Raw genomic sequence first — 72089 nt, 5'->3', positions numbered from 1 at the left:
TTTCTGTAGCGATGTTTAGATTCTGTTGGAGACAGATGCATTATTCACTTTTGTCATCCTTAAGACTTTATATAAACTCTTTTCTCTTTTCTATAAAGAAGTTATCCTTAACTGACCAGATCAGCAGTGTTTCTGATCATACGCTTCATTACTGCCATCACTTCAATTACCAATTTACGTCTTAACGTCGCATCTTCGTCATTTCTAATAATTATTTCTTAATCTCTGTTTAAAATTCAATCTATCTAAACATGTCTAGTTATAATCCTGGGTATTCTTAAGATGCGTGCGGCATTAAATGGTATTATAAATTTATTTTTAAATATTAAAATTTATTTTTTAACGCTTATGAACTCGTTCGTTTACGACCTAATTGTTCTGTGAAGAGCTTTATATAACTTATTTATATTCGAGTGAAAATGACAAAAAATCCATTAGTTAACAAGATATAAATAAAGGAATTATTTATTAATGTATATTTAAGATTTCTATTTATAATGTTTTATAAATAGAAATCTTTTCTATGTTATGGAATTATTTTAATTTTCGTAATTAAAATTCTGGCAATGTTGTTGATGGACTTTTCCAGCATTTTTTTTTTCGTTTTCATCACTATTAATTGCTACCATTACTTTTAAATTGTCGGATTGGTTTGGGATGTGTTAAGTGGGTGGCTATATCTCCCGAACTGATGATCCGATTTTCCTGAAAATTTCTACAAACATTTTCTCATAATACTCAAATCTCCCTGAAAAATGTCAGAAATTTTCGACAAAAGGCCCGGGAGTTATTAAGCTTTAAATTTGGTGGACAAAATCGTGCCCTTTAGATACATATACACACACAATAGCATTCATACATACAGAAAAAAATCCAAACTATTTTGTACTTTTCGACGTTTCGAGATCTCCGAGTCCAAAAGTATAAAAATCCTTGGAGGAGGTCAATTTTTGACCGATCGCCATACTTATAAATGTATACTTAAAAAGTAAAATTATAAATGTAAACTAATAATTTTTACGATTGTGATTTACGAAAATTTTAATAAATTTCAAATGCGAAATTTGCTACGCTTTATCTTTTATATTGTAAGAGCTTATGTGAAGTCACACAAGTGCTATAAATCATCTATAAAAGCGCAACACAAAATAAAGTATAGAAGATGACATTCTAAAATACATTTAGATTTGGCATCAGAATGAATAATTTAAAGAATGAAATATTTATATAATTTACATCTAGAAGAGAGAGAGAGAGAGAGAGAGAGAGAGAGAGAGAGAACCTAATTAATCAAATATAATTTTTAAGATAAATAGTGAATAATATACATTTTTCTATAGATATATTATGAGATATTAGGCGGTAATTTCCATTTATTCCAACACATTAAATTAATAGAGCAATAATAAAAAAATGGATGCGAGAGAATCAATTTAATAGATTATTTTAAAAAGGGAATATATTCAAAAATCGTTGAAAGAGGAGGAAAAATCTTCCATTTAAATCTAGAAACTTAAAGCTGAAGTCGCCCACTTTACAGAGCTGCAACACAATCGTCTTCGTTTATCTAAAGAGATTTATCAGTGTAATATTTCATGCGAATATCGTAGCCATTTGGTAGACGACTTGTATGCAATGTTTGTCCACTTGGGGTGAAATAGCAATCAATGTAATGGCTTTGACTATCAACTGCCATATTGTGAGAGGAGTGAATCACTTTTCTATTCTGATACAGATAGCGGCGAATTTATTCGATAATTACCCAAGTGAGAAAGATAATGACTGATTTTCAGCACAAATTCACAGCTTCCACTCGTTAACAGATGCTACATTTACAATATACAACTATATTTTAGTTCTATTTAGTTCTTTAAATAAACAATTGCTTGAATTGTTTATGAGTGGAACATTAACTTAAAACTGTAACTTTAAATGTTGTATAGAAATATAAAAGTAAATAGAATTAGAATAGAAAAAAAAATTTATTTATTTTAATATTATAGTTTAATAAAAGCTTATTTATGTTAGAAACCGATCAGATAAATTATTATAGTGTACAGCATTGAAACTCAATAAGTAAAATACAAGTATCAGTAATTGTTTAGGATTGAAATCAATAGTTGTTATACATCAAGTAATAAATCATTATAACATATCTGCAAATGTCTTGTTTCCTTTATGAATTTATTGTGTAAAAAACATACTTAAATATGTTAATTATTAATTAAAAATTACAATTTTTAAATTAATTTCTTCTCATTTCATATGAAGCATTCACTCTAATAACACGTTCGATTTTTCCTGTTAATTTTGGAAATGAAAATGAATTTCTGCCCTAAACTTTCATGCTATTTTAAACAAAATATTTTTAATTAAAAAATTAATTATAAATTATTCAATATTAGCTTAATATTGAAAAATATTCTCATTTAAAGTAAACAAACTTAAAAATTTTTATTCAGTTATATATTAAATATTTAATATTAATAAAAATTAAATACTACTAATTTATTAATATTATAATAAAATTTTATAATATAAATAAATTAGTAGTATTGATCTACATGTATATCCTCAATTCAATTCATTTAAAAATTTTATTACAATTGCTAACATATTTTAATTGGACGGACGAGCAGTTAAAGGGTCAACCTAACACTTGGGAACCATTATTCAATGATCTCTGTTCCGCATAGCACTGCAGAGAACACGTGGGGACCGGGATTAGAATTTGGGCGATAGAAATAACCCCAGGAATTTTTCGAGGAACCTTTATTCCAGATATATCGAACCACGCAATTGATCGAACTGTGGCGCGCTACACCTTCATGAAGCCAGGGCAAATATGAATTAGGAGGCCCCATCTAATGTGGTGACTTCAGACATTTTTCTTTCAGAGAAAATATTTTCTTTTAAACGATTGCTTTGGGGGCCCCTGCCCACAGGCAATTGCCCTTTTTGCCCGTAGAATAACGCGCCACTGGAGTCGAACCCGCGATGGGCCCGAAAAAAAGCGTTTTAGTAGGGTTTCTCATTTCCCGGTCTTTTGCTTGTCCCGGGATTTCGGGGGAAAAAAAAGGCGAACTGTTTCCCGGGATCCCGAGATATAAGTAACTATTTTAACATATAAAAAATATCTTGAAATCGAATGATATATAAATTACTTTTCATATTTATTAAAAGTAATTTAATACGTTCTGCAACCTCCAAAATCATAATATTAATAATGCTGTGTAAAATATATATTAAAATTACCTTTGAATTACGTAGAAATTTTCACAAATAGGAAAAATTCATTAAAGTTTGTTGGAAATTGCTTAGAAAAAAATGCCTTTGAATTGAGTTGAAAATTTAAAGAAAAAATGAACTTAGATCAAAATTCTAACTTAGAAGGTAATTTTCGTTTTTTAAATAAAACATAATATAAAATATTACTGTAAATTTTTATAATATTTTGAAAACCAAAGATGGTCAGTCTGGTTATTAATTTAATAATGAAGATTCCCGCTACTGAAAATGCCCTTTCCAATTCAATGGATGTGGGTGGAATCGTCTTTAATGCATTTAAGAGAAGACAAATGTTACGTGTTTTTTCAGCCGTAGCCTCGAAGATTTCTAGTTCGTTTCGAGATGCGTTACAGTACTTCTTTTGCTCTCAAGTATTCTTGATTTGTCTACTTCGGCTGCTTCAATAGCGGTATCAAGTTTATAGTCCGATAATTCGGCAGTTGGTTCGGCTTTAATAATCAGATTTATGAAGAAAAACTTCATAATTGCAGACTTCGTACTTGCCCAATTTGCACGACATGGCATAATGCAGTTATTGAAGCTACTGGGCATAGTTAAAATTAAGACAGCATCGGCGCAATTATTCAAGATATTACAGGTTTTGAAAAGTAAAGAATTTTCAGAGTCCTGCCACAAATGCATATTGATTATTGACAATCTGTGAGATGTCATAACAAGCAAAAGTTTAAAAAACTGATAAGCAGACTTAAAATTTATAAATAAAAACGTATTATGGCAGTTTATTGGTCGATAATTGTACTTTCTATTTGCAAAATTTCCTCAAGCTTAACACAAAAAAAAGAAAGAAAAACAGTGAAATTTTAAGAAATTTGCGGGATTTCCCGGGATGAGAAGAATTTTCCGGGTTAAAAAAACAACCGGGATCCCGGGATCCTGTTTGAGAAATCCTTCTTTTTAGTCCCCGTAGGGTAGGAAGAGTCACACATAATATAATTAATTTATTCATTTAATTTCAGAATATAAAAGTTATTTTAATACTTCTGTATAAAGTACTTACTATTAATGAAATTTATTCAAATACGTTTTACACGAAAATTATATTAGACTTTAATGAAAATTTTCTTCTGAATTTACAAATTGAGTTCATAGTTATTTAAAGAATTCTTCATTCAATTTAATACTTAATCACTTATGAACGAACTTGAAGGGATTTAGATTTAAATCGAGTTTTACATTTGATAGTTTTCTTTTCATTCATAAAACTTTTGTAAATTTAAAGTTTATTAATTTATTCTTATTTTTTTATGCAATAAAATATTGAATTTGGTGACTAACAAGATAAAAGAAAGGTAAAGGAATACGTTTACAATTCAGTATTTTAAAAAGAAATTCACACGACTGCATTGCAGGTAAACATAACAAAAAACCAATGTTATTTCTATTATGTGTATAATATATATTTATTTATTATTAATTAAATTATACGCAAATAAAAATAATCTTTATATTTGATAATCATAATTCATAAATGAAAACATTACTAATTACAAAATAGTTAATCTTTTACATCAAATTAACGTGTAAAAATATCGATAATTAATTTCAGATTATACATTCTTTACAGAGAAATTAACTTTAATTAATACATGTTTATCACCGTTAAATTTAATTTTCTTTTTTTATTTTTTAATTATCAAAAATTAGTTTGAAAATATAATTAATAAAAGAATAGAAAAATAAATTTCAATTTTACATAATATACAGCAGGTCGCAATTTAATCTTTAATCCAGTATTTGGAAGGGAAAGAAAAATTTTTCCGATGTTTACACCGAGCAAAAGTTATTAATTATGAGATTAAGTACGAGTAAGAAAGAAAAAGTTGACTTATTCGTAACAGATAATACTGAAAAGTATTATTTGTTTACGATATTACAGAATTTATATATTTTAATAAAATATTATATCTATAATATACCCATACGTTTACAAGGCTGGAACATACGTTTATTTGAATTATTTTTGATCAGAAAAAATTCTATTTAGATCTTTGAGACTTTTTCTTTATCTGGATCGTACCCAGAATAGAAAATAAAAAGTGTTTTGGTCTCAGTTGAAATCGAACATATTCTGAAAGACTTTGATTCGGATTCCACCTGGGACCAAACACATTTTTTTTCTTTTTTTAATCTAGATTTTCTATTTACTTTCTTTGGATACAGTGCTCGGTGGTGTAACTATAATTCTCAGGTCTTCTTGAAAATTTTCTAAGGTTCCATCAATCTAACAAAAATTTAAATAATAGTTTTTCCATTAGTCTTTTTTCTCCTATGGCATACGACTTTATTTTCTGATCTCTGATAATAATAATATATATATAATTTTGAAAATATTAATATAAATTTTTAAAAACACTCAAGCAGTGCAAGAGCCCAATACCCCCATAAAAGATGTAAATATCTACGTATAAAACTCCCTGTTATCTCCCTATACACCCAACCACCTCCCTATAGCTCCAAATACATTTCTAATACTTACAAACATCTTTCTAATATCTCCATAATAAAAATAAAATCTAATTGCAATCAATGTTGATTGACTTTTACGAAATGGTAAAGACGTCAAAACAAAAATGCAACTATACAGAACACAAAAATCTTTCCTATGCAGGAACAAAGCCTGCAAGACGAAAATAAATTTAAATAATAAAAGAACCAAGAAAGTAATTTAGCTCGAAGTTAAATAATTTATTAATAAAGTTAAATAAATTAAAAATTAAAGATGAACGGTAAACGAATTACAGGATAATAAAGTTTTCTGGGTAATAAAAGTGTACTAAGCGCCATCTGTTAGGTAATTATATAACTATTTACTGACTGGAAGGTTAAAAAACCTGATCAATGCATAGAACATAAATCGGGATTATAAAATTCAAGCAATGAATTCGAACTAAATATAATAGATTTAATTTAAGAAACTGCAAAATAAAATATTTATTTTATTTGATTATTTATTTTTGAAAATTATAATTTAATTAAATCTAACACCAGCGAGTGAAACAACGAGATTATTTAAGTTGTAATTTATGTTTTGTTTTTTAAATTAAATGGGAAAATTTTATGAATTAAATAAGAGAGAATAAAATATATATTTCTTTAATTTCAACCTTTAATAATTGAAAATATTGCTGTAAAGATCCCGTAGAATTTAATTTAAAAGCAGACTGGAAATTCCGGTATTTGATGATATCCATTAGTTTAAATTTAAATTCCATTCAAAACTTTAAATATTAAATAAGTAAAACATAATCCAAATAACCATTTATTATCTGTAGATGTCTGTAACCGATAGAATCGAAATTTATTATATACTAATTACGGAAATTGAGTAATTATCAGGTATTGATGAATCTTCTTAAATTCTTTTAATTACCGAGGAAAGTTTCTTCATAATAATTTATCAAGAAATATAAATGACATGAACAGATGTTTCTTGATGGAATGAAACATTCTATCCGTAACGAGATCAATAAGAACTTTTAATTTCTTTAAACGCTGCAGAAAAAACTGAAGAGTTGTAATATACAATGAGATGCAACAGCCAATTTTCTTTGGAGGCTCACGTTTTTCAAGTTTTTTTTCCTAGAATACCATTAAATAATTATCCAATTTAAAAAATAAGCAACTTTTAGATATTTTGTCGGATGGCCGAGTGATTAAGGCGGCAGCTTACCACTCTGAAGGACCCGGAATCGAATTCAGACGAATCGAGAAACCCCTAGCAATTTGTCGTGTGTGGTTCGTCGAGATATGTCCGATCCTATCCCTAAACATTCTCATTGTGGGTCTGGAAGAACCCTTAATGGGTTTACTAAAAAGGGGGCTTCTTAATGCCCACGGGACGGAGTTAAAAATATTTTGTGGTTATTTTAAAGGTTTTTAGAGCATATGCTTAAAAAGTTAGAAATATATTATTGATGCATGTACAGTACAAACAGAATTGATTAGGTTTAGTTAAGGTTTTAACATTTGCAGAAAATAAATATTATTATTCGTATTATGTGAGTACAAATACAGTAGAGCGTCGATAAGTGGAACGTCGGTAAGTGGAATGGCCGGAAAGTGGAACGATTTTCAGTCGGACTGTGTCGTGCTGAATCGAATGTTTTTGATACTAAATTTACTTCTAAAGTATAATTTTCATGTTTTTTATATTCTTTAATATATTTATTTTGTTTGTACAAAATGCAGAAATAATTTTTAACGATACGATAGCCTCGATGATTATTATAAAAATTTTCGTTAGGCTTAAAATCGACGAAAATTCAACACGAAGCGACACGCAACGGAGAAAAATTCAACAGGAAGCGATACGCAACGGAGAAAAATTTGAACATCGGACAGGTTAATGTATTTTTTCGTACAAAGTCGGAAACTGGAACAAATCATTAACTGGAAGGACCCCAGTCCCCAATTGGTTCCACTTTTCGACGCTCTACTGTAATGTGGAAGTAACTAGATGAAGCATATAAAAATTTCGTGAAATTGTCGCAAATATTGCTATATTTTCGACCTTCTTTTACCCAAATATTGAACAATTATTGCTCACAAAACTTTCCCAATAATTAAATTTGAACAGTTTTGCTTCGAATATTATAATATGGAATAACACATATGAAATTTTTTCTCCATTTTTGGATTTAGGGGATTTCAAAACTTCGCGATTGGAGAAAAAACCCGGTTGGTTGACAAGATTCCAACATTCTCATAATAAGCCGGGAAAGTATTATGAGATATTATTTTATTTTCCATGTCTTCGACATTTTTCTCGTGGAAATATGCATGCCGTCAATATACTGTACAATATATTCACTTATTATCTTTGTTTTCACCCACTACAACCGAACAGTGGCATGTTATCCTGCGGGCTAAAAGGGCAATTGCCTGGGGTTCCAACCAACGGGGATATTTTATAAGAAAATATTTATCCAAAAAAGTTCTCCGAAGAGAAATATCTGCATGGGGTCTCATAATTCAAATTTGCCTAGGCCGCATGAAGTTACAACTCGCCATTACATTTGAATTGATGACATCATTAAACGTATCCATTGAATAGTCCAAAATGTTACGAGAAATAAAAACTTTAATAAAACTTTTGATACAAAGGAAAATATCAAGAGCTTTACGAAAATAAAAACCACTACTGAACTTTCTGACTACAAAATAAAAATTATGCAGCAACAACGACAACAATTATAAATTAAACCTCAAATGTTACACTTTAGTTTACTAATTACGACAATAAATTTGATTATTGGTAAAAACATTACTTCAGTAATTACAATTAATCGACATCCCGAAACACTTAAATCAATTAGAGAAAGGAAACGAACAGAAGAAAAATAATCAGCACCAGTGTCTTACAATTCGACAGCTACGCACTGCCAACAGATGTGAAAGCTAGCGTTGTAATAATGAGTATTATATATTCAGTTATCGATGTACTGTACTATCAACGAGATAGAATATACTACATAGAGTGGCTGAAGTGACGCCATGTTTGAAAATTGAATATACGTCTGCGATTTTCTTTTTAGTCAAAGGAGCGTGGCATTTGTGCTGTGTAAAGGCAACGAGCTAAAATATTTCAACTCGTTGAGTAAACGTGATAGTGACCGTCGTTGCACCAAGAGCATTGTAACCATGATCACAACCACTCTATGTATATTCTAGCTCGTTGCATACTGTACTTAACTGATTTCGCTATTGTTGCATACTATACTTAACTGATTTCGCTATTGTTGCCAACTTTGCACCAAATTGTAATTTTTAACAAAAGTCGCATTAAAAATGTTAAAATAATTTCAAATAAAAAATAACAGAATTTTTACATCGTAATAAAGTAGAAAAATACGATTAATACTATTTACAGTATATTTTTTGTTTTTTTTAACTCTTTCCGCCCTGTGGGCACTAAGAGGGCCTCTTTCAGAAGGCCCATTATGGGTTCGGCTAGGCCCACAATGGGGCGACCGAGTGGTGAGGGACGGGGCCCGACATATCCGAACGGACCACCCCCCGAAAAATTCCTGGGGATTATTCGACTCATTCGGATTCGATCCCGGGTCCCCCAGAGCGGTAGGCTGCCACCTTGACTGCTCGGCCATCCGGCCGTCTGATTAACAGTATATTGCTCTGCGTAAGGAATTTTTACATTACTTGTTATGGTTGGCTATACTTGATATCCTTTTGATGTAGGAATTGGCTACTCACACATGCCAGGGGGTAGGCTGCACTAATCCTAATATAATATCATGTATATTTGTAATTGTGTTTGTTAATCGGCCATTGTCCAGTTCGGTACTACTGCTATGGCGCCACAATAACAGAAGTTCTGTGTGGGAATTTTTTTTACGAGAATTGATAACTAAAAAGCCAAATGCAAAGTGTACCAAACAATTGTAAGAAGGCGTGCTCTCTGGAAACATCAGTAACTGGACACGAAAAGCCAGTCCAAAAAAAAAAGAAAAAAAAAGAAACGAAAACAGACAACTAAGGCCATTCTAACACGCTCCATAGTCATCGGAACTTCATAGGCTTCGTGGCTACCAGAGGACACCCACATTAAGAAAACATTAAAATTTTTTATTGATCATGAAACAGTTTTAATAAAAGTCGCCAAAAACTAAAAGATTCATCATTTTTAAAATTCTCTTACTTGTTAGATTTGCCAAAAATTTACGAATATATCTTATTCCTTTTGGCGTTTAAAACTCCATAGACCTGACAAGGCTGGTGAAATGTTAGAGATTACAGCTAGTATGTCTTACTGTGAAACTACGAGTGTAGAAATCGCTGAATATACGGTACATCATATATACAGAACAATTTTCTAATGATGCTCATGTCTTGGCAAAAGCACCCAGTTTGTCGAACATACCCACTAAAAGACCAAGTGATAACTTTTGATGGATACAGTATTTTTTATCTGTAGAAGAATCTAGACTGGTACCTACATCATCTTTTGGTAGTGTCTGCAAGATAGCCAATAATAAGCCGCACTTCAACACACCGGATATGCTGATGATTCCGCCAGACGAGAAACCAGGAATTCTTTTAATGGAGCAGTACCCATGTAAAGTCACAGTAGGCCTACTAGTCCAAGCGATTCCGTTCCGTGAACACTGGAAGTTCGGTCGTGGGTTTGGGCCTCGCCAGGACGGACTGGCCACGTAGAGTTTTCCAGGTTTTCTCCATGTCTGTAATGCCTGAATAAGGGCCATGTATCCTTAAAAAGACCTTCCGGTAGGATTTCTCCGTAGGTAGATCGCCCAAGTGTTGCGTTGCCGTAACTTAACTAAACAAACAAACTAAAAAAAAAAAAAAAAAAAAATTTTCATTGAGTAGCCAAGTCTTACAGCCACTTCTGTCTTCTTTTACTCCATTCATATGGAGACTATGGCTAGTGCCATGTCGTCCGAATAGTTGCTCGTCAAGGAGAGCTAATGCTCTACTAAAAGTGAAGCGTTTAAATCATATCAAGCAGACAAAGGTACAAGACGCAAACAACACAGGCACGAAGACACAAAAACAAAACACTGGACCACAGCTAACTAGTCACTAACACTAACCACGGACGACCACACCGTGAATTCCTGTCTTTCTTTCTTGCTAGGAGGCTCATATGGAGTTTATTGGCTGTGTAGTCCTATATTCCGAGAGACAAGTGGTTGATCGCTAGGCGACTAAAGAACCGTCCTTATAGAAGACTGCCTAAACGTACGTCAGGGGAGATAGATTGCCTTTCCGGGAGTTCCGGGAGGACTTTTATGGGAAGCTGACCCCTATTCAGACGATTATGGACATGGAGAAAACTCGGAAAAACTCCACGCTGCCAGCCCGTCCGAGCGCGGCGCGAACCTACGACCGAACTCCCAGTGTTTAGGGTCTGGTCTCCGCCGCTGTGAGCGGAGACAGAGTCCACTCGGTCACTGGTGGACGCGAATTTCTGTCAGTTTGATAATGTTCTTTTATAAGTTGCATACAGTATATGCTGTTTATAATAAATGAATTTCGCTTCCTTGTGTTCGTACTAACATCTATTTTTCAGAATAAATCTAAATAATTTTCTATTTATAAATGTGACTAAATATTAGCATTCCACATATTATTCGAATCGTACCATGAAATTATGCACATAAAGCTCCATTTGGGAAGTATTGAGATTTCAGTAGCGATTTAATATGACTCAACGCCCAGAATTCAAGATTACTGAAATAAACTGGAAAATAAATAATGTAAATAAGTAAATACACTAAATATAACTGTAAATAAAAAATTCTCTCTTGTTACCTCACACCATTGATGTGAGGTAGCAAGAGCTCGGCTTTTGTGTTGCCATCTGATTTTATATTACTATAGTTGTTGCAGCTAACGAGCATTATGAGTCGGTCTAAGCTGGAAGGATCTACGTCAGGTGAAAGGAACGGAACTAGATGTGACGTTAACGTTAGAATTAAGAGTAGTCAGTGGCGTAGCGTAGTGGGGGCGGCAGGGGCGGCCCGCCCCGGGCGGCACTTTTAGGGGCGGCAAAATTTCACAATAAATAATAATATCTTGTAAAAATACCTAAATAAGGGGGCGGCGAAATTTTCCTCCGCCCCGGGCGGCTGACACCCACGCTACGCCACTGAAAGTAGTAATAAAAATTATAAAAAAAGTAAAATTATTTTATATAAAGATAGTAAAAAAACGTTTAAAAATGTAAAAGCAAAACGGCTGGAAGAGATTAGATCCACGTTTTAACTCCCAAATGTAAGCCACGTCCATTCCTCTCATCTGATATAGACTCTTCCAGCTGCGGCTGATTCATGTCTACTTTCCGTAGCGCAGGCGATAAGGAGCAGTATATATAAAAATCTTAAAAAGTTGACTTTATTTATTTAATTATGTATATTCTTATAAAAAAATAGTCATGTTACGTTTATAATAATTAAGTTTTGTAATTAACGAACATTCTCGAATTAATGATGTTGAAGAACTGGCAACACTGTCCGTGAACATTATTGCTGTGGTTGTGCTCATCGAGAAAGCAGCATAAAGACATCATGGTAAGTTTTCTAAATCGGATTTAATCTGTAAATATAATGGTAAAATGTATTTTGTAAAATATAATTACGGCATCGATTTGTATCTTTTGTTTATATATGATGATATTTTTTATAATTATATTTTTAATTGAAGTTTTAAGCCGGTGTGTGCACCATCTGCGATTTAGATTGAAATTCAAGAATGTAATTGAAGATATTTTTCATTTGTCCTTATGCTGAGAAAGAAATAAATAGAAAAACATTTCTTAATGTAAAAATATATCGGTTTTAGTCGTGTATATATGAATTTTGTGTTTACATTTGTAATAGTGTTGGATGATGTGAAGCCATTATTCAGATTAATTACTGTTGATCTTACATTTTAAATAATATAAATGTACAAAGAGAAAATTTATAAAATTGTGGATCTTATTCTAAGCAGTTAATTCCTTGGTGTAATGTAGTATTAGATTGTACTGTTAGGTAATCAAATTGAATATGAATATATAAGTACAAATTAGCTAAAATGAAAACTTTGGCACTTATGCACTTAGCAATTGAAAGGTTTTCTTCCATAAAGTTAATCAATTCTAGACTAATTTGACTTGAACATTTCCAAAACATGTATAATTTTTTTGGGAATGATCTATATAAAATAAACTATAAACAAAAAATTGTAGGAGTACTTCTTGAGTGTGCACCGTTCGAAGACATTGCTTATCCACTCAGCAGTGATATACATTGAGGGCGATCATGTGGCAGTGGTAAGGGACATATATATTTGCTAAATTCTTTTGGAGGTATCGCCAATAACTACCACGAAAAAAAATTCACATAAAAAATGAATTATGTACCAGTAAAAAAAGACTACTAGACATAAACTGTTTACAAATACTTTTTCTGAAACGGAAATGAGAAAAATTGCATGAAAAAATACTTTAAAAATTTTTCAGGTATATTCTCCACTATTAAGGGATAGAACCATACCTAACTCTCCCACTGCTGAAAGGTTAAGCTTGTTTTTGTCGCGGAGCAGCACATTGGAAGGCAGATACATATGAAGTATGTCGTGACATTTTTGAGTGTTATCTGGTCGCGGGACTACTTGCTCGTCTCGGCCACGCCTCGCATATCTGATGTGTTTCCTGATAACTTAATAATAATGAATGATTATATGAAACAATAAAGGTAAAACTACTCGCTAACAACAACAATTCTATCGTGATATATATTTTGATGATAAATATTAGATGCAACATAAGATTCTGTTGTCTTGATGTAAATAAATATAACTCAATTTTGCTTAGGCAATTTAAAAGCAGAGTAGAAAATATTAGTTATTTATCGAAGTATCATATATTGTTATATGTTAATTTTAGTCCATATTTAAAATGGAATAATGTTTTAATATTTCTATTAACAATGTGCCCAAAGTTCATTCTTCTGCAAGAAGAGTACATTATCAGGAAACACGTCAGAGATGTGAGGCGTGGCCCGAGACGAGCGAGTAGTCACATGATCGGATAACACAGAGAAATGTCATGTGACAGGCTTCGTACGTGTCTGCCTTCCAATGTGCTGCTCGGCATAAAATTGAGCGTAACCTTTCAGCAGTGGGAGAGTCAGGTATGGTTCTATCCCTTAGTAGTGGAGAATATACCCGAAAAATTTTTAAAGTATTTTTTCACGCAATTTTTCTCATTTCCGTTTTAGAAAAAGTATTTGTAAACAGTTATGTCTAGTAAAGAAAAGTCTTTTTTTATTGTTACATAATTCATTTTTTATGTGAATTTTTTTTTGCGGTAGTTTTTGGCTATATTTTGGTGATACCCTTCAAAAGAATTTAACGTATTATATACGGTCCCTCACCACTGCCACAGGCGATTGCCCTCGATGTCTATATATACGTCCTCACTGCTGAGTGGTTAAGCAATGGCGTCTTCGAATGGTGAACACTCGGAAAGTATTCCTACAATTTTTTGTTTATAGCATATTTTATATAGATAATTCCAAAAAATTGATACATGTTTTGGAAATATTCGAATCAAATTAGTCTAGAATCGATTAATTTTATAGAAGACAACTTTTCAAATTGCTGTATCCCCTAAATTGCACAAGTGCCAAAAAACCTGACGCTGGCCCCTGAAACACTTGCTAAAACACTTGCTTTATGTATATATTGAAATTGCTGGAAACATGCGAAGGGGTCAGTATAGTATCAATTTCTACATAAAATGATTGGATGAGCACATCAGCATGAAATGTTCATTAGATGGGGCTATCAGTTTCATCGTGCACTACAATTGATGAAAATGGTCAACTTTATTAAATTTAGTTAGATGGAGCCTTGTATGAAGATCAACATCTTCAAGGAAAACTGGTAGTTTATCTCTCATATAAACTCCAGATAGTTTACCTGTTTTCATTTCTTTGGGAAAAAATTTTTATTAAGTAACTATTGATGTTTTCACATAAGGTTTTTATTGGTTCATTATTTGACAAAAAAGAATGATTTCACCAAATAATAATATATATTAGTAACAACACACCCAACAGCCGTAAGTGAATGGGTTAATAATAATAGTTTTTGTAGTGAGTTTTTTAAATAAAATATGAATAGTTATATCAAAGTAAACCTTAAATATGTTTGAGATTAGAGGATGGATCAGCGGCGTAGTGTGGGTGTCAGCCGCCCGGGGCGGAGGAAAATTTCGCCGCCCCTTATTTAGGTATTTTTACAAGATATTATTTGTTGTGAAATTTTGCCGCCCCCACTATGCTACGCCACTGGGATGGATTCCATATTTTGGAAACCCTAAAAATTATTTTTTGGTTCATGATTGTAAATATGTTTTTTTTAATTCAAATTCAAACATTTTTCATAAATGTTAGTATTTTTATATATTACATTCAAAAATATAAATATAGCAAACATTGTGAAGCTCAATATGTAGGCCTAAATGTGGAAACTGATGAATTTTAAAATTTATTAATTATTTTTTAATAGCAAGCTCCAATTATTTTCCTGAAAGAAGGAACTGAAAACCTTCAAGGCAAATCTCAGTTGGTCAGCAACATCAATGCCTGTCAAGCTGTCGCTGAAGCTGTGAGGACTACTCTTGGTCCTAGAGGAATGGATAAACTTATAGTTGATAATAATGGTAATCAGATTTGAAATTAAGACAAATTATAGATTGAATATCAATTTATGTGTATATTATTTGTGTGTGCATATATCATAGCTGCTATAGAGTATAATTGTGCAGTGATTATTGTAATCAGTTTGTCATAAGAAGGAAGGATTAATGGTATCAAATTTATACTAATTATCCATAAATTAATCGGTAATTATTTTAATTTTTATTCTATGTGATTCTTAATTAATAGTTGAAAATGTCATTTTTAACATATGTATTTCTTACATAGTTCAGAAAAGTGAAATAAAATTTACATTTTTGAAATATTAATTTGTAAAACAATAGAAATTATATTTTCTACTGTTTTAAAATATGTACTCTTTATTATGTATAATCTAAATTTGGGTGTAGTATAGATTGAGTGTATGGAATTTTGGGACTTTGGGTCTGCGTGAATTTTGGGATATTTGAACTCTGGACCGAGAAGAGTTCAACGATACCCTACTTTTGGACCGGAGGCAAAAAATAAGAAAGTTGTCATACTTTTTTCTGCAGATTGCGCGATGATCGGGAATTGCATTGCTGTCTCTGCTAAGCCTATCGCGTGTTTAACAGGCAGTCCGGCAAGTCAGCTATATATACCTTCAACAGAGGCAGATGTTGATCCATGAGCACACTGATCGTCTGCAGTTGGAGTTAAGTACTTTCGCACACCCTTGCGCTCCTCTACCTCGGGGGCTATGGCCCCTCAGTCTCGTTATCACTTGCGGTCAGGAGTCGCGATGCTTGAACAAAAGGAAAAAAGGAAGTGGTGTCTGTTCATGCTGCTGATGGACTCCCCCGGGAAGGGAGCTGCCGGCAGGTCACCGATTGTTTAATGTCACTAGTTATTGATTTACGGTAGTTCTTGAACAAAAGGAAGGATTTTACCACGAGATGGCAGCACTAGCAAATACGGTACCGTCTGCATGATAGCATTAAATAAATATGATACCTTTCTTATTTTTCGTCTCCGGTCCAAAAGTAGGGTATTGTTGAACTCGTCTCGGTCCAGAGTTCAAATATATACTCAAAGTCCCGAATTCCATAGGATGCAATCTATACTATCTTCCTAAATTTAAATATGATAAAAATTTACTATAAGTAAATTTATCTGTTTTACAGCTTGCAGTTAAATTTTTTATAATTTTTGTGTGCATGTTTATTTTTAATAATAATTTTTGTTATCGTCTTATAATTCTGGACAAATAAAGGACTAGACCTGTATTTTATGATACCACAGTTAATATCATAAAATTGGAAATTTCCAAAATTTCAAAAAGTAAGTTATCTTTATGTAAAGATCAGCAGTTGGGGTGAAGAATATGTCCAATTGCACAAATGAGATTTGGGAAATTGAAGCAGTTACAGGAAAATTTGCAGTAGAAAAATATTAGCAATAGCCACAACAATGTTACAATAAAATGGAATAGCATCTTGGCTAAGCCTAGAAACATTAACTAGGAAATTTGCCAAAACTCAGGGAAACTATGTATTTTAAGTAGAATTTGAATGTTTATCTTTTCTCTGGTCAGTTTCATCACTTTATGTCTGCCTACTTACATAGCTATGTGCTTGTAGAGGATGAATCAGTCTTACTAATAGAATTATGATTTCAATTGTTATGAAAAATTGAGACTGAAACAGAGATTTAAAAAATTGAAAAGAAATCCATTACAGTAGAGCGTCGTTTATCCGAATCACTTGGGGACTGGGGTTGTTCGGATAACCTATTATGTACGAAAAAATATATTAACCTAGCCGATGTTGAAATTTTTCTCTGTTGCGTGTCACTTCGTGTTGAATTTTCGTCGATTTTAAGCCTAATGAAAATTTTTATAATAATAATTGAGGTTATTGTATTGTTAAAAATTATCTCTTTATTTCGTACAAACAAAATGAATATATTGAAAAATATAAAAACAAAAAAATTATACTTTAGAAGTTAATCTAGTATCAAAAATGTTCAATTCAGCACAACATTCCAACTGGAAAGCTTTTGGATAAATGATGCTCTACTGTATTTCAAAACTTTTTGACATTAATGAGCAAAAATACTTGTTGGTTTGAATTAATGTGAAATCTTTACTCACTTATTCTCCAAATGAAAAATTTGGAAATAAATAAACTGCATTTGAAAGCCTTTTCTGAATTATCTTGATTAAATAGTTAAATAAAAGTTTTATCATTTCATAAACTTTATTTTTTGTTTTTTTTTCTGTATATTTACTATAAAATATACTTCAATGTTAATACATTGTTATTTTAAAGTAACAACAAAATATAGTTGCATTTTCAAAAGAAAATAAATAATAGTAATGAAGTTAGTTAAAACTCTACAGGCATTTAATTTTTTGCAAAAATTGGTTTATTAAATAATTTTTCAGAAAAAATTGCATGACTATCATTGTTGTAAAGAATTGTTTTTTGGATGTCAAAATGTTTGTGGATTAGTTGTTAGGTGCCAATTCCTAATGACCTGTTGGATTAGGTGTCTGCAAAGCATGTATCCTCTACAATGTTTGTCAGTTTATGCAAGGACAGACCAGTGATTTCCTTTAATCTATTTGATTCTTTGTTGACCCATTTTGTGCCTTCCCTTTGTCTTCCCAATATGATTTTTTTCTTCATGGGCATGCATCATGTGGCTGAAAAAGGCTCATCTCTGCTTTACAAACATGGACTCAAGATATCTCAGGCTTTGTGGCTTTGATGATTGAGATGTTTATTTTTTATTTTTTTTTTGCTGTCCATAGTATCCTTGAATGTCTTCAAACCCAGAGCATAAAGGCATCCGATTTCATTTGCTTGTCTTTGAGTTTGTAGCTTTCACATCTATACGTGACAAACAGGAAATGGAAACAATTTCATGAAGGCCTTAATCAATATTCGAAAATGAGGATGTTATGTTTGAAATTGAAATTTGTATTTCAAAAGTCTTGAATCATTTAAGAAAGCAGGAAGTCCAAGCATTTTGGCACACTGATAATGATTGGAACAGTAGCCACAATTGTGAAGATCATTGGGTTACAGTAAGAGAAAACATACCTTTTTAGAAGGGCCCATATAATTCTGTCAAAGCATCTGCACATGTCACAAGTTCTGCTCAAGATGGATGGACATGTGCAGGTGACAGAGACTACATCTTTTTGAAAAATGCACTGTCAATCAACAAGGGCTATCTGAAGTCTGTGATTACTGCGGACAAGACTGTTCACTGTTATGATCTGGAAGATAAGCAACAAAATTGTATATGGAAACTCCATTATTGCCAACACCAAAGAAAGTCAGAGTTCTACAGTCTGCCAGTAAAGTTATCATGATTTTTTTCTTTGGCAAGGTATGGTGTATCAGCATGCAGTACTGCAAAAAATGACTGTTAAAGCAGAGTACCGTGAGTCAGTATTGAAAAATTTGGTGGAGCTTGTCCATAGGAAGCATCCACATCTTCATGCAGTGGAATGTAAATTACACTTTGACAATGTTGCCTACAGTACAGAGAAAACCTTCTTGGCCAGAAAATAAATTGCAACTATTCCATATCCACTATATAGTTTGGATTTGACTTTGCAATATTTTCCTGTTTCCAACTGTTAAAAAATCTATGGCGCTATAAATTCAACCAATGAATTTGATAGAGAATAAATTTAACAGGAGATTTTCCAAAAGCAGCAGAGATAGTTTCTGATGACCAAGCAGAAAAATGGCTTACAGAATGTCCATTTGCATTGCTTTTGTGGGGTGAATTTCAAAAAGATTAAAATATTTACAGTAAGTCAGATAGGTGTAACCTAACAAAAAAGTTCATGCCAATCTTTTTTAAACAGCCTCTGTATATTTTAAGATCAAAACAATGACTGTTTAGAGAAATTCTGTAATTTATTGTATTTTTAAAATTGTAGTATTAAAATATTTTTAACTTTAAATTCTTTTCTGTTTGACTGTTAGAATCATAATTTTTTTTGTTTGTTTTATGATGTATGATGACTTGAGAATTAAATAAATACAAGTGTTTTTAGCAAATGTTAAATATTTATATAATTACTAGATTTTTTTGTAGTTAGTTTAAATACTTTAAGGCAGGGTTGGGAGTAGGCATTTTTGTTTTTTGCCAACATTGACTCCTTAATGTTTATATACATTATCCTCTGTTCATAACTAACATGTAATTTTTTAGACTAATTAGTAATGCAGAATTCAGTAATGTCTAATGATAGAGGATTATAGCTATGGTTTTTTACTTTATTTAAAAGACAAAAAATTACAATAATCTGCAATGTTCCATATGTAGAAATGACTGACAAGTTTCAAAGTTTTAGGTTCATCCAGTTCTGAGATATAATGTAAAATAGGCACACAAACATAATCAATAGAATTCTGTAAAGGCTGTTTTACATTTGTGGAATCATTGAGTGTCAAACTTTCATTGATCACCATACTTTTCATATGTTATATTCTATAACAACTGGGAAAGTAAAAATAATTATGAATTAGTTAATTAATGAGTTGGATTTGGCGTATTTTTTTTGTCCACATCAACTTCTTAAAATATAGACTACTGCCACAAGATTCCCAAGCGCTACTTTAAGCTAGAATGTGCAAGTAAGAAGTTATAAATGTATTTTATTGTGTATATTATATTTACATATAAATCAATTCACATACATTTAAATTCTGGCATATTATGAGGAAAGGATAATTTACAAGTTTTGACATAATAATTAAACTTTCTTACTTTTGTAGTTTATAGTCTTAATGATTTTCGCTTTAATAAATTGTTTTGCCACAGTTTAAGTCAACTGACTATTTCATATAAATATTCAGTGTTACTGCTGTGGTAAAGAAAAATGGTTTTGCTAGATGAACTATGGTTAGTCCATATTTCATTTGAATGTGAATCAGATATTTATAAGATTATTTTTAATTTTAACATTTTCACTTTTAATGTATGCACAACTTCAAAACATGGCTTAAACAAATATTATAGCCACTAGGGTGGAGAAGAATAAATCTATTGTACTCATGAAGTGTGACACATCTATAACCATTAGTAAATTTTTAGATATTGTAGTAAAGTAATTGATTTGTAATTGAATACCTAAGATTATTTAAGTGCAATAGGTTCTTAATTTAGCAAACTAATTGGGGAAAGGATTGTCTTTTATTGCCATTAAATGTGTTAAATTGAATTAATTTAAAAACATGTTATTAACTACCTTATAATATACAGGATGTATTTAAAGGTTATGATGTATACATAACCAAACCATCCAAACCAGGTTGAGGTTAATAGACTTGGAATCTCTACAATTACAATGCTATTAATTACTAATGAAAAATCGTGGAGAAGAGAAGCAATCGGCATTGGACAGATTCTTTAATGCCCCACAAACGGAAAAACATGACTAATAAAAATGTAAGACTGTGTATATACCGTATATTTCCACAGATAAGACAGTAGTCGAATCATAAAAAATGGCCCCCAAATTCCGGGGTCATCTTATAGGACAGATACAAAAAAATTAGATTGAAATTTATATAAATTAAAACCATTATAAAAAACAGACAAACTGTAATTATTTACTAGTACAGAGTAGGACATGTCCACAAAATAGAATAGCCCATACGACGTTTTTGTGAATAGTCAATGTCATTACCCGAATGCCCGAATCAGTGCGAACGTTTGCAACAATAGCAAGGCAGAAAATAAAATTTGTTCATTCAAAAAAGTACAAATAAGACATAATTCTGGATATGCTATACAGTGTTATTATCCAGATGATGCTTGCTGATCTAAACTAAATTCATAGGCCATTGATAACTTGGGGGTCGTCTTATAGGACAGATATATGCTAAAACTATAAAACTTTGAACTTTGACTAAAATTTATACCTCATCTTATCTGCGGAAATATATGGTATTATTTTTATTATTACATATAAATAAACGTAGCAAGAAAAAATATATATATATATTTTTTTTTTTTCCGGAGTTTTCAGAACGAATTAATCAAATTCCCATAAAAACCTATGGTAAATCGATAATTGGTTAACAAACAATTCAGATAGCAAACAAAGTCTTGGAACAGAGTATGTTCATTAACCGATCACTCACTGTATTTCGAAGGAACTTATCAAACCATGGTTATTTAATTTGAAAATGGATTAATTTCTCTATACCTAAGAATACACTCCCATTTGTCCACTTTACTACTAAATAATAAACTATAAAATTGCTAATAAAAGTGACACACATAGAGATAGTTTGCCATTTTAAGCTGAAACAACCAATGAAATAATTTATGTAGACAAAAATGTAGCCAAGTCAAATTTTTGTAGCCCAAAAAGTAGTCAACGTGCCAAACGATTATTTTTACACCAAACTAAAAAGGGATAGCCCGCTTAAAAACCAAAATTTTGATGCGAAGTAACCATATCTGACTATGTTGCTGTGTGATAAATTGCATTCATGTTGCCAATATTTGATGATAGAAAATGGTACAAAACATTATGTTAAAAGTTCTGCTTTTGTTGAAAAGTTGAATTTTTTGTTTTAATCCCCGCAAGATATTAGAATCATAGATTTCTAGAAAAATAAACCATGAAGATCGTGAGCCAGATTTAAAGCCTTAACAGGTCATATCCAATCCGCAGGCTGCAGTTTGCAACCCGAACTATAGGAACCATAAATTTTTCAAAATGAGACAATTGCCAAAAAATTGTTGAAAATGACATTGATGACTTTGTCATGTGTGCTTTGCTGCATCTTACTGAACCATTATAATTGCTCATTTGGTTCCAGGTAAATCACAAATTTTAGATGTCTTTATACATGTGACAGTAACATTAAAAATGTCTCAATTATTCTTCAATGTGATATTGTACACCACACACCTTTTAAATGAGGAGGTTGTTCTTTAAAGAGATGTGTGGGTTTTCCAGGGACCAATGCCTATTGATTTTGAGCATTTATATAGCCTGATAAATGAAACCAAGTCATGTCTGAGAAAAATGTGGTTTCAAGAACAATTGAATTGTTTCATGTGAACTGTTGAAACCACTTGTGAGAGCTGTTGATATCTCAGGTAGCAAGGGAATAAACTTGAATGGAATTAAATTTGCAGAAAGAAACTGAAAGAGCCAAGTGATGTATTAATATACCATATTTTCACACTTATTTTGCTGTATTTTACCAATCAAAAATCGAGAAGCCAAAAATACACGAATTATTTTTGAAGGTGTACTATATTTGTATTTATTCACTATTTATTTAATCTTTGGCACAATATTTCTATGTAGAGAAAAATTTTTACTCTTCATAAATCTGCTGACCCATCCTCAACTAACCTTAAAGTTGAGAAAAAAATATTTTGTGTCTGAGCAATACTGTAAGCCCATGTTTGCAATGCATCACCTGTTACAGCACAGCCGTCAAAGTGCATTTTTTCAGCATACCGTAACAGTCTTTTCTCAAGTTGGGGATACTTTCCAGTCTTGGGATTACAAAATGTTCTCACATTGGACCTTTCGTTGCATATAGCTTCTTTTTGTTTACACCCGTAGTGAACAAGTGACTCACTGAAATTTTCCATTCAGCCTCTTGATTTTTGTTCTGTTCCTCAAAGCAGGTTACTTTAATTTTATTCTACATTGTAAAACTTATTTTTTCTTGCCATCTCAAAAAGTTGCAGTTAATTCTACTTGTTATGATACTAAGGAACCTACTAAAGTGCTTTAAAGCATCACAATAAATGCTCTTATTTCCCACCCTCATAGTCTCTAGCAAGTACAAAGATACCATACTGTTAAGCTTTTAGGAGGGCATGAGTTAAACGAACTGCCTATATACCATAAAAATTCCTGTTGGCTGACTGGTGTCCTATCTCCTACACTAAATGATTCAGTATGAGAAGTCTTGCATTCTTCACACGAAAAATACTCAAATATTTTGTTTTCTCTAAAAACATTTAGAAATGTGGGTGCAAAAAATATTTGCGAAAATATAGCATATTGAATCTTCAAGTCGTAAGTGGAAAATGAGGTTTAAATTTTTGACTGTTGAGTCCATGGACTTAGAAATTATCTTATATAATTTTGTAAAAATAGGATTATAATTAAAAAATTAACTTTGATTAGTTAAATGATTTACATTATTAATCATTTAATAAAATTTTAATTATAGGAAAGGCAGTTATATCTAATGATGGAGCTACAATAATGAAGCAATTAGATATTGTACATCCTGCTGCCAAAACTTTGGTTGATATAGCTAAATCTCAGGATGCTGAGGTGTGTAGTTTATTGGATAATATCATATTTTATATTTAATTGTATATAAATGTTTAACTTTATAAAATTGCTGGAGAGTGATTGAGTAATTTTTTTCAGGTTGGAGATGGAACAACAACAGTTGTTTTATTAGCTTCCGAGTTCTTAAAACAATGCAAATCATTTGTCGATGAAGGAGTTCATCCTCAAATTATTATTAAAAGTTTTAGGCAAGCATTACAAATGGTATTTCATAATTTTAATTTGTTTTAAATAAATGTTTGGTTTATTGAAATGTATAATGCTTTCTTTTTGAATTTTAGTCTGTCGAAATGATAAATGAAATTTCTGTAAATATACAGCGAGATAATGCTGAGTGAGTATTGTATTATTAATTTTAAGTAATAAATTTGTTTCTAATTGTAAAAAAAAAATATATTGTTTAGAGAGCATCGAGCATTACTAGAGAAGTGCGCAGCAACTACGCTTAGTTCTAAATTGATTGCTAACCAGAAAAAATTTTTCGCAAAAATGGTAGTTGATGCTGTACTACAGTTAGATGAACTGTTGCCACTTAATATGATAGGTATAAAAAAAGTACAAGGTGGTGCTTTAGAGGTATGTGTCTAATATATTTTAAGTTTATGTGAAAATGAAAATAATTTTATTATTTTCAAGTGTGCATTATTCATTTCAGGACTCGAAATTAATAACAGGTGTTGCTTTTAAGAAGACTTTTTCTTATGCTGGATTTGAAATGCAACCGAAAAAATATTTAAAACCAAAGATTGCTCTGTTGAATATAGAATTGGAATTAAAAGCCGAAAAAGAAAATGCCGAAGTTCGTGTAGACTCTGTGCAGGTAAAAAGCATATATAATCTCACTGTAGATTATTTTATATGCAGTTGAAATTGTTTCTAATAAAATATGTTTTTGAAAAATATTAAAATTAATTCGATTAGCTTTTTAAGTTGAAAATATACTTTTACTTTTAATTGGTATTCAATATTTATATATTTTATAGTTTTAACATTGGAATCAGTGTTAATGCAAAGAAACTCATATTTCAGTTTAAATAAACTTTTTGCAAATGCTGATGTGGAAAAGGATTTATCTGATAGCAATCTTGATAACTAACATTAATTAGTAATATCAATGATTTGAAGTTGTTCTGTAAATAAACATCTGAATTTTTTCAAATAAAAATTGAGATAAACGTAATAGGTATTTTTAATATAGAAGTCTTAATGAAATGCATATACTTAGCTTGTTTTATGAAACAATGTTAAATTTTAATATAAGGAATATTCATATTGTCTTGCCTTTTAAGATTGTTGGTTTGCAGTTCAGAAAAGACATTAAAGTTTTAATGCCAACTACGGGAGGTCTTGAGCATAACTAAAGTTATAATCAGCCTTAATTAATATGTTAGATTTTGATTGTGATATATTGTTTGATGATTGAAATAAATGAAAATTTTAATCCAATATTCAGCTTTATTAGACTATATTTTATCAGTTTTTTAATACAGTAGAGAGTCGTTTATTCGAACACCGGTTATCCGAATGCTTTCCTGTCGGACTGTGTCGTGCTGAATCGAACTTTTTTGATACTAGGTTTACTTCTAAAGTATAATTTTTATGTTTTTATATTTTTCAATATATTTATTTTGTTTGTACAAAATAAAGAAATAATTTTTAACGATACAATAGCCTCGATTATTGTTATAAAAATTTTTGTTTGGCTTAAAATCAACGAAAATTCAACACGAAGCGACACGCGACGGAGAAAAATTTCAACATTGGACAGGTTAATATATTTTTTCGTACATAATCAGTTATCCGAAAAATCAGTTATCCAAACAACCTCAGTCCCCAATTGATTCAGATATACGACTCTCTACTGTACTGTTGAAAATATTTAACTAATTATATCTAAAAATTAAAATCATAGTGCAAACAAACAAATGTAAAAATAATAAAATTACTAAATACTATTTAACTGATCAATGAAAAATAATACGATACTTCACCATTTATAGCCTGAACTTTTAGTTTTGTGAAAAAACTTTTTTATTTTGTTTTATTATTAGAAAAGATGGATGTTGACAGATAAGTAAGTAAAAAAATAAAAATTAAAATGTTTTAGAACAATTTTTTAAATCATGGAACCTGTAAGTCCCATCAGGCTTTATATGTTGATTGGTCTTTGAAGACCATTTTTGCTTCATAACTGAAAAATATATTATTGTTTTATGTAAAGAATACATATTAATAGAAATTGACTATTTAAATGCATAATTATTTAAGTTGTACTGAAAAAAATATCAAAATAATAATAATAATAAATTTTTAAAAATAATCAAATGCAAAAGAGAACTTCAGTATATCTTTTTGGACTTATATTTTACATATGGAATAAATCAAAAAAGCAATTTTTTGTTTGATTTACACAAAGGAAAACTTTATATATAATGTGCATCTGGAATGTGGTTTTGATTCCATATGCTTATTGGCACAAGGCTTACATTGACCCTTGTTGGAAACAAATTTGGGCCATTGCTTTCCTCAATTTTTGACAAGACTATGTCTTGTTTATAAAATCACAGTGCTGTTCTGGCTTACCAGTTTAGAGGTATGGAATACGTGTCAGAAGTTGTAATTTGGCAAAGAGTATTAGGTGTCCAAATCATGCACGCATAAAAAAACCAGACTTGTAGATACAGTAGAGCATCGATTATCCGACTCAATTGGGGACTGGGGTTGGTCGGATAACTGAAAAAACGGATAACCGAAAAGTATGAAAAATACATTATTAGTATAGTATATTAGTATATTGCTATTAACCTACTTCACATTGAATTTTCATCGATGTTAAGCCTAACAAAATTTTTTTATAAAATAATCGTAGCTATTTTATCGTTAAAAATTATTTCTTTATTTTGCACAAAATAAATACAAAAATAAAGCAAAAATAGAAAATTAAGCCTGGTTTAAATACTGGCCTTCCTTTCATGGTCGAGCCAGTGTTGCCAGCTAAAACACACAAAAATTTAACAAAAATAATATTAAAGTAGCCAAGACATAGCCAAATATTGTAGCGCCACATCACTAGCAGACATTTGAATTTGCCGACTAGAACACGGTCGGTTAACCGATGTGACGGTTAATCGGGGGTCGGATAATCGATGCTCTACTGTAGTTGGGGGACTGAGAACTGAGTCAAAACAAAATACAAAATGGTGACACTTTACAAACAGACACTAGTGCGAGATTTGCACATGCATTGCTCATTAGTAAGTTGGAATTGTGAACGTTGCAAAATCGAATTTTGACAAACTAATCTTTGAAAAAAACCCATTTACTTGTCCCGTGTTATTTCCAACATATCTCTGGTCATGACCTGCAGACCTTGACCAGTTGACCCAAGATAGCTTGTTTCAGCATCGGAACATTTTTGAAAGTAGATTGCACTAGTCATCATAATTTTATATTAAAACTAACTTCAGAAAAATAATTTTTTTCTGTTTACTTTTATCAATATATATATTTTGTTTGTGCAAAATAAAAAAATAATTTTGGATGATACAATAGCCATGACTTTTTTCAAAAATGGGAAATTTTCATTAGGCATTGACAAAAATTCAACCCAGGGAGACACGCGACAGAGAGAAATTTTGACATTGGATGGGTTAATTTCACCGAAAATGCCTTGTGATTGTGGCCAAGGCCAGTGAAGTTTGAACGATTGTGCTCAAAACCAGCGATGCCAAAAAAAGATTGGCGAATGAGAATGAGACCCGCCTTGAGCATCGAAGTGATCCCGCATAGTATTGAGTCTCTGAGACATAGTCTTGTCCCAAATATGGCCTTGCAATTTTACTTTTATAATCTAATATTGCTTACAGTAAATATTGAGAAGAAAAAATTTAGCAATGAATTCCATGTTTTATCTAATAAGTTTTGTTTTTGTCTTCATGTATTCAAAGATGCTTGTTTTTCTTTTGTCAATAAACCCTAAGTTACTTGTCTTTTGACATGCAAAAACGAAAGTTTTTCATTTAGATAAATGAAATAATTATGCATTATAATTATGAAATTTCCATGATGAATTAGTGATAACTTTCAAAACAATAATTCCATGAAGACCAAATTCATTTTCTACAATTGATATATGGAGTTTTTTTTTTTTGCAAGTGATCAACTATAAAAACGTTAAGAAAATTGTTAGATTTAAAAGGAGAAAAGTACAGAAAAACAAATGCTAACATTTACAAAATTATATCTTCAGGCTTTATGGGTCTAAGTCCCAAACAAATTTTTACCTCATAGAGCAGAGCTTTAATATCATCAATTATGGCATTTTATACATCAACTACAATCATGTAATAATTTTATTCTGATTTCTAAATATTAAGACGATATAATTTTTTGAATCTATAATTAAGAATAGTAAATTTTTTTCTATTTTCTAGGAATACCAGAATATTGTTGATGCGGAATGGAATATTTTATATGAAAAATTAAGAAAGATTCATGAAGCTGGTGCTAAGGTAGTTTTATCAAAGTTGCCTATTGGTGATGTAGCAACCCAGTACTTTGCTGATAGGTAAAAATTTTTCAAATTTAAAATTAAAAGGTTTTTTTCCAATAACAATAATTGTGCTATAACCAAATAATTATGAAAAAGCATTTGTTTAAAGTCATTTTAATTTTTAACAAATTTTACATTACTGTCTTCACGTACAAAAATTTTATAAACATTTAGATTCCAGGACTATATAAAAGAAAACAAAATAGATAAATGAGAAGTCAGGGGGCTTCCATATTGTCACTTAATCGGCATGGTTTGGCAAAAACTGCTCATGTGGTCTTAGGAGGACAATTAGTCGAGTGGGGAGTGCGGTAGATAAGTCAAGAGGTGTCTTTTCCCAAGTGAGAGACAGGCAAACAGGTTTAACAAACATAACAAACAAGAGTTTAATACAGCTTAAATCTAGGGTACAAAGCGAATACAAATGATACAGCTAAATATGGCAATTAAATGCGGATATACCAAATATTACTAGGCATTGCAACTATTCTACTTCCTATGCCGCATAATTCATGCCTGGCTAATCTCAAACTGAGAGAGAGTTTACACCTTTTTAACAAAAATACCTTGAGGAGGGATGCAGGAGATTAATGGGGAATCTGTCCATCTTCTTTTCGGTCTGCTTCTTATGGTGACGATTGTTGAAACCGAAGATATGCACCTACTGCGTGGCGTCTTGGAATAGTCCACCAGTGTCCGCTACATATGGCCAATGAGGGGCAGAGGATGAACATTGCTTCATGGGGACTAACCTACTTCGTTCGGACAGACACCCTGAAGTGCCGGTGTCTCGTTCTTTTATTCAGTTAAGCCTGGGAAACTAGTCATGTGATCGACTGTTGTTAGGGCTGAAGGTTGATTTCGCAGGTGTTGGGTCAGAGGTGAGCTGTTGCTGATGTAAAGATGTCATCTGATTGCTGCTGTTGTGCCCATGTTTGGTTGTGGACTTGCAAGACAACTCTGTTTATTCAATCAACATTTAACTTTTTCCTTTCTTAGCATCTGATTGTTATCATTTGACAGTCTGTTGTTAGAATTTTCTAACATTCGTTGACAGGAAGTGTGTCATTCATTCAGTTTTCCAGCAATGTTTTTCTAACTATCGCGATGGCGAATTAGGCTTACAAAAATTTTCTAATTTTTACACTACATCAAACCTGCAATCTCACATAAATAATGAATATTAGTTATTCAGCCATAAAAAAAAAATATTTTCTAAGTACTTAATATAATAATGGTGTATTCAAATTCTTAAATTTCTTGCCTTTTTTTTTTTAATACACACAGAATAATCAACAACACACAACATTGGGGTGTAGTAAAGAACGTACCTTATGTGAACTGATACTGGTGTGCAACGAAAAAAAAACAAAAAAGAAGTTTCCCCATTTTTGAACTCAGAATTCCATTTAACATATCAGAATTTCTTTTAACACTTGAAGAAAAACTCAGGAGTTTGAAAATGTTAGTGGTGAACTTTCTCCTTTGTTTGTTTTGTTTTTTTTTTTTTTTTGTCGTACACCAGTTATCAGTTCATAGGGTATGTTGATAGAATAATCATGACTTTAAAGCAATATCTATAAATATGAATTCTCTTATATAATTCTTTAAAAAAAATAGTTTTTCAGTGTAACATTCAAGATTACATAAGATACAATATCAGAAGAAAGTGAATAAAGTTATTTAAAAAAATAATTAGGCTATATTACTTTTGTTATACATGATCTAGCTTATTGTTATTTTTAAATGAGCATGCCTTATAAGATTAATGATTTAAAATTTTTCAGAAATGAATTTTACAAAAAATTTTAATTAAAAAAATCAGATTATGTTCTTGCACGTAGCATCTAGCACTCATTGCATTCAACAAAATGATATCATTTTGACATATACTCATACACAACAGTATTATGAGAATGGAAACTAATGAATATATTAATCTTTACAATGTAATATTAAGTTTATTGTAACATTCTTTTTACCTATGTTGATAGACACAATAAGCACTAGATTTTGCTCGAATTGTTTATGGTGCTTCAACATTGACAAATCTACAATCCAACATCAGACATTATAGAGAACTTTGTATCTGTAATATTTCTAAGTACTGATCATATTAAATAACATAATTTGCATGTAATGATGAAAGGACAATTCTTGGTTTATAGAAAATGAAGATGGTATTATTAACACGCAGCCTGTCAATAGTCATGTGTTTGAATTTCTGGAAGATGTTACATTGAGCCTGATGAGAAACCATGTGTTCTTAAATGTATGCTTGAGTTTGATAATCAGATTAATATTGTATATGCAAAAACAGTTTAACTAGCAATGAGTGGGAGCCCTGCTAATTTACTTTGGTTTATGTTTTATAAATAGTTTTACAAAAATAAATTCAGTAATTAAAATAAATTTTATTCAGTATTCAATTTGTTTCTTATCTATTGTTTAATCAAAGAGTAAATCTCTAATTATTTAGAGACATGTTTTGTGCTGGACGAGTACCAGAAGAAGATCTGAAACGTACTATGAAGGCATGTGGTGGTTTAATATTATCTACTGTGTTTGACCTTAATGATTCTAATTTGGGAACTTGTGATTTATTTGAAGAAATGCAAGTTGGAGGTGAAAGGTAATAGAATGATTTAATAATTATATTGAAAAATTCTAATATTTATTTCAATTTGAATGGAATATTAAACGTTTAGATGAATTATTTATCTAAGTTTAATTAAATTAGAAAAGTAGAAGGAAAGGGCAACTTTAAATGTAATGCCATCTTTGAAGCTGTTGTTGCAACTCGTTTATGAAAAGTGATTTAAGAATTTGGGTTTATAATTGGTTATTAAACTTGCTTCTGTTTTAGTATACATTTAAAATTTTTAGAACAGTTTATTTTTATTTTTGTTTTCTGACATTAAATCTTTTCATATTACAGAAAATTCAAACTTACTAATAAATTTCTGCCCTGTGAGGCACTAAGATGGCCTCACAGGGTTATTATGGCTTTGGGGCCACAATTTAATGTCTGGGTACTGAGGAATGGGCCCAAATATGTGGACAGACCACTCCCAAACATTTTCTGAGGTTTTTCAACCTGTCTGATTCTATCCTAGGTCCTCAAGAATTAAGCTACTACCTTAAATGTTTGGCCATCCAGCCATCAAATTGTTGATATTAATAAATGATGTTATACATGTCCAATTTCATTTTAATCAAATAATAATTTTGAAACTGAAAGGATAACATAACAAAAAGTTCACTGATGTTTCACTTGAAAACTTAATTATAGGATTTTGTTGGATGGCTAAATTTTTTTGTAAAATAAAGACACAGTTAATTCAAAAGATTCTTTTGGAAACCACCATTTTATTATGTGTTCTAAAATAAAACTTTTTAGACGACCTGACCAACCCCATGCCCATAGGCGATTTATTATGCCCCATGACACGATTCCCGATAAATTAAAATAATTTTTTAATTTTATTTCCAATCAATTTCTTGATCCAGCTTTTAAACAGAATTTTCTTGAAATTACTTATTTATTAATTGAAATATTCAAGTAATTATTTATTGAGATATTAAATAACTATATGGATGAAAATTTGAATGATAGTTTAAGAGTAGCAGTATCAAATTATTTTCCTGATTTTGAAAAATTGTGTCACGAAATACAGTCTCAACCTTCTCATTAATTTTTCATGTATTATGTAATAAATGTCCAATAAAATTGTTATTACACATTTTTATTGTTATTTTAACCTATAAAATAAAATCAAAAAGAATCAAAATTAAAAATTAAATGAAAAAAAAATTTAGGAAAGTATAATTAAGAATTTAAAAAAATTAAAAATAACTTTAACAATAAACATATATGATGTTTTGGGTTCTAGACGAAATAAACACCGAATTTAACAGGTAAAATTAATTTATTTGGAGCTCTAGTACAGTGTGTATCAGCAGTACCATGCACGTAGTCAGAATGGCTGACCAGGAAACAGGAAAAAATCTAGGGGCACGGTAAGATGTTGCCAGGTTGGCCACAATGTCATTACATATTGTTGCACCCACAACGTTCATGAAAATTTTTACTTGTGGCCTTGCATTCAAAAAGATTGGCCACTGCTGCTTTATAGGCTACTCGGCTGTCCAATTAAATCATTTCTTAAAAACAAAAAAATTTATCCAATTAAAAATATAAATTTAAAAAATTGGAATTGGTGGATCTTATGACGTCTTCTGGTTTTCCATCCTGTTTTATTCGGCAATTTCGGCCCTTTATATCCACTAAAAGAATGCGCTGTTAAATAAAATTATATAATCAGAAACTTTCTGCAATAATTCATCACCAGAGGGAATACCGTAAAATCTACATTTAACAGTGTATTCTTTTAGTGGATTTGAATGATAGTCAATTAATAAATAAGTAATTTCAAGAATTGATAAAGGGCTGAAATTCCCGAATGGAAGAGGATGGAAAAACCAGGAGACGACGTAATGTCCACCAATTCCAATTTTTTAAATTAATATTTTTAATTGGATAAGTTTTTTCTGTTTTAAGAAATTATTTAATTGGACGGTTGTGTAGCCTATAAAGGAAGGTCAGGTCGTCTAAAAAGTTTTATTCTAGAACACAATAAAATGGTGGTTTCCAAAAGAATCTTTTGAATCGACTGTGTCTTTATTGAAAACTTAAATTGTTCTCTTGGTATATCATACACTGTCATATAACTAATTTAAAACTTTTGACCCATTTATTGAACCTTATTTAAGAATATTTTTTTGTATTTTCATAATTTTGCATTGTAGGCATAAACAGATTAATAATTAAAATGATTTACTAATGAACAATTATTCAATTTTTATTGCATGTAAATATTGTGGTAAATTTGTCATTTGTAGAATAGAAATATTTTAAAATGTGTATAATATCCATTGCTAATATAATTAAAGAGATTAATAAGATTACAAGAACAAAGCCTAGACATATAAAGAATTGCTTTGTTTGTATTCTTACATACAAAGAGAAAGTAAAATGTAAAAGCAATGTTATATTATGAAGTAATTTATTTAGTTGAGTTCACCTTTTTGTTTCATAGAATACTACTAACAACCTTTGTAAAATAATTACTAATTTTTACTGTTGTGAAGCAACAACGTGCAATTAAGTAGTTATTAAATTTGATCTTTTTTTTATCTGAAATTGTGTGCACTTTTAAAATGGCTGTTTTTAGAATGTCATATTATAGTTTAATGATCTTTTAAAGTATGGTATTTCATTGAAATATAAAAATGTGTAATGATTAATGAAAAATGTTTAATGATATGTAATTAGTGTTATATTAATAATAGTAATTGTTAATATATGAATTTTAAACCCATAGATTTTTGCAAAAATATCAATATTAACATTGATATTTATTATTTCTGTGGGAAAAGAAATATGCTTTTGAGAGTTGAATCATGATTGGTTTTCATGGTTCATAGTAAAATATAGCATACAGTTTTACAATGTGTAAGAGTGGCTATTTATGCCTCTCACTTTTGTTATTTAACATATTCTTTAGTTTGGATGTGAAGGACATCCAGAGGATGGAAATGTTTCTGGGCTCCTCATGGTCCATCCTCTCCAGTACAACAGAACAAAGCATAGGAAAAATATAATTTGAAGGTGTGAATTTAATTTATGAATTCAAAACTAAGCTATTCTATGTATAATAAGCTTAGAAAAATGATAAAATAGCATATAAAAAATTAAAATTTACATGCTCACTACTATGCCTAAAAGTAAACTCATATTTGTAGTGATAATTACAAAAGAAGGAAGAAACTTGATATTGCACTAGTAACCATACTAAAGAATTGAATTGGACAAAATACCTTTTAGTTTCCAGAGAAAGATGATCGTAATCTTCAGTTGTAAAGCAAAGCTGATTAAAAGAGCCAAAAAAATCTGTGAAATGGCTTGGATTTAATTTTTAAAAGGTACTAATGACTAATAGGAACTAGGCTGGAACATTAAACAAATGCAACTACTAAAAAATAATATAGATCTGAATTGAGAAGTTTTCATGTTTTAATGATACTGACCCGAATGACTACCAAAAATTTCAAGTGGTAGCTAAATTTTGCGAGGTTTTTAATACTGTTTGTTAGGAAGGATCTCTCTAATTGACAGATATATCATATTTATTTTTCTTTGTACAAAATTTTTTTATTTCAGATTGTACATACATTGTAAATTGGCATGAGTTTTGTTTCACATTCTAGAAATAAGATGTTAATCTTTAAGTACAGTTAACATTGATTTCTAATGAAGAACAAATGTGCAGAATTCAGTTATAAATGAAAAAACTTTCCAGTACTTATACCAAATCATAAACTTCACCACAACACCAGAGATGTATTGCAAACCCATGGGTACCTCCTGTGACCCGTTAAATACATTGATTTTTTTTAATTGGTTGACATAAGTTCTTTTATGTCAGAGTCAATAAAATCAACTATTAACATCAAAAACTACATAACTCGAAGGTATTAATTAATTGGATTATATATTAATTAATATATAATTCATTCAGTAGTGTTTTCCTTCTTTCATTTTTAATAACTGATAGTGTGTAAGTGGTACAGTAGTGCTTACTAATTGTGATTCTATTCTGGAGGAAGTTGATGTAACAGAGAATAATTTGATTGGTTGTTTTTAATCCTCCTCCTCCACTTATCTAGGATGAATTGTGTGTATTCACATGATGTAGATAAGGTAACAACTGTCACTTAAACACTAGTTGAAAAGGGGAAAATGACAGTCATCCCCTTCGTTGTTTGTTTTGAATGTTTTCAGATTAATGACAATTAACTGATAATTTTTTTTATTCAAATTTGTTTCTATTGATTATTTTTAATCTAGTGCTAAAAATTTAGAAGGTGAAAGTCCAGTACAATACTATTTGATAAAGTAAACAACCACTATGTAGCATTCATCCATTGTAGTTATGTGGGTGCAGACCGAGTCTTGTCCAGTAGCTAACAAATGTTCGATAAACAGACAGAACAAAAAGAATATAAAATACAATAAAATTTTCAAGTATTATTTAACACTTACCCTGCTGGTTCTGTTGATCTACTTCCTTTGCTGTATGCTGGCTGATTTAAGCGATTTTACTGTATTTTCAACTGAGAATAAAAAACAATTGACTAAAGCTAGGTGAAAAGTGAAAACAGTTTGATTTTAGGGACATTTAACTATTAATATTTCAATTTTGATGCATGTGGGCTTTATTTTTATGTATTTTGCTTTAATGTTATTTGGATATGTTTTAGAGAGAGAGATAAGACAAAAAAATTTAAAATCACAATAAAGCTTTTAACATTTGTCTTTTTAAATAACAAATATATAGTACATTGATGAATTTATTTATTATAATGATGTACAATATCAATATCATTAGTAGACTTTCCTCTGACTTTAGCTGTTTTTCGTAATTGTTTAGCAAATGTGGTTTAGCAAATTGTTTAGCAAATGTGGATGAGATGGCATTAGCATGTCAGAAATATAGGTATCTGACTTTTGCATTGAGTATATCTATAAAGTATATAAATTATGCATTATAAAATAAACTATATAGGTTTAGAAAGAATAATGAAATTACATTGCTTATTTGTACATTTTTGATTTCAGTTAGGCCTAAAACATAATCACTGCACTTTCGTCAGATAAATTAATACAATCGTTACTATATTTGTTTATTTCTTCATAAATAAATGCAAACGATTTTTGTTCAGTACATTTATGTGCCATATCTGAACTTAACTCACAAATACAAAATAAAACAAATTGAAATTCACTTGCAAAATATGATGATGAAACTCCGAATCAAACAATACATGGTTCTAAAAATAGCTTATATTTCAAATTTCTGAAAAAATAGTGCCCATTGTTAGTTTAACATACACTATAAAGACACACAAAATTCATTTATTGATAGTACTGTTCGACTCTCTACTGACACCGGGATTTATAAACTACAACTCCAAAAATTTATTCAATTATAACCAAATGTACATTTATAGATTACTGAAAATGTAATGTTATGTTTAAAGTTAGAAATAACTTGATATATAGAGGAAGGTAATATTATGTTTGCTGTTTTTACCAAAGAATTCACAAAACATAATATTACATTTCTAACAGGATAAGTCTTAGAGATAACATTGCTAGTTTTGAAATTGAAATTAATGAATTATTAGTATTATATAAATAATGTTATATGAAATATGACTGAAAATTTAAGGATAATGGGTGGGCCTTACAAATGGAGTAAAAATCTTTTAGATTTCTGAAAAGTAAGAGGCAAGTAATAATGTCTTTAACCACTAGCATTAAAGGCAGTATCAGTGCCATCTTCTAGCACTGATGTTGAAAGAAGTATTCAATTGCAGAAAGAATCCTATGACCCAATAGAAGTAATCTCAGAAGAAAATTTAGCTGTCCATAAGACAGTAGCCATTAACTTGACAGCAGTCAACAATATTCATACTGATGAGCCAATTTGTTGGAAAGATGTAATTTAGATGATACTTTTACAGAAATTTATTTTTAATAATAAATATTGATAAAATTATGATATTTTTTTGTTAAGATTGTTGTTTGTAAATATGTTGTTGAGATATTCATAATTTGCATAAAAGTAGTGAGCCTAGTGAGGCTTATTGTTTAATATCTTTTTCCTGTAATACTTTTAAAAGTTTCATTCTGTTAAAAAATGTAATTTCTAAACCTTGGTATTTTGTTTTTCAGATATAACATATTTACAGGGTGCCCAAAATCTAAAACAGTGACTATAATATTACGTGGAGGCGCTGAACAGTTTATTGAAGAAACTGAACGATCTCTGCATGATGCTGTTATGATTGTAAGGCGTGCAATGAAGAATGATGCTGTTGTTGCTGGTATGTATTGCATTGTTTTTTCAAGTAACTGATTAAAATGGAATACTTTAATATAGTTATAAATTATTTAGAATTTTTTATTTTTTACTACATAATGCTAAAATTATTGATTGATTTATTAAATGGTGTCTTATTATGACTAACTAATCTTGATCAAAAGGAAGTATCTTGTAACTAGATAGAATTATGCTGTTGTTTTTTCTAGTTATATAATAATAATTTTAAAGACTTACAAATAATTAAGATCTTTGGAGTTAATTAAACATTGAAACAGAGTATATTTTACTTAAAGAATGCAGAAACTGTAATAGGTCATTCTGTAAAGTCAAACTGAAAAGGTCATATTCATTATAATAATAATCTTATATTTTATTAGACTACATAATTATACATTTTAATATTTGTCAGAAGTTAATATTAAATCCAGAAACATTCATATTAACTCTTCATATCTTATTGTCTTGTTTTTTACAAGGATTAGATCTTTGCCATTTTGTCTGTAACAATACATCTATCAAAACAAATACAGGTCATCAAATTCAGATATAACAATTTTCTTGTGCATGGATGAACTTAATAAATTTAAAAAGAAAACTTGTTTTAGCTAAATCAATAATCATCATTAACAAATATTGGAGCTTCTAGATTGAGACACATTTTGAAAGGCTATAAGTAAAATTAGATAAGAACTACAAATTGCATACTTTATTTTATTGAAGACACTCATCAAGTTTTTTACAAAAATTGATACAATTGTACCTTTACCTTTACTTCCTTTTTACACAAAATATCTCCATGTGCTGTTCCTCCTGTTGCATGGAGAATATGTAAACAATATTCAAATTTTTGCTGTGTGTTCTGCAACTGCAACATCTGCAGTAGTTCAGTGGGGAATTCGGTGTTGTCTAGTCGCCCAGTGAATGAACTTCTGTGGGCTTTCAAAAGCCTTCCTGATCTCTACATTCTCATCCAACAGTTGTGGTTTTTCCATATCCCTGACCATTCAACACATTTCACATGTAAAAGAACTTTTGCATGCCTTTCCAAACACTCAAAAGTGTTACTACATTTGACCAATGAAATTTCTCTCAGCATGCCATTGTGCAGTTTGCTCTTTTTTTTAAGTCAACACCATTTTGATAATCACAACTGCAGTATTATAACTACAGTAACTAGAGCATCGATTATCCGAAACACTTCGATACAGTTTTGTGTTTAATGTATTTTCGTAAATGATCGGTTATCCGAACAACCCCAGTCCCAAATATATAATTTGTATCACACGTCTTACAAATATATATCTTACATAATGTAGTACATTAAAGTAAGCCTACAGTTTAGGTTGACAGGGAGGGGAGAGTGCTGCAACGCCACAGCACTAGTGGAAATTTGAATTTGCTGACTGGAATGCTTTCGGTTAACCAGTATTCGGATAATTGATGCTCTACTGTAATAACCTCTTATGCCTCATTTAATTATAGGAAAATCTTACACAGTTGCTCTTCCTCATAAAACATGTTAAATGTATTTGTCTTTATGCACTGAATTTTAGCAGTGATTTAAATCTGTTCTGCATTTTAATATTATTGCATAAAGAAAAGAATGAACAGTTGATTCTTTTTTCAGTATCTTGAGTTATTTATATTAGCGAGGTTGCGGTTGACATTTACATCTCTAAAACACAAACGTCTAAAACACTGCTATCTTGTAAACAGCGCTTGACATTTGTGTTGACGTTGGCCGCAGCCTCGCTGTTAAAAGTAGTAATTCTACACATTTCTTATTTCAACACTTATATCACTGGTGAGTTCTTCATTGAACAATTTGATGTTACATTTTGTAGCTAAAAGAAACACTTGTGTTGAGAGGTCACTTTTAATGATGATTGACTTAAGTAAGGAGAAGGCAGCAATTATGGTTGTTTTGCTAAATAATAACTTTCTAAGTAGTATGGGATATGTGAAATTTACTTGTTTCATGGAAATTGCCATGTTAGTTTATTGAGCACTCATTGGTCTTTCAGATCATTGAAACTATTGTGCTCATTGGTGAAGAACTTGTAACATCACAGGCTTTAATGGAGAGCTCAATAGTGAGAAAATGATGTTTCTAAGCAATAACTGAATATAGAAAGAGTGATTGTGTGTTACAACCCATAGATAATGTTAAAGTGTCAATAATTATTATTGACATTTATTATATTTGTGGGAAAAGAAATAAGCTTTTGAGAGTTGAATCATGATTACTTTTCGTGGTTCATAGTAAATTATAGCATACAGTATTTCAATACATTGGGTGATCGGTTAACAAACAGTTCGGACAACGAACACTTTTGCAAAAGATTTTTATATTTGGATAATGAACACCTCACAGAACAAACACAAGAAAAAGCAATGTAAAATAACGAATACTGATTGGTGTTCCCTTGTCTCCAAGTGACATTTCGAAACCTTTCGGAGTCCAGGAAATGTTGACATAGACACTCAACTCAATACTGATCGAATATTATTCCTTCAAACATTGAAACTCTCCCTTGTAATTCTAGCCTTTTGTTTACCTTTTTGACAAAGAATTTTTATAATCTTTGCGAGACTGTTGGCCACTCGTTAAGTTTTTCTTCTGTTTTTTATTTTTGAAAGGGGGGAGTTTAACTGTTCCATCCAATATTCATTAACATGAAATTTCAGATTCCATCTGGGCCTCACATTTAGATAATTTTTTTTATGTGCTAGTTGATTTCTGTTCTCTGAATTTTGTGAATGCTTCTTTGGACTTTTTTAAATAAAAAGAAACTGATAATATGTTATCAGTTTCTTTTTATTTAAAAAAGTCTAGAAAGTGTGGAGTGTCAGGAACTGTGCTCACCATAGAAACCAAGCAAGAGATAATAGCCAAGTTAGAGAGTGGGCAGAAGATGTCTGATGTTGCTAGACAGTATGTGCCTACTGTAGACCTGTTCAAGCCAATCTTAGCTAAGTAAGATATAATCAAGACGATTCAAGCAGCTAAAGGATAAATGAAAATCACATCTGAGAAAGAAAGATGTGCCATCCGTGAAAAAATGAAGAGATTGTTTTTAGTTTGGATAAAATAAAGGGAAATGGAAAGAGATGTAATTAGTATGACTGTGATTCAAGAGAAAACTAGAGAAGTGTTTGAAGTGCATGCCGAACCGTACCTACATAACACAAAATAAGAAAAATATTTCTGGGCATAAATCCATGAAAGACCAATTGACCTTACTTTTGGGAGCTAATGCTAGTAATGATATGAAGCTTATCCTGCATCTTGTCTCTCACTCTGAGAACCCTACAGTATTCAAAACAAATTCTATAATTAAAAAATGCCAGTGATGTAGAGAATGAATAAAAGGACATTGGTCACGCAGGCTCTGTTCAAAGAGTGGCTGTTTGAAGTTTATGCTCCAAGCATCAAGAATTACCTTCAGACCAATGAATTGCCATTGAAAACACTATTGCTGTTGGACAACACCAGAACACCCAAAAGACTTTGAAGGTAATTTGCTGGAAGACTTTCCCTGGCTGACAGTTCTGTTTGTGCCTCTGAATACCACTTTGTTAATTGAATCACTGGATCAAGAGGTTATTGCAGATTTCAAGAAATTGTACATTTGTGCACTGTTTTGTCAATGTTCTGAAGCATGCAGGAGAACTGCATGCTTCAGAACATTGACAAAACGATGACATTAAAACATTTTGGAAAGAAAAATTTGATATTGTTGAAGCCAGCTGGCTCATTCAGAAGGCATGGTCCGAAGTTACTCAATGACAGTTGAATTCTGCTTGGCAAAAGCTGTGTCCCTGCATTCAGGGAGGGGAGATGGACACGATGTCCTGAAATTATGCTAGACATCTCAAATTGGAGGTGAATGAAAATGACATTGAAGAGCTCATAATGGAACCTGAAACTGATCTGACGACAGAACTCCAAGAATTCTCGAATGAAGAACACCAAGAAATTCAGCAAGATGTGTTTTCTTCTGAGAAAGAGGATCAATTCCAACATCTGCTATAAAAGATCTTTTGAAGAAGTGGAAGGATGTCAGAACAACTGTGTTAGAATGGCATCCAAACCAGGTTGAGGATAATAGGTTTGGGGGATCTCAACAACGTCAGTAATTACTTCTGAAAAATCCTTAAGAAGAGAGAGAAGAAATTTACATTGGACGGATTCTTTAACACCCCACAAACGGAAAAACAACATGACTGATAAAAATGCAAGACTGTTTATGTATGTGTTTGGGGTCTCCAGAACAAAATCAAATTTCCATAAAAATCTATTATAAATTGATAATCGGTTAATGAGCATGGTCTCAGAATGGATGGTTTAACCGATCACCCACTGTATATAAATTTATTTCAAAAATCCAATATTAATTTTGAAATAATTTACTATGTGTTAATGCATATGTTATTAACAAACACACGGACTATTGTATAGTAGTGATGTGTCAAAAATATTCAAAGGATTTTCAGCAATTGAACAATTTTTAAACTCTACTTAAATTTAGAAGCTTATGTTTCAAGAATTTAACTTATTTATAAATAACTTCAAACGATTTTACAACTCTGCAACAATTCTTCCATATGTAAACAATGGAGAGTATTTTAAAACTTAATGTTACCAATAGGTATCCACTAGGGTTCCTTTTTCAAAGCGGTTTTCCAATAAGTCCAGTTGTTCCAGCAGCAAATTAATAAATTTTTATAGTTTTTTTATTGAAGAGAATCATTTTTTGCAGCAGATTATTAGCTACAGGTTTCTGACAAGTGTCTTATTGAGTTAAATTGTATAAAATATTTTGTAATACCATATTTTTCAATTGTACATTTTTTTCCCATGAATTAATAATTTGCAAAAACACATTATCTCTGTATTATGCATGATATTTTATTGCTTTTTATAAAAAAAAACATTTTAGGTGGTGGAGCAATCGAAATGGAATTATCCAAGTACTTGAGAGATTATTCTCGTACAGTAGCTGGAAAACAACAACTTTTAATAGGAGCAATGGCAAAGGCTTTAGAAGTTATTCCAAGACAGTTGTGTGATAATGCTGGATTTGATGCTACTAATATCTTAAATAAATTAAGACAGAAGCATGCCACAGGTTTGTATAAAATTTTGAAATTATCATGGAGTTACACATCTGAATAAGTGTCATTTCAAATTATATGTATATATAATTTGAAATTGTTTGTAAAATAATTTTTCAATTGTTTTGATCAATATATAAATCTTAAACCTAAATTCTTAAATTTATCCTTATCTTTAAAATTATGTAATCACTGTTACTTATTAAAATGTGTTTATTGCTGATTGCTAAATTAAAACTGCAAATAAATGCATCCAGTAACATTGATTCTGGATGCATTTATTTGTAGGGCTGTACAAATCAGTTTGTGCACGAAAATGATAAGATCCATAAACTTTAATAAGATAAATAATTGTACAACAGGATTTGCCTGTAATGATGATGATAACTGATAATCACTTGTAGTTAATTATTTTTATTTACTTTAAATGCTAAATTTTAAAATTTTACAAAGAATGCATTGACACATCTATACTTGTTCATGCTGTTAACCTGTTAACAAAAAATGTTGTAATTATGAAGCCAAATCAATTGCTTTATATTGGGTTGTCTTATAACCATACTTGGTTACTTGGTAGTAGTATCTAAATTAATAGTTCTGGAAGTGAAGATTATTCAAAAGTCTGGGTAGCATAACTGACATGACCACAGGAGTTGCAGGTTCTAGTCCTGCTTCAGGCCAATTCTTATCTCCAGAACTTTAATATTTTAAAATATTAATTTTGCACTAGACACATCTCTTGCTAAATTTTATAATTAAAATTCTAAGCAAGCTCAATACAGTCCAGCAGTCATTTGGCTTTAATAAATAAATATCAGGTTTTAGGTGTTAATGTTTGTATATATAATAAGATTGCATTATTTATATTTTTATTTGTACTTAATATCTATAAGTAAGAGAAAGTACAGTCAGTACAACTATAGTTGACCCTTGAGTTGTTTCATTTTTGTCTTTAAGGGATGAAAGCATGGTTTATGACTACACACATACTCCCTTTGTTTTGTCTTGAAAAGGGTTCAAGTGTGTATGGTTAATTTAGTTTATTACAGCAGAATTATTATCTTCTATTCAATATTAATTTGTAATCAAGAATTTTTAATATAAGAGAAAAAGGACATATCGTCTTATCAATTTCCCCTAACACACTAAGATGAATCAACCCAACAGTCAAACTCTGGTTATGCTGACTATACATGAATAGAATATAATGTAGTTAGTTACATTATATACATCCACATAAATACACAGTGAGTGAATACTGAGTTTCAGGATTGATTTAATACAAAATGCATACATGAAGGAGAAATGACTAGTTTATTATTTCTTCTTCTAGATACACCCCTCCTAAATCCATGCAGTACTTGGCATGGTGATATCAGAAATCATTTTGACTTTCTTTTTAGTTGGTACTTCACTTTAAGGCATAGAAAGTAATCATCAGGAGCCAAGTCTGACAAATAAGGAGATTGATTGAATGCCATAACTTGATGTTTCAACCAGTTTCTTGCTAAAAATGTTGCATTGTGAAGGGGTGTTGTCTTGCAACAGGAAGCAGTCACCTGATTCAGCCATGTGATGTAATCTAATGTATCAAATTCTTTGGAGAAGTTTTTGTAAAATGTTGAGGTCACTTGTCCAGCTGGTACAAATGACAGTCAAAGAAAATTACTATCATGGTCTTCATATCCAACTTTTGCAAAGAAAGTTTGATTGCAGATTTTCTATAGACACGTGAATAAGATAGTATTTTGCCCGTGATCCAGTCATCAATGCCAAAGTTTTGTCACTGGTTGTCTGCTGTTTTAATCAAGTCTTCAAGTCTTGGCATGCAGCAATTTGCTGTTCTTTTATTTCACATACACACATGCAGACTGAAGAGAAATCTCCACAGAGCTATCTTTTCTTCAAATCTTCCGTTAAAATCTTCACATTGTGTTCTTGCTGATATACCCTTCTACTATGATTCTTAGGTGACAATTTGCAATTACCAGTTTTTGAATGCTATTGATATCTTCTACACTCACTCGGACAACCACTCCAAGGATCATCTTCAACATCATTTCTGTTGCAACATTGCATACCATTAGAAAATGTAGATTATGATAGTGCAGGCAGCAGTCATTAGTTCCAACTGTTGGTGTTGCAGTTTTACAGCAGAATTTTCATGTATGGAACAGCAAGTGGCAATAATCCATGATGGGAGCTATTAGTTACTTAGGCAGTTAAATATGACGAGTGAAGACATGCATGTAACAAAATCCATTGGTGGCAGACAATGATGCTGTCAATGATCTCTATTAAAGAATCAGTCCTGAAACTTAGTAGATGCATTCTACGTTTATAAAACTATTCAATGAATGAAATAAAAATGTTTGAATGAGCATTTATTCCATATATGGAATAAATACAGAGAAGGTACAAATGCTTCTCTGAATGATGCGGTTAGGATCTTATCAGAGCTGCAAATCATGCCTAAAGGAGTAAAAAAATCAAAGGCTGATTTTGAGAACTATATCTCAGAAAGGTCACGTGTAGACCATCAGTTCCTATCTGGAATTATGAAGACAGTTTTTTAGAAGACAGGTAAAATTTAAAAGTGAGAACATTTTTAGCATTGTTTTGGGAAAAAGTTCCAGTCATATTTCAGGAGCTTTTAGTCAGCTCTAGCAAAGTGGAAAATATAAGATTCCACCATTGCACTGACTACAGTACTTCCAAGAGTTGTGCTGCATACTCTGCTAAACACATGATAGGCTTTAACAGTCTGGTCAAGATATTGTAATGATATTTTTTGCCAAGAGTCATATTAGATATATAGTTCCTTTGATTTTGGTCCCTGGGGTTTAAAATTTGAGAGGGGGGTTGGAACCCCTCATTTAGAACTGGAATTTTATCAATGTTGTATGCAATTAAATATAATAAATTTCTATTAGTCCACAGTTAGTCAACTGAATATTTTTTACGTAAATATTTGGTGTTACAACTGTGGTAAAGCAAATTGTTCTAGATAGGTGAATTATGGCTTATCCATATTTTCATAGAAAAATTGTTCAGACATCTACAAAATATTTAAATTTATAATCATAATGTTTAAAAGATAGTTACTGTTCCAATAACAAAATATTTTTTCTTAATTTAGGGGGTCAGTGGTATGGTGTAGATATTTTTAATGAAGACATAACAGATAATTACGAATCTTGTGTTTGGGAGCCTGCCGTCGTAAAAATCAATGCTCTGATAGCCGCTACAGAAGCTGCTTGTCTTATTTTATCCGTCGACGAAACTATTAAAAATCCAAAGTCGGGTGCAGAAGAAACAAATGCCTCCAAAGCACTGACCGGAAGAGGAAGAGGAAGACCTCACTAAAATTCCATTCTGAGATTATTTAATTGAAAGACTCATTAAATTCCATTTTCTTTAATAATACAACAGCTTGTTTGGACGAACAGGAATAATAATGTTTATGTTCATTTTACAAGAGCCGCCACTATTCATTTTGAGTACTTTTCATTGTTTAATTTTATAATAAAATAATTTAACAGTAATTTAATGGCATGGAAACTGTTAGTTTGTTTTTACACACACATTTTTTGAAGTTAATTGTTAGCTGAAAATGTATCTAAAAATTAAATGTATTTAATTTAAATTGCTGCGTTTAAAAAAGTTGTTTGACCAGAATTATTTTGCTTTTAAATATAAATAGTTTTTTAAAACATTTATCATGAATACATTTATAGCAGAAATTTAATATAAATCTTGACACATCCCAGATTTTATGGTGGAAATTTTACTAATATGAAAATGTTTTTGGATTTCATGTAAACAAAAGCAATTAAAGTTTTACATGAAATTAACAAATTTTAAATGGAAGTCGTGTAATTTATTTTATAATAGCTTTGTTTGCTATTTGACTCTTGAAAACCAAATTTGTTGTATTGGATTCGGTAAAACTTTTATCAAAGGTATTTCCAATTTCTCAGATTTTTTTTCTGTTATTACAAACAGGTTTTCATCAATAAGCTGATATTAATATTTCAAAGTATAAGACAATGAATCTTTTGTCTAACTTTTGTCATTACTAGATTTTAGCATTTTAGGTTAGAAAATAAATAAATAATGACCAAGCATATCAAACTGTCAACATTAACAGCTAGCCTTGTTCAGGACCGAACGAAACTCCTTCTGGAGCACATGTCAGCAATTTTGAATTCTCAATGGGCAAGCAAGCCAAATGGTGTTATTGAGCACTAATTTTGTGACATTTCCAGTAAAGTGCTTGACTAATTTTTATCAATTATATGTATATCTTAAAATTGCACCAAATTACCAAAACAAATTAATCCTGAAAAATGGGTTAACTGTGTTGCAGAGCAAATTTTCAAATTTAGTCAAGACCATTTGCCAATAAATTACCACTGGGTTTAATGGTGCAAAATCCAAATAAGTAGTAGTGCAGTCACGGATCTGTGTTTGAGAGACTGCAATATCCATCAATGACAGAGTTCATGACACCCAACACATTCCTATTCGGGAGTATCTCAGAACTCGAGACTAGGCACTTGTTTTTCCATTAGGCCGGTTTTTAAATTCATGGTCTGGATTAATTATTAATTTGTCCAGTTTTAACTGATAAATGCATGAACGGAGTGTGGAAGAAGGTAAGGTTGGAGGTATCCAAGGATTCTCCACGAGAAGAGCCTATCGTTGACCAAATTGTCACGCTAATCGATACAGCAAGACTAGATGTAGAGCAGAATACAGTAGTGAACCGAAAATCGGAATCAATTGGGGACTGGGGTTGTTCAGATTAGGGATTTGTTCCGATTACGGTTTATGTACGAAAAAATATATTAACCTGTCCGATGTTAAAATTTTTTCTCCGTTGCGTGTCGCTTCCTGTTGAATTTTCGTCGATTTTAAGCCTAACGAAAATTTTTATAATAATAATCGAGGCTATCGTATCGTTAAAAAATTATTTCTGCATTTTGTACAAAGAAAATAAATATATTGAAGAATATAAAAACATGAAAATTATACTTTAGAAGTAAATTTAGTATCAAAAACGTTCGATTCAGCACGACAGTCCGACTGAAAATCGTGCCGATTTACGAGTCTACTGTATTGAGTTACTGCAGGTTTCTGGTGATGGCCTTACCAACAACGATCTTCAAGAACTGGCAGAACAAGGAATTCATGTAGAACTGGAGAATAGTGATTCTGAAAACGGAAGAACCCAAAGAACTTGCTACACATTTCCTTAGTAATAGTTTGGTAACGGTAATCGAAATCGTTGATCAAACTGTAGCGAATGAATGATCCGGATTTTGAAAGGAATGCAAAAGCAAGACGCGGATGCGATCTCCTGCTGCCGACATTTGCTTAAAGGAAAATAGAATAAAGCGACAAATGACACTACACGACTTCATCGCAAAAACACCCAAGAGCCAGGACCTTCATCATAAAAATGAACTTTATATTTGCATGCATGCTTATGTGTTAATATTACTATACGATAAATGCTCATTGTTAATGAAAATGTATTAAAAATTTATGATGATAATTCAATTTTTGTGAGCCCTTGACACTTCGGGGCCCACGGTTTAAGCCCTATTAGTCTCTATGTAGATCTGACCATGGATCTAGTAACCAGAATTAAGATTGTGTTGTGACACGCTGCTTCTTAAATAAGTTTTGATTGAAGTTTTTCAAAACTAAGATTATTCTGTTGTCGTCGCCTGTAAAGTTAAAAAAAAATGAGGCATGCTGCAATAATGTCGGATAAACTATTTGAGGCTACGGTGTGAAATAAAAGTAGTTCCGCAACTTCATTTATGAAAGTAATTTCTTTTACCTGACTATAAAGACACATTTTAAATCGAAGCAGTTGAGGTCCAAAACTAGGCGAATGTCGAAAGGATATGCTGACTAACAATTCTGATTGCTCCAGAATATTTATAAGATGATGCGACAAGATATGCAGGCGATAAGCACTTGAAAAGTGTACATAATTGTCGAAGGTATTTAAATATAGTTAATTGATTAATTATTAAATCCAAAATGTTTTTACAAGTTTTTATTCTGCTTTCTGCCCTAACTTGGCGCCCTCAATGATTCGTGAGCCTGGAGCAGTTTGCTCTAACTGGACCACGGTAGCTACGCCTCTGTTATGGACCCAAAAGAGGGTCGCTGTTGCTTGTGCATGTTTGAATGGATTAACTTATGTGAAACCATGAAATTCCGTTCCATAGTCTCCAACAAGTCGTGACACATTGCTCGGCGAGTGACAATCCTAGTTTATGAAACACCTGGACTTGTATGCACGTTTAGTAAGTTTGTAATAGAGAATCTTAGACACTTTGTTGTGGCACACCAAGCTCTCGACTAAGCTTCCGATGATGAATGATTTTGTTGCAGTTTCTATACGTTTAACCGTTTTAGTAAATACAGTATCTTTTGGTTGCCAGTTTCAATAAAACAAACGACTACAACATCGTTGAAGTATATACTACCAAATAATACTAAAGTACAAAGAAATAAGTATTATATAACCCCAAATTATTAGACATACCAAGAGCTCCACAGACTCACAAGTAGTGGCGTCAACTTATAAAATTAAATGAATTCATGTTTATGAGTATAGATTTTAAGAGCGTTTGATTAAACTGCTTTGGGAAGAAATTTTAACCTTTGAGAGGGAAATCCATAAGTTGCTGTAAATACAACTGTGGGTCTTCGTACACATTAGGTTCAAACGACCTCTGTGGTCCTATTCATAGAACTTAATATAACAGAGACTTCTTGGAGAAAAAGGATATTCTAAGAATCCATTCTTAGAAGCCCCTTGATTCTGTCGAAACAAATTCCTTTCTGCCTTATGAAATCAGCCAAAGATTAAAATTAACAATCGGAATATCACTTATATAATTTTATGACTAATATTCACGATATAAGATCTATGATAAAACTGACAATAAAAGCCATATAAATAACAAACGTTCAATTATTAAACTATGACTTGAGCACAAATTTTAAGGAATAATCTATTAAAACAGTAAGAATTCGTTGAAATAATCACATAATGATACAGAACTACATTTGTTAAAAATTGTTTAAAGAAAGGAAAACAGTCTTTAAGTATCGTATAATTTTATGGAAATATACGAGAAACTAAAAATGCTTAAAACCTTTGAATGTATCGTAAATCACTATACATACGCCTTTCATTATCAAATTTTTTAATAAATAAATATCCCCCAAAATTTCCTTAGAGAAATTAAATATATATTAAATTATTAATCGTATTTTATAATTATGAGAAAACATCAAATGTGGGATAACTTGGACTGTTTTTATCGAAACTTTGCACGTGTATTCATTTTGTTCACATTTAAATACATGTATACTTTGCAATATTCAAATTCCATTTAATACCAAATGTCTTTATTAGTGATATTTTATCATTAGTATCTCGTTAATTACCATTACAAAAGTCTCCATTAGTATGTCGTTAATGACGTTTGGAAGGTTAATGCTAAGCAGGCACATAGATCTTTAATTCTACATATTTGTTGACATCAACGAAGAATTCTAATCTTTTGTTTGCTTAGAAAGCAGTGCCAAACCCTGTAAAATACACTTAAGATGTTCTAAACATTGACATTGTGCATTGTGAAATAAATTACAGTTCGTCGTTTCTCCAGTGAAACCCTCAATAAGCTAATGCATGTGGTCTAGTTGAGGAATGAAACTTGATCACCTATCAGCCAATCCGTTCACCTTTCATTACAGAGCTCCAGGAATAACGTCATTATCGAATTCTTTAAATTGACTAAAGGAAAACTATCGAATGTTTGATATACAAAAACCTTAGCGTAAGAGCAACAGAAGCTATTCATTTTATAGAAATAGAAATAAAAATAAAGAATTTAGCCGCAATGGTATTTCTTTCTGACTTTTTAATTTAAAAAGAGTGTTTCAGAAAGATTGGTAAAAACGGTACTTGAAGAAGGAAAAATCGTTTGAAAAACCGTTAGATAAAGAATTGGATAAACAGTGAATTTAGATAGTGATGGAAAAACGATTTCACTCTTTAAATAAGTTAGTTCAATTTGAGGTTTTCCGATATCTCTGGTATCTTATTTATGATTTGAAAATTAAATCAGTAAACGTAATTTAAAACATTCCGTTAGATATGTTTGCTGTTTTAATAACTTACCACACTTTTTACAAAGATCTTATACTTTTGTCCAACTCTGTATAACACTGCACAAAGTATAAATTTTAAATAAAATAAAAATAACAAAAAGTAAATATTAGTATCAATGATACAGGAAAATATTCAATATATGTGTAATAGAGATTGTAAAAAAAAATAAAAACAGTATAAGATGTGTGTTGTAATCTTTCATTCAAATTAATACACATCATCATGGACAAAGTTATAAGGTCGGAACAGAAATATACTGAATTTCATCGCAAAGTATTGATTGATGTATTTGAAATCAATCACTAAATGTTTCTTAAGTAGCACTTTTAGCAATCTGACAGTCATGAATGCCATGATGGTTTTCAACAAACTTATATCCAAGTTTTCCCATAAAGTCTGTATGGAACTTTGCTCTTTCTTGGTGTCAAATTGTCAACATCCATTTTCATAAATGTTGCGTGACAATAAGCCTTGCAGATTCTCCACAGAATTTAGGTTCGGACTATATGCTGATCAGTTCAGAACGGTATTATTGGCTGGAAACCACTCCTTGGTTCTTATGGCATACAGTGTTATCCTGTTGAAAAATCCATTCGCCGAACATACACAGCAGTAATTATGTTAGTAAATATTTTGCAAGCTTATCCAGATTTAATGAAGAGCACATTTGTGTAGATTGTCACAATTGATAGAACATTACAGAGCAAACGCACCCCCATACCATCACTGACCCACCTCCAAACAGATTGTTTGAGAAATACCGCTTGTCACGGAAGCTATCCGATCCATTTAAGTTAAACTTCTCATCTGAAAAGACAACATTCTCACCGAACTGTTTATATGTCAAAGAACTGTGAAGAATATTTTGCTACCCTTTTATACCCGAAATTTGTTAGAAAACGTATATAATATGCACATTAAGGAAAGAGCAGCGCCATATTTCGCTCCAGCGGCTGTATATTAAAGTAAACTTTTTTCCGAAAATCGAAATCTCATACTCAGGGACAATATGTTTATTAAATTTGGTTCTGATTTGCCAATAGTCTTCTTTCTTCAGAGAGCTGTAAACGCCTACTCTTTAATCATGATCCCACTGTATATTATTATTTCCTTGAATATTTATGTAACATTTCATTGAAACACCCAGAAAAGGCAATATAAATTTGACTACACCAAAAGATAGACACATGCAAATAGTCCTGTTTTTTATTTATAGAATGGACGTATGCTGTATTTAAAACTAATAAGATACCATACACCCAGTTCTGCTCAACCATCAAAAAGGACACAAGATTCATTTATGATAAATATCAGTTGTTTAAATTTACTCTATAAATCTAGTTATAACTCGATTTAGAAATTGAAAAGCTATTGAAGCGGAAGGTATTAGTGCTATGTCATCAGCAATACCATCGTTTCGGTTAGTGAAAAGTTATTCAATTCCCTTTACATAGAAATTAAATAAGGATTCCCTTGCAAAATACCTATTGTTATGCTAACACTAGGATAAATATAGTCACCTAGGACAATGTTAATATTGTAATTAGTAAACAATACCTTAATAGCATTGGAGAATATACTCGTGTGAATTAATTATGCATCTAAATTTGGCACACATACATTGTCAGAAACCTTTTCCAAGTCGATAACACAGCATACAATTTATGGTATTTCTTAGACAATTGCGACTGAATTATAGAATGTAAGAGCTAATTCTGTGCTCTTTTTGAAACACAGAATTTAGATGATTTTTGTTGAAATCTATTCCCTAAAATTCTAGTGATGCATTTTTTAAATTACCGATGAAAGAGTTATAGATCGCTAATTTTGAAGTTGTGTCCATCTTTCTTAGGTATTAAATACAATTTAACAAAATCTCAACTAGTGGAAAAAACTGAAAATCGATTAAATGTTTTAAATCAAAGATGTCTAAAAAAAATTAAGATAATTTTAAGAATTTTGTTGGTCCTTACCCGGAAAAAAATCAGATTGGATGTTATCAATTAACATTCCTTAATTCCTCTATTTTATTTAATAAAGGAAAACAATACAACTTAGTTTAGAAATCTGTATATCTCTCTTGCTTATATAACTTTAGGTCCAACAACAGACCCCATTGCACCACTATTGTATTATCATCATCATCATCATCTAGTACAAATTTTATTCACTCGATAACGTTACATTGTTTCTCCTTTAATGTATTTATTATATCTGTGTGAAACTTTTGGCCAGATGAAAATACAGAAAACCATTCATTTGGATATTCTCCATATTTTAAAGTTTAAATACAAATAAAATTTAAATTAAAAAAATTTACTTTTTAAGTTGTCTTAAGTATAAATGGAGAAATAATTTAACTCCTTGGGACTCTGGCGAATTAAATACTTTTTAATTTTAATGTAGTTAAACATAAAAACGAAAAAAAAATTATAGAAATGTGTTAATTTTGAAGAAAAAGCTTCAAAGTATAATTTCCTTTGTCTCGCCTTAGCGCGAAACTTGACACCAATGTGTCATTGTTTACACAGCTGGATGACCTTGAGAACAGCTGGTGTCGTCTTTCGCGGGACATTCTCATGAAACTCTCGGGAGGAGAAGGGTAAAAAGTAGGGTGAATACTAGATGGCGGTATATTTCTAAATATTTTTTTAAAATTACGATTTTAATTGAAATTTCCGACCCCCCGACTTAATTAAACGTATATATAATAAAGTCTATTAATTAAAAAAATTAAAAAACTATTGGATGCTGTTTTTGACATCAGAAAATAGCTTTAAATAACTTTACCGAAGTAAAATCGACGCACTAGAACTTTAGAAAGATGAATAAAGTTTTATAAAAAAATCCCATAAAAAAACCATTAAGCGTTAATTGCGTGTCATTAAAGGTTAATTAAACTCGCAATAAAATTTTTTCGCGCGGGTAAAAATTTTTCAAAAAATTTGGAGACTTAGAAAACATCCGAAAAATCACAAAAAAAAAAATTTTTTTAGGGGTCCTAAAGGACCCCATTTTTTGTAACGCTATACAACTTGCCCGAGATATCTCGGGCTAAGGGCTGAACGCGTTAATAGATTGATTTATAAATTAGGAAAATATGGTTATGATACAGGCCTATATATATTAATATTTAATTTCGTGAAGCACAAGAGGTTTTGTCAAAATCCCGTTGCTGCAACCTTGTTTTCTTCTCATGAGGTAATCCTGCATACAAGTAAAAAGATTAATAAAATTAGCAAATAGTAAGCTTAAATGGACATTGGTTTTGATTCTATTCCTATACATTTGATATCTAGAATTATTTAATTATTATAACACATTATATATTCATTATTGAACAATGATAAAAACCACCATACATTTACAGTAACTAAAAATTAAAATAATAATTTGGTTGATAGTATCTGTGGCAAGTGCTTCGTTTTCAACCCGCTCGAAATTCCTTTCTTTATTAGTATGAATGCTTCCAGTCGAGATTCAGTCAGGGGTGGTCTTAATCTATTTATATATTTTAATTTCAAAGGGATCGTTTGTACAATATTCGAGAAATTGGTATAGTTAAAAACATTGATGTGCAAAAGCGAGTGTGGGATAAGCTTTCACTTATTAATATATACAAATATAATATGTAACAAAAATTCCAGATAAAGAAGCAATATGAAGTAAGCCTCCAACAATTATTTTTTGGTGTATACAGGTGAATCACAGGCGGATAAAGGCATCAGACTATCACTTTTGATGGTCGAAATATCCGAAAACCCAGGAATTATTCACAGGCAGCTTATCCCGATATATTGGGTTTGTCCCTCACCAGCCCTGTGGGCCAGGCCAAACCAACAATGAGTATGAAAGAAGATTCATTTTGTTACTAAAAGGAACAAAGAATTTTAAGAAAATTATCATGTACAATTATTTTTATGATCATATGGGGATTGAACTTTAATAGTAAGCCCATATGATTATATTAATACAATACGGGTTTAAAAAGTTGATGAAGGTGTTTCAAAAGGGACGTCAGATTGTCCGTGACGAACCTCGGCCTGGACATTCCCCGTTATGGAAGATCAAGTGCACGCAGTGGCATCATTGGTGTACAATGAAAGTTTGTGGACATTTCATTCTACACTAAGGATGTAGACGAATGTTTCAAATTCTGAAGAAATGACTACAAATGCAGAAAATTTCATTTCGTTGAATACTGCATTGTTTCAGTGACGTCCAGAAATGGCAGCTATATGATACCACCCGAACCCATGTCGAACAGCTTCAACGTGAAAAGGGAAGCATTTTTAACATGCATTGTTACCCTCGATGAAACATGGGCTCGCTCATACGAGCCCAAATTGAAACACTAGAGCAATGACAAACGACACTACAATTCTCCTCGACAGACAAAACTGCAACAGAACCCCAGTAACGTAAAGAAGGCGACCATTGTTGTGTACCGACTGCAATGGTGTTATCCAAACACACGCATTACCCAATAGACAATCTCTTAGTGCCCAGTTTGCATCTCTACGTCATTTTTTGGGACACAATCTGGAAGTATTTCTACAAGAAGCACACTTTCTAAGCAATCTACACATCATTTTACACGATAACGCTTACTGTTATGTGACTTCAAATGTCAATAACCTTTTATCTTGATGGAGCGGAAGATGCTTTATCACTTGCCCTATTCACCTGACTTGAGTCTTTGGAACTAATTTGTTCCCAAAGACGAAGGAATCTCTCCGAGACGATCGGTTTAATACATTCTGCGCGCCGTCATTATTCGGACCATCAGGGTTTCCTAGAGGCACCATTGGATCTCCACATTGATGGCAAAGGGTAATGGATAATACTTTTTGTGAACTTCTTAAGGTTTTGCGTTTATTTTATTTTCTGTATTTTAATTGGGCTCACTCTTAAGTTTCACTCCTCGTATTTCGTTTTACACACAAACGATTGTAGGTAGTAAATATTATTTGGAAGAAGTATATTTCTCTGAAGCAGATACCATTGTAAAATACTTATATTCGAAAAATTCCTATAACAAAAGCTTATAAGCTTGCTACTTCGTTATTTGAAACTTTGCTACGTTTCAAGCAAGAAGTAGACTACTTATGCAAATCTTCTTAAGCTCGGATTTTTGAAGCTATTCAGACATCTAAGAGGCTTTTGAAGCTAAGCCCGACCTTCTTAAATGTTAAGCTTCCTAAATGTTTATCACGAAACTGAAGAATTGATTTGAACGTATAGAATAGACCGAAAAAAAAATTCGAAAGTTGTGGTGTTAATGCTTTTCTAACCAACAGATGGCGTACGGGTGAAATGCCAGGCTAATCTTATCTTTGATAGCCTGACGTCTTGCATGCAGATTTCATTCGCATGTCCAAAGGGAAAAATGGCACAGTGAACAGCATTCGGTAGCCTTGCTCTAAAATGAAATTTTGTATTTGGTGCAAATGAAATTTGGTGCAAATTTCATGGCATGAAAATTTTTAAATAGTCAAAATAGCCTCAAATCTTCAAAATACTAAATTACAGTTTCACTATAACAGTAAAAAATAATGTCCTCACTGTTTTTTTTTGGAAAACAATTAAATATAAATGTGCACAAAATCCCGAATATTTTCGAACCTTTAGATACATTATCAGGAAGATCATACGAAAAAAAACGTTAACAAGACAATATTTCAACAAATTTCATGAAATTGTAACATTCTAAAGTTTCCTGGGGCCCGTCCCACACAACCCGACCTCCACATAACATGAACTTGGTAGATCCATAATGGACTTACTGAAAGACCTCTTAGTGCCCAAAGGGCGAAAAAATAAAAAAAGACTACTTGAAAACCTTTTGGTTCATTATTTTTTTTAAAACTCTTTCCATCCTGTGGGCACTAAGAGGGCTTCTTTTTGCAAGCCCATTATGGATACGGCTAGGCTCTCAATGGGGCAACCGTGTGGTAAAGGCCCGACATATTCAGAACGACCACCCCCGAAAAAATTCTAGAAATTTTTCGACCAGTCTGGATTCGATCACAGGTCCCCAGGGCAGGGGGCTGCTACTTTCACTGCTCGGTCATCCAGCCGCGTTTTCAAGTAGTCGGTGTTTTGTGAACATTTATGTCTCATTCTCTTCCAATGAAACACTGAAATAAATTATATTCAAAAAACATATTTCACAAGAAAGTTTTTAGTTGAACAATGTGGATCGTTAGTTAAATGTTGAACAATGTGGAACCGGAAGTCGCGTGATTTCAATTCAAAAATTTTCTCCAGAACAAAGTTAGATGACAACCTGATTCTGTCACCAAACAACATATGATGTACTGGGGCAATTAAAATATATGCTCTCGATTTTAGTAAATTAAATAAATTTATAAATATGATTAAAAACTGCAGCCCAGCAATTTTGTTGATTTTTAATACACATATTTATTCCACCAAGAATTAATTACTTGATCAAAAATTAAATAATTTAACTTAAATTTAAATATGAATTATGTTAATATTTTACGAAAATATAATTTTTAATAATGTGATTCTAATATTAATTTAATATTTGCTACAACTCAATTTAACTCCAGCATCGACAGCTTTATATTCGCGAAACGAGAATTACAAGTAAAGTCTCATTAAATAAAAGTAATATCATCTCTATTTTGAAAATATATGTACTTATACTTTCATCAGCCTCAATGGAGAAATCATTTTAGTAATGTTTTTCTCTTATTTGATATTGAAAATGAATGTTTAAAAAATAAATTGTGTTTTGTTCTTCAATAAGTAATACTAAAACAATGGACTTTTTCTATAAAATAAATTTAGTTTTAAAAAAATGAACACGTGACTGAAGTAACTTTCTAAATGATCTACTTGTTAGAACTGTAAATAAAAGAATGGAATGGTATTACTATACTTATAAGGCTGTCTAGTGATTATTTTCGGTAGGAAGCGCTCTCACCAAGAAGATTCAGGCTCAGTATTGAGAGGACAACGTTCTTTCCCCTCTTTCTCAAAGGAATTGTGACAAGCCTTCTTGTTGCCTATGAATGAAAAGCTGGCAAAGGCTCCAGCTCGACTTTCCCAACACTCGAAGAAGAGGTTAATGTGACCATTAGGAAGTCTGATAATTTTCAATTATATTGGAATATAAAAATTTAGGTAATAACAAAAACTTACATATTTTAAATGGAGATTTTTATCATAATTCGACAAAATTATCCCTTTTAAGTTTAAAAAACTATGACACCAGCTACAGTATGTGTTAAAATTGTGTGAAGCACCATCTCTTACTATGTTATTAAAGATGTTATTAAAAATAACTTTTATATTATTAATTATTATAAAAAGGCAAAACAAGTTTATTTTCGAGGGTAGAGATGAGTTTTTAAAAACACTGATCTGTCTTTTTTTCATTTTCGTGTTCAGGGGATCTCAAAACACGGAGATTTTCAAAAACCCTAGAGCGTCAAATTTGACATGATAACAATACTTTCCCGCGTTATTATACACCAACAGGGAAAGTAAAAAATGGAAAATTTACTTACAAGGACTCTATTAAAATACTATACTGCAGCTCTGCAGATTCTAACTCAGTCAGATAATGCTTGACTTGATAAATCTGACAAATTACACCTACACTAAACAATACATTATTTTATATTTTTCGTATTTTTTTCTATATTTCGAAACATTTTCTTTCGGCCATAATTCAATAATCATGGCCAAACGACCGGTATTTTATTCAATCGATTATTTCCTCTCTGTAGTTCCGTCTACGGTACAATGTCTCCGATACCTCGTTACAAGACAATTCAAGAATGAAATTTAATAACTGCAATTTGAAAATACATAACTGCTGCTGTTCAGTGACTGAAAGTCTCGTGTTTTTAAAATATTGTTAGTTTCCTTAAATTTTATTTGCCGTTCTGAAAATAAATTCAGAAATGTTTCGTGTCTAGCGCATTAGAGCATCTATAAATCTATGGAATTATTTAATTGCAGCTCGTCTTCTATTAAAATTATTAAAGGAATAAAAATTAAATTTCTGAATTTTGCTTCGAAGGGTATTTAACTTTCAATTTTATCAAAATGGTGCCTTTTTTTTAGTTAAAGAGAAAAATAATCGATTATAATTTGTGGCAGCTCTTCTGTGTGTATAGGGGACACGATTTTCTTCACGTAATTTGAGGCTTAATAACTCTTGTGTCTTTTGTCGAAAATTTCCTAAATTTTGCAGGAAAGTTTATGTATTAGGGAGATTGATGCTGTTAAATTTTGGTGGTTAAAGGTCGAGGATGTAAAGAGAAGGAGGGGTCAGGTGTCATATCTAGTAAAGACTTAAAGATTTTACTCGTTATAATCATTGACAATTTTTTAAAACAAACTTATCTCTGCCCTCAAAATTAAGCTTTTTGCCATTTTATAATACAGTAATTAATAATACAAAAAGTTTTAAAAAAATATAAGAGATGGCGCCACCACATTTTTAAATGTATTTGCCGGAAAAGTTACGCAACTCGTTGCTGGATTTGTTTTTCTTTGCCTTTAACTTTGCGAATTGCAGAAAAGGTTATCTTAAACTTCTAATTAAACGATTAATTACTTATTATCCATTAATAGTTATATTAAAGAGCAACTCCAAGGAATAAATTGTCTCTCTGGAATATTGAAACCGTAATAAAATTTAAATTAGATACAATTTTAAATAAGAAATGTTATATTTATTAATTTGTTATGAATCATCACGAGAGTTTCCATTACTTTTCTATTTTTATTTAGTCTACAGTTATAAATGTTTTATATATTTGACCTGTCTTGCTCTTTATCTAATGAAACCATATCCAAACTGTTAGAGTGTTAAGTAGAATCACATAGGGATTTTCTACTATAAAATAAAAATAATTGATACTTGGATGAAGCAAGCGCAGTAATTTTAGTAATGGAAAAGTTCCAATATTAAATATTTAATGAAATTTTCTTTAAAGAAAAGACGTAAACATCAATATTGCTTCCATTGTTGATAAGTAGCATTTTCTACTTTGTTCTTCAGCAAATTCTGAAAAAAACATATTGAATGTAATTACTTTTATAATTACGATTCAATTTTCTTGAATTTAGGAAACATTTCCATACAATTTTTTCTAATAAATTAATTGAATACGATTAAGAAATTTTCAACCAATAGTAAATCTGTACCTATCGTCTCTAACTTCTGATTTATGTTATCAGGAGAAGTATGATATACAGGGGCAAGACACTACTTAAATAGAGACCAAATATGAAAACCTCTAAGTGTGAGTGCAGTTTTATTGTTCTATGGAATGAAGGTCACGCTCTTAGGAGTCATTCTCATAATTAATTTAAAGAATTTATTTTGTTTTTATAAAATGCTTATCGAGGTTAAGAATTATATTATTTATATTTATAAAAATATATATATCTTTCCTAATACATTACAATAACCATTTATTTTTAGAAGAAGAATTATTAAATATTATATATAAATCATCACACGTATACAGATACATATATAAATACATTGCAATAAAAATAGTGAACTAACTAACTAATTAAAGTATAATATAGACATTACAGTTTTATTGACAGTTAAATAAAAAGATTATTTACGTAAACATTAAATAATAACATCTATGTGTATAATACATTTATTTAAAAAATCTAGCAATGAGTTGCGTAACTTTCCTGGCAGCATTTAAAATTGCGCGTGACGCCATATTTATGATATTTAAAAAACTGTTTATAATAATTAATTATATAAATTATATAAACTGGCAAAAAACTTAATTAAAAGGGTAGAGATGAGTTTTTATAAAAAAAAAAAAAAATTGTATTATCAGTAAGATCTTCACTAAATCCGACCCTACTCAAGATATGACACACGAGCCTCCCACTCCCTCGACATATAACCATCAAAATTTACAAACAAACATTCATACACACAGTAAAAACCCCGAACTTTGTACTTCTCGACATTTCTGCGTCCCCGAGTGCAAATCTTGGAGTGTCATTTGTTGACCGATGGCCATACTTTCCCTCTATTATGTACAACAGCCTGAAAAGCAAAAATTTGAGTAAGTTTTAGCCCAGTGGTTCCCAACCGGTATTCCGCGGAACACTGGTGTCCCGTATGCATCTCCCAAGTGTTCCGCAGATTTAGTCGCAAATCGGAAAGTGTACAATCGTATTCGAGCCGCCGAATATCAAAAAATTAAAATCATAAAATTTTCATAAACTTAAATATATATGTACGACTCGTACTTATGGAGTGTACTACTGTTTCGAATAAGATAAAGGCAACGATAAAAACTGAATGAAATATGTAAAAAACATCAGGCACAAGTTTCCCATTAAAGTTATTTAGGTATATTTTTCCTGCAATTAAATAATTCCATAATATGAGTAGAGATTTTGAATTATAACTGCTCAATTCTAATAAAATAACTGATGACAAGCTTATGTATTTCATATTAACTTAAGTAAGTGTTCCGCTAAAGAAAATTGCTCACAAAAGTGTTCCGCATCCTAGAAAAGGTTGGGAACCACTGTTTTAGCCAAATGATTTATTACCAAATCATGTCAAGATTGAATTGGAATAATACTAATTATGAAACATTATTAATAATGTGTATCGAACAAGTGAAATGATTTAGTAAAATTTAAAATTGTCAAGGTTATTAATTAGCCAAAAGTGATAATTGAACAATACATCTTTGGAAGAAATTCATTGTCTGAGTCGACATTGATTTTTCTTTAATAAATGACTTATGTAAGAATTAACAATTTGTTTTTAACAAAACAAATTGTTAATTCTTACATAAATTAACTTTTCTAACATTTTTCTAAAATTCCAAATTGTCATTATTGATCGATAATTCAGAATATCACCTATAAAAGTCTAACTTTTAAATGGTTACTTCATGTTTTATTCGTATACGGCAACACGACAAGTGGGCCATTTGTCTAGAGGGTAATGCCCCCGGGAATTATTTTTATGAGAAACTGGCCCCTATTTAAGTGTTACAAACGTGAAGAAACCCGGCAAGTCTGTTGGCGAGACATGAACTTACGACCGTGACTAGTCTGTTGGCGAGACATGAACCTACGACTGACAACCAGTGTTTAGTGGTTTTATCCACTGCCAATGTTTAAATGATTGCAAAATTAAAAATTGAAAAATAATTGAAACGTATTTAGGTAGAATTTATTGGTCGCGTACACGAAATCATAAATTTAAAACCATTCAGTTAAAAATAAAAATAAATACACATTTTGATAAATTATGATTACCAGAGAACATAGGATTCCAAACTGACAGGGCAGATATCATAAAGGGAAATGGATAGAGAGATTATGACCATTTCTCATGTTTGTTACAATGGCACGTTTCGCTGATTTCTTGATTGCATGATCAGTTCTTCCGATTACTGATTACACTTTACAAGAAGAACAGAACTCTGAGAGGCAGCTGAAAAGTTGTAATGCATCTCTCTAAAACATCTGTCAGAGGCTTTATTACAGTGATTAAGCAAGCCAACGACCTAGCCCGTTTTAAATGAAACAGTCTATATCATTGGTTTACTTATCCAACTGTATTACATCTGCTTTACCAGGCAACGACCCTTAATTCTAGAGATACAGCTGATTAATTAACGCACCTCTCGAAGAAATTGTTGATTGTCTCGTATTTGAGTCGTTGTTCGTTCGTTCGCATGGTATGCTCTATTCAGAAAGTTGCGTATGTTGAACAATTTTTATCCAGTTTTCTCTGTCCAGAACGACATGTTAATCCAGTCTTTGATGTTATAAAAGAGCATCGCCATTAATAAAAAAAATACGAAGGTATATTTTAACAAACGTGTAGAAACCTTATACAAAATCCGAGGATCTCGCTCTTATAACACTAAGCATTCAGAATGCCTCCAATAAAACACCCGAAATGGCACATCACTTTCAATATAATACCATTTTAAAATTAGAATATCACCATCATCAACAAAGATTTCTTTCTCCTTTATGTTGGAGAGACGATCATGGGATCCCCTTGTTCTATCTAAAAGAAAAACGTCCATAATCAAATCTCGATTCATCTGTAAAATGGTTCTTGTTTAAATTGAATTAGAGATATGGAGCCTTCTGCATCAGTTCAAGCAATCTTTTCTATGAAAACAGTAGAAGTATTCTTGTATAATCATTCAGTCTAAAAATTTTCTAATTTTTCCTTGAATCAATTCTTTTGATGATTAAAGAGTATTTTGTAGAAAGCTATCTAGCATCAACTTCTATACGGCATATCGCAATTAAGTCAACATAACAATTGTCAAAACACACAGAAAAACAAGATCATCTTGATTAGAAATTGCTGGCAATTTAACAGTTTCCTGAAATTATCAAATCTAAGCCGAATTGCATAGATATAATTTTGAACACATGGGCATGATATTGATCTATTGTAATTTTCCTTTATACCTAGTCTTCTTGCCACTTTAAACGGCTTCATAAACTAGTATGAGACATCATAAAGGGTTTTTGTGGCGAAAAACTTTTTAAACATAGTTTTAATATCATCTTTGCGTAAAGGATTGAATAAAGGATGTTGAACAGTGTCCTTACTTAAAACTTTATTTCTTGTACGCTTTATGAACATAATGAAGACATGGTTCCAAATAGCAAATAATAATATTCTTCGGTTTCAAAATATATTAATTCATTTTGTATGACGGTGTCAGGTAAGATTGCACTAAACATTTATACTTTTGTTTCAATATTATTGAAATATCAAAGTAAACTTTACGTTAAGGTTTGAAACATTTTATTCCAAGATAATACAGTTATTTGTTAGATTGCGTATACTGTTATTTTTACACTATATACGTTACCGGCAAAACCCGATTTTACGCCAAACTAGTTTTGCCTAGGCCAAACTACTTTGGCGTAAGCGTGTCAGGCCAAACTAGTTTAGAATTATTATTCAAGTATATTAATGGTTAAATATATTAATGGTTAAAATAAAATTAAAAGACAATCAATTAGATGAACAATATTTATTCAAACATAGTCTATTTAATTATAATAAATGGGGTTAATGTTGCCCTACGTATCGAAAGTGGCTGCTCGTCTCCGAGTCCAGCAATCAGAAGACAGAGAACAGTGGGGACGCGCGTTCTAACCTAACCTAACCGCGGCCGGATGGCCGAGCGGTTAAGGTGGCAGCCTACCGCTCTGGGGGACCCGGGATCGAATCCGAACGGGTCGAAAAATCCCCAGGAATTTTTCGGGGGGTGGTCCGTTCGGATATGTCGGGCCCCGTCCCTCACCACCCGGTCGCCCCATTGTGGGCCTGGCCGAACCCATAATGGGCCTACTAAAAGAGGCCCTCTTAGTGCCTGCAGGGCGGAAAGAGTTTAAAAAAAAACCTAACCTAACCTATTCTTCTCAATGTCAGATGTGGTAACTGTATATACGTAATGTGAATGTATACCTCTTTAATCCGAATAAATATTCGGATTAAAAGGCATAAATTATTCGGATTAAAGAGACATACATTCACACTAACCTATTCTAATAAATTACTATAATTATTAAGTAGTCTATGTTTGAATAAATATTGTTCATCTAATTGATTGCCTTTTAATTTTATTTGAACCATTAATATACTTGAATAATAAATCTAAACTAGTTTGGCGTAAAATCGGGTTTTGCCCTTAACATATACAATTTAAATTTTTATATTAATTTAATGAAACTTTGGCATGAGCCTTCTTCAATAATTTTTTTTCAGAATATCTATACTATATAATAAAAAAAATATGCAATTGTATACAGTTTCATCTAAAAATAAAAATTTCATGTTACGTATACTACAGATATTTTTGCAATGCTGTTTTTGTGGTTGAGTAGTCTTTATTAAATTCTATTCTGTATATTTTCTTTTCCTCGTTATTTTTCCATTATATGCAATTAAATAGAATATTTTTGGTATATTTATGATTAGCTGTTATTACCAATTCTACTAAATTTTCCTTTATGGTCTGCCTTTATCACTTAATGAAGCATCATTCTATTCTTCTTTTTAAAATCTTTATACAAGGAACGTTCACTAGAAAACCAAAAAGGTTCCATTAAAAGTCGAGAGGTAAGTAATAGTGTAGTAATTTTGACAAACAAAACTTTCAAGTCAGAGGCAACAGTAACTATGATTGGCAACACTGGTGATGCCCGAAAACATAAGACAACGGACCAATAAAATGGCGTGACTCTAGGGCGGTGCACGAAGCAAGAGCGGTGTAATGTCTGATTTATTTAGACAAAAACTAATCGACATTCATTACCACATACAGGTAGAGTAAGGAGACAACTACATAAGTTGCACACAAGTATACGAGTAGAGTTCTAAGGTTTCAAAAACAGACAGTTATGTGGAAGATTCTTTACGACTGGAATCGTAGTGAATGCCGTGGAGAATCTTCCAGCAAGAGCAACATTCGTTAGCAGTACGGCTAGCTTCCCTGATAACAAATACTGCATACTGTGCCAGTTTTTTCTTTGGGCATGTGTGTGAATCTGCATGCAGGACGTGAGGCCATCAGTGAAGATCCTTACGTAATCCGTTACGATCTTTACGATGATCCGTCTCGAGTTGGTCTTTACGACTCGAGAACGTCCGTACGATGGTTCGATGAAAGCTACACCTCCACACTCAGTCCAGTGAATATTTACAGTTTATTTACAAAACAAATATTTACAGGATGTACAAGTTCGACAACATTACATACACTATGCAACAAAGATGTGGTATCTCACGTCGGCTTGTCTATTGGGGACTGTTCGACCCCGGGGAACTCAGGTCGCTTTTCGGAGCTGGCTCAACCGCGTGGCCGTCCAATCTCTACACTAACCCTTCTCAGAGGAATTTCTAAGAGGAGAACGCTCTCTCTACACCTCAAGGGCTTCCCTAGTGTCAGAGACTACCACGTATCCGGTCTCTCGCCCTTCTCCCCGTTTCTCTCGCCACCCTTACCTTTTAAGGGATTCTACGGCGACCACTTGCGACCAATCGGGTCCTTCCTTTCCCCTGGGAGCTTCCAAAGACGTCCGCCCTATTTCCCGACGACGTAGGTTACAATCGCGTCTGTCCCTTGTTTACGTTTTTCAAGTCGACCAACACGTGGCAAACACATTGAAGTGTACTCATAAACGGAGACGCTACTGCTACTCCCTTTGTTCTTTCTGGCCGTTTATAGCCCCAACGCTAGGTGGGACTAATTATCTCGGTCGCGTGGCTTTTCGACCTACGACGCTAAAAGCGGACCTTTACACCATCGAAAATTAGTCTCGCATTTTACACGGACACTAAATAGTTATTAAAATCACGAATCGAGAGTTTTTCGGACTATACACTCATAATGTATTCTATAAGTTACATAATTTGCCATATTGTTTTACATTATTTATGATTATTAATAGAAAGTGAGAGACAAGGCTGCACTCGTGGAGTTTAGGAGTTTATCCTCTTCCATTTGGAAAGAATAAAACATTAAATAAAATAAAACAATATATTATAACTTACATAACATATTGGTTTTTTAGTTCTTTAGTCCACTGCCTTGTTACTCTGTATACGGTCTTATATTGTAAAAATAAGTAGGACTTATAGACAAGGCCCAAGTAGACAAGATAATCACAAAAGTGTAGAATCGTAAGGGCATAGAGGTGAAGAGAATTAAACATAAATTTATTACTTAATTACAAATCTGTGATTTTTGTGTGTGCGAAAATTAATTCGTATCTTGAAGTTGTTTCCTTGTGTTAAAAATAACTATTTACATATTATGCGTGTAACGCGTTATTCATAAAGCAATTGTAACATTTCATTGTCTCGTAATAATAACCTTTGTAATTCTAAATCAAATTGTTAATACGGCAAAAACTCGATTCAACGTATTTTTTCGCCACTCGTTTAGCGTCTTTCGATTTTGCGAATTTTTGGGATTTAACGCATCCCTAGATTTATTTTCGCCTCAAATAACGCTATTCAAAAACTGAAATGGACTGTATATAGTTCGGATGTTCAGGAGAGTTATAAAGTCCAATGAATTATCGGGTTTTGACACCTCGTAAAAGTGTCACGAAGTCACATTTAGACTTTCAGTATCTTGGCACTCATTGCTGGGCTCTGAGAGGGAACAGAAAGCGATATAAACGTGAATTTGGAGTTTAGGTGCAGTGTTCCTGTGCAGTTATAAACCCAGATATTACAGCAACGAGCACAAAACGTACAAAACTTAATGTATAATAGTGGGGATGATACTGATGATAATGTGTTTGTTTATTTTTAACTTGAAACTGCAGTGAGAAAGACATGCCAAATTCTCAACAGGAAGCAAATAAGTATCCCTGATTACTTTCAAAACACAGATTAATAGTTTATCTGGCATGTTCAACTTTTACACATTCTTCGATTTAATGTAGTTCTTTTTAAGGAATTACATTTTGTCTTCGTTTTGCAAAAATGTTTGCATAATTTGTTAGAATAATTCTAACAGATTAAGCAAACATTGAAGGCAAAATATTAGAATAATGTGATTAATAATTAATTATTAATGCTGAGAAAATTTAAAAGCAAAATACGTATTTTTATTTTATATAAGTTGGATTTCCTTTTATAATATATAAACATAAAATTTCACGTTTAACGCGTGAAATTTTATAAAATTCATTATCATAAAAAGAATTCCACTCGTTGCACTTCAAGTATTCGATCGTTAAATTTAATATTTTATTTATTCGATCAAATAAAGAATTTATTTTCATATCTTACAGGAAAAATAACTAGATTTAAATTTCTTTTCTTAATTTTCTTTAAACGAATTTTTAAACAATCCGAACAAAAGGTAATTGAATTTATCATTTACAACTTTTGTGTTTATACAGAAGTTATTTGTAAAAAAAAATTTAGTTGCTTTAACTTATTGAAAAATTGTATTTAATAAGTTGAATTACCGTGTTTATTACTATCTAAAATTATTTTAAGTTGAATTAAAGCCGAAATGATTGGATTGACGAAATGAGACAACAACACACGGGTGCATTCAGGTTGGATTTTCTATAGGAAACTGGTTCCTATTTAGGCGTTATACATCGTTAAAACCAGGAAATTCCACGTTGTAGAATGGGCGAATTCAACACACTCACCAACTTTGTTAATAGTAATTTTGTTGGAATTAAGAAATGCTCAGTGGTTTTATCCGCTCGACCTCCGGTCGTTGCAGTAATTATTAAAACTGTAATTATTAACAGCAGTCTGTATCTATGGTTTTGCATTTTATTCTGATTAAACTAGACTCGAGCCCACCAATGGTCGAGTGGATAAAACCACTTAACACTTGGTGGATATTAAATACAGTTCTGGCATATTTTCATTTTATCGTGTTTTTTATTTAGTCTGCCAAAAATTTTTATTTTGAAATCCAATGGAACTAAGTACTAAAAGTTTTCAAAGTTTTGACAAAATGACTGACATTTATTCACAATTAGTTCTACACAAGTATAAAAATGTAAAAACCTACAGGAACTGGTATTATATTGTAGAGTGCTTTATAAGGCACTATGTCCTTGCAATATCCAAATATAAGAAAGCATTTTGCATTATCCATAAGACACTAAGGTCTGATTCTGTACAGAGAAAGGCGTGACGTCATTTGTTATTTTGTAATGCCTTTATATTTAACTCCAGAGTAAATATTGCAAGAAACGATGTCATATATCAAGAAAAAAAAAATTCATTTTTCTGTTCCCCGGTGAACATATTTTTTGACACTGATCTATATAAAACGTGAATATTTTCATCTTAATACTTTTTATTACTGTTTTTATAGTTAAATCAAAAATTATTGAACCTGAAAAGTTTTATATAATAGAGAAAATACCCTTACACCACATACACTAAAAGGTATTATCAATCATCCAAAAAGAAACTTTTATTTAATATAACCTACAGAAAATTGTTTTAAAACTACTAGAAAAATAATTTTAAATACATATTTTTTAATTTAAATTAAATTACAGAATAATAAATAATATAATTATTATGTATTTAATTATGTTGCATTTCATACTTGAAATGCAAATGTGATGTACGAAGCTTCCAAATTAAATTGAATAACTTTCAAAATTTACAATGACATTGTTGATAGATATCTTTTCTCTTAATGAATTGAATTGTCGATGAATATTCTAGATTTCTAAATAAATATTTAATAAATGACCGCTTTAATTCGTTGTGTAGCTATCTAAACGATTGCTTGACATAGTTTCAAAATTATTCAATTAAATAGAATAAATGACGAATCAGTGAACTGCAAAAAGCTTGTTATTTGTAGATGACATCTTGATTAGTTTTAATAGATGATTCGGAGTAATGTATTGGGTGATGATAATTAAAGTATCCCTTCTTAATGCTGTGTTGGCACTATTTAGCATCGAAAAGCAACCAAATTTGGTACAATGACAATTCAGGAAGACAGCGCAAGTACTCACCCCGTGGCCCACATTGAGTATTATTTACTGCATCCCTGAGATTTCTGTATAGCATGAGATCTTATACAAATAATATGTCTGTTTCTTGCAGCGCCAAAAGTTCCATAGTAGCAGTTTCGGTACTTATTTTATCCCTCTTTTCTTTACGAAAATGTTTTCCACGTGTTTTTAAATGTCACCGTATCAGATTTGATAGCATCTGATCTGTTAATTAACTTTGTAGACAGCGTTGAATAGAGGTGTTTAATTACAATCATCCCGTATATTACACACTGGGTCCTCGCTAATATAAAGGTGCTGAATAATAGAACATAACTAGAAACGATATTAGAGGGAAATCGAGTTAGAACGTGAAAAGTTACATTTATCTCTGTACCATTATGGATATATATACAATATCTTAAAGTTTATTCTTCTCTGAGAGGGACTGCAAGTTTGCCCTGTACCGAACAGTTAGTAACTAATACAGAGTATTCTAGAACAACTTGATAAACATGTCGATAATTACAGAGATTGGAGTAAACGATTAATTAGAGTATTAAAATTCTAGGAGAAACCAGAACACAAAGTAACTTAGTCTCTGTATTACTGGAATGCCTGAATTTATGGATCTGTAATTGGTCGTGTGAGCTCATATTCTAATAAATAACACCTCTTGGAACGTTCAAAACGGAAAAGACAATTCGGTTTACACAGGTTTTACTGCATTTCAAGAAATGCAAAAGTATATAAATAAATTTCAAATACTTATAGCAGTGTATTTTAAACATAGAAAAATTTACATATCTAATTTGACAAATTTTGATCAATTTGATGAATAATATAACGATATAAATCTATTGAAAATATAAAATTCTATGGAATTAAAGATAAAAATTTTATATGTTATGATTTAATTTACTTAAAACACATCATAAATTAGATATTCACAATTAAAATACTGCATAATCTACAGGAAAATTTTAATTTTAAAGTACTATTTTGTTTTTCACATATAAAAAGCTTTAATAAATAAAATCAAGATTCTTTTTATTAAATTTTTAAATAAAAAGAATTTAATTTGTAATTAAAGATTAATTAAGTTATCAAATTCTAATTTTTAAAATAATTATTTAAAAAAATAGAGCAATAATTACAAATGTCAATTAATTTTTTAAATTTGATCTCACCCCAATAAGAAAAACAGAAATAGTTCACAAACTTTAAGAATAAATTCTGAAAAATTTACATTTAATTAATCTATTTATATTTTTTATTTAGCTTTTTTATTATTATTTTCAAAATAGAATTGAAAGAGCAATTGAATTTTATTTTAGTTTTCAATAATTTACTTTATAAATCACGCTTATAATTCTTGACAAATAACTAAATAATAAAAGAAACAATTTAAGAAATAAATTTTTCAAAAATAAATAATTTTAATGATGCGATTTTTCAATAAAAGATTTATAGTTTTAACACACGCACGAAATGTTAAAAATGATAAAAATGTTAAAAAATGTAAATACAATAAATTTATTTTATCTTTCATTCTTTTCCAGCGTAACATATTCTATTGAATTCCATCACTTTATATTATTAAATTGTAGTACTTTGTCTATTTTTACTTACGAAGGGTTACCTTATTTGTAACAATAACAGCACCATTATTCAAGCAGCCGGCACAATATTTTTTTAAATGTTTATTCCATTTTTTCGCAGCTTCTTGAAAAAAATCGATCTCCAAGATAGTTTAAGTTTATATATATTTATATATAAGAAAATTGCTTCTACTGTCTTCGATGTCTCCTTATACAATAGTAATAAGAATTTTTAAATTTTTTATTGGTTTTTTGGGATAATTACAGACCTATACATGCCCACTGTTGTACGTCAGTCTATCCTTCGTTAATCTCGAGCACTGAGTTAGATAGGTGAAAATCGAGACCAATATGGAAAGCTTAGAGACCACAGGTTCCCAATTAATTACATACGAAATTCATATAGTAACGTGACTTAAATTGAGAACTTTCTTCAGTATGAAGTTAGATAGATGACCAGTAACAAGAGAATTGCTAACAAGAGAAGTGTAATGTGCAGGGGCAAGACACTACTAAAATCGAGACCAGATTTGAAAAGCTTAGGTCCGATTAACTGTATAAGAATTTCCGGTCTAGATAAGAAGTCACGTGATTATGTTAACTTAAGGGATGATTGAAAATTGCAGTCTAGCATTGTGACGATGTGACAATAAATAATTGCTCGTTTACTTTATTTCTTTTATTAACTACACAGTTGTTACTTATTAAAGGTTTTATGGAAATTTTACCACGTTAAATTAGATTTTACATTACTCAAATTCTAAGGAGTTTTAGTGAAGAAAGAATAAAAAGTATAAGAAATAATTAATTTTACTGTATAAATTATTGTAATTACGTAAAGTTTAGTTCTATTAATAAATAAAATTATAATTTAGCCATATGGAACATATTCGTATTTAACATGTAATAGCAGTTTCAACGTTTTAAACATGCAGAAGTCGTATTAAACTTAATGCTGACGAAGGCAGTCGTAAAAAAATATGAATAATTTAAAAGGAAGAAATTGTTAGACTTTTTAAAGATTTTCTTCATTGGGAATAGCATAGAAAAACTGTTTTTATTTGACTAAAGCAGCTTAAATTGAGAACGTAAAAGTAAAACTAGAAACAAAAAAAAATTTACCTTCGATTTGTCTTCACAAATGAGTGAAACTAGAAAATAAAATAAGAGAAATTCCTTTATTTAAAAAAAGAATGTAATATTTCAGCTTCATTTTCTCTTATTTTTAATCTGGATTTATTTCACAATCAATGCAAAAGTTTTAATCTATTGTTCTATTGTGACACATTTTCAATAAATGGCATAAGGTA

General features: G+C 31.1%; 1 protein-coding gene across 1 annotated transcript; it reads left to right on the top strand.

The window, feature by feature from the left end:
* The first annotated feature begins 12265 nt into the window (after positions 1 to 12265).
* Positions 12266 to 45986, top strand: CCT7 (chaperonin containing TCP1 subunit 7). Its single transcript, XM_067282627.1, has 12 exons — positions 12266 to 12356; positions 15343 to 15496; positions 23693 to 23799; positions 23899 to 24024; positions 24102 to 24154; positions 24225 to 24396; positions 24476 to 24640; positions 28254 to 28387; positions 30852 to 31004; positions 37173 to 37324; positions 42267 to 42455; positions 45581 to 45986. The coding sequence occupies exons 1-12, from the start codon at positions 12354 to 12356 to the stop codon at positions 45805 to 45807; spliced, it is 1635 nt and encodes a 544-aa protein (XP_067138728.1). The 5' UTR covers positions 12266 to 12353; the 3' UTR covers positions 45808 to 45986.
* The last annotated feature ends 26103 nt before the right edge of the window (positions 45987 to 72089 follow it).

Source organism: Centruroides vittatus, unplaced genomic scaffold, assembly GCF_030686945.1.
Source record: "Centruroides vittatus isolate TY-2023 unplaced genomic scaffold, ASM3068694v2 contig_962, whole genome shotgun sequence".
Classification (NCBI taxonomy): Eukaryota; Metazoa; Arthropoda; class Arachnida; order Scorpiones; family Buthidae; genus Centruroides; species Centruroides vittatus.
The sequence above is the reverse complement of the archived record's forward strand: the minus strand, read 5'-3'. Positions and strand labels throughout refer to the sequence as shown.

Bases quoted from the DNA above. Each gene is read 5' to 3' on its own strand.
- CCT7 (XM_067282627.1), top strand. The intron at 15,497-23,692 runs GTAATCAGATTT...TTTTAATTATAG, and splicing joins ACTTATAGTTGATAATAATG to GAAAGGCAGTTATATCTAAT. The intron at 42,456-45,580 runs GTTTGTATAAAA...TTCTTAATTTAG, and splicing joins AAGACAGAAGCATGCCACAG to GGGGTCAGTGGTATGGTGTA.